We start from the raw sequence: 60,948 nt of genomic DNA, 5'->3' as shown, positions 1-60,948 counted from the left end.
GAGCTTTTACCCTAGAGATGGTAAGAGTCTCTTTATGATGGCAAAGAATTGGAAATGGAGGAGATGTACATCAGTTGGGAAATATCTGAACAAGTTGTTTATGATTGTGATGGAATGCTATTATGCTATATGAAATGACATGCAGAATGCTTTCTGAAAAGCTCCAAAAGACTTATATTAACGATGCAAAACAAATTAAGAGAACTATGAGAACATTAACATTAAAAACAATATTGTATAATGATCAACTGTGAGTGACTTGGTTATTCCAGCAAGAAAATGATCCACAACAATTTCAAAGGACTTATGTTGAGAAATACTATCCATTTTCCAGAGAAGGAATTGATGGTATCCGAATGTAGATTGAAGCATACTTTTTCTTCATTTTTCTTGGTCTGCTTAGTTTTATGTTTATTATGTTCCACAATATGACCAACATGGAAATATGTTTTGCATGATTGGACATATATAATCTCTTTCAAAATGCTTGCTTTCTCAATAAGGGGGTAAGAGAAGGAAAGAGAAAATTTTGAACTCAGATTTTTAAAAAGAATGTTTAGAATTGTTTTTACAGGTAATTGGGGGGGGGGGGAATGTCAAACTATTTTTTAAAAAAGAAAGCATAAAAAACAAAATAGACAAAATGGAAAAGCAGGTACCAAAAAAATGGGAAAAAAGGAACTCCTTAATAAATAGGATTGGCCAAATGGAAAAACAAGTATAAAAGGTCACTGAAAACAATAAATCCTAAAAAATTAGAATTGGGTAAGTGGAATGTAATGACTTCATAAGACATCAAGAAAAAATAAAACAAAAGTTAAAAGAATGAAAAAAAGTAAAAGAATGTGAAATAAGTGATTGATCGTGGTTTTCTGGTGTTCAATAATTCCTAAATTCTCTCTCCTTAATCCATTTTCCAGGTCAGTTGTTTTTCCAATTAGACATTTCACATAGGGATTCTTGATAAAGACCAAAACTAAAGACTCTGACATTCAAATACAAGACTCAAAAGGAGCATAAAAAGATAAACATAAAAAAGAAATCACAAGGGACTAAATAAAGTTAAAGTTTTTACATTGTTACATGGGAAAATGATACATGTAGCTCCTAAGAATTTATAAGAAGCTTGAAAATAGGTTCATAGCATAACCTAGCCAGCAAACATGAGAATAATTGTTTGGAGGGAGAGGGAGAGGGGGAGGCAATGATCATTTAATGAAATAGAATGCTTTCAAGGATTACTGATGAAAAGACTAAAACTCATTAGAAACTTTTACATTCAAACACAAGACCCAACACAAACACAAAAAGTTAAATACACACACCAAAAAATCATAAGGGACTCAATAAAGTTAAATTATTACATTGCTACATGGGAAGATGATACATGTAACTCCTAAGAACTTTGTCATTATGAGAAGAGTTAGAAGGAATGTGCATCGACAAAAGGCCTGGGGGAGTGTGTGTTGGGATGGTGTTGTTTATGCTGGGATGATCTCAAATAAAAAAGAGGAATGAGAAAGAGGGATACATTGGGAGAAGGGGAAAGGGAGAGGTAGAATGGGAAAAATTATCTCACCTAAAAGAGGCACAGAAGGAAGAGCTTTTAGAATGAAGAGAAAAATAGGGAGGAGTGTCAGGCTATTCTTGAACCTCATTCTCACCAGAATTAGTTCAAAGAGGTTCAAAGTACACACTCAGCTAAGTATAGAAATTTATCTTACTCAACAGGGAAATAGGAAGGGAAGGGGATAAATGAAAGAGAGGAGCAATAAGCATTTAGATCCTTTCTAGTTCGCATACATATAATTTCAATCCACTGAATACTGAACATTTATTTGTCCTTCACTCTTGAAAAAGACCAGTGACATAAGGAGGGTGACGTCTTGACTTGCAAGCAGATTGCATTTAAGTGAAACAGGACTGCACAAAGTCATCAGCTTCATTCTTCTCCAAAGTCTTTGGCATCCAGTGACAAAACATAAGGCAGCATGGCTGAAAGGGCCCGGGAAGCAGTGGGTAACCCTGATGTTTTTAAGCTAAGGTCTTTTTCAAGTGTGTTTGAGGCAACACCCATTCAGTGATTACAGACTAGGGAAGAATTGAGGCAAAAGGATGGCTTAGTTTGACTTCCCAAAACAATCAATCTGGGAGGGGAAGATGATCAGAGTTTCTGACCAGAACAGAAGCAATAGCTATTTATACTCACTAAGAGCCATTAACACCCAAACAATGAGTAAGGGAGGTTTGTTTGGAGACCTATTATTGGCCACTCAGTGAAAGTCAGAGTGATTTGGATTTGAAGTCAAATAACTCCATTTGAATTCCAGTTTGTCTTTCCACATAGCTTTCTATGTGGCTGTACCCAAGATCCAGTGTCAACCCATTTCTCTAACTTGAAGAAAGTTGTTTGGCATATTATGAACAACTTGCCAAAGGAGAAGCTAAGATAAATGAGAATGGATTGTTAGTCAACCTGTGGTTGAGAAAAATCATGAGGAAAATGAAGTTCCTGGAGTGAAAGAGGCATCTTATTCAACCAATTCAAAAAACAGAAAAACAGTAAAAATTCAACCCCAGAGTCTAGAATTGGATTGAGTAGTTAGAGGTGGGCGTGGGAGGAGGTGAAGGAGGAAGGAAACTAAAGAGGAGACCAGCTCAGATTAGTATATTGAGGAGGAGGGATCCTTCTATCAATCAATCAACAAACACTTATTAAGTACGTCTAGGAGGCTGGTACTTCCATTTTAGTATCCCTGGTTCAACTAAGCAGCTAAATAGCTAAGTAGGCAACTAGGCAGCTAAGCAGATACCCTGCTGGGACTGATGCCAGGAAGAACTGAGTGCAAATCCAGTCTCAGATACTGACCAGCTGTATAATTGTAGTCAAGTCACTTAACTTCATTTGCCTCAGTTTCCTCCTGTGTAAAAGTATCTGGAGAAGGAAATGTCAAACCACTCTAGTACCTTTGCCAAGAAAAGCCCAAATGGGATCACCAAGAGCCATATGTAATTGAAACTTCTTGACAACACTAAAGTTTCCTTCAAAGCTCAGCTCAAATGGCAATTCCTATGAGAGGCTTCTGTTTAGTTCTTCCCCTCATGATAGTGCCTACCACCAAATAACCTCATGTTTTCTATCTTCTTGTCTACCCTCAAGATAATGAAAATAATTTCTTTTTTGTCCTTGTAGAGTAGCCACTTAATAAATGTTTATTGATTGAATTCAGTTGACAGCACAGAATCCCAGAATTGGGAGGGAAATTGAGATGGAAAACTTGGAAGGACAGAGCAATGAACTCAGATTCAAGAACTGGATTCAAATCCTGATACTGACAATAGTTTCATGACCATAGTCACCTAACTCCTTTGAATTTTATCTTCCCCACCTGTGATATGTGGCTGATCAAGCCTGTAGTATTTTTTTCACAGACCAAATGAGGTAATAAACAGGAACCACTGTGAAAACTATAATGTTCTGGCTAGGATTTAGCAGTTTAAGGGACCTTAGTGGTAATTAAGCCCAATCAACCAAAAACTAAGGCTGTATATTTAATTTTTAAGAATCCAGAATTGCAGGTAGGTTGTATAAAGAGCCATCCCTAGAAAGAAAGAGATTGAAGATTCTCGACCTGACTATATTGTAAGTATACAAGTAACTTCATATCTCTATTGTTCAGTTTCTTCTGGAAAACCAAAGGGTAGTACTAGATGATCTCTTAATGTTGTTTTGATGGCTAATATTTTTATTTCAATGGATGTTATCACATTGCTATAGGTACTTCCTCCAGTGGGGCAGACTGGATCTCATCCATGCGTTTTCATTTTATCCAGCTCTTTTCTATGTCCTCCCTCATTCCTTCAAGTTGTTAAGAGACTTCCTCGAGATCTCTTGAAATTTGTGTGGATCTCAATGGAGCATTTCTTTGTTGGTAATATATTTCAGCCCATTCACACTTGTCATGTCCAGTTCTACTACCATTGAGATGAGCTGAAAATTCATTTTCCTGAAAATTTTACAGGAATCTGTTCTCTGAAGCCATATGATCTCTGAAAGATTATTGTTATTAAGAAAATAGACTTTTATTAAACAATTTTTGAAGCAAAGTTATCAAACTGTGCATACCCTTTGACCCAGCAGGGTTTTTATAACTATATAAGCCCAGCAGTTTCTCATGACTATATAAGCCCAGTAGAGCGGTTAAAGGAGGGAAAGGGACCTACATATGCAAAAATGTTTAAGGTAGCCCTCTTTGTAATGGCTAGAAACTGGAAACTTCATCAATTGGAGAATGGCTGAATAAGTTACGGTATATGAATATTATGGAATATTATTGTTCTATAAGAAACGACCAATAGGATGATTTCATGCTGAGTGAAATGAGCGGAACCAGGAGATCATTGTGCACAGCAACATCAATATTATATGATGATCAATTCTGATGGACGTGGCTCTCTTCAACAATGAAATGATTCAAACCAGTGCCACTTGTTCAGTGATGAAGAGAGCCATCTAATCTAGAGAGGACTGTGGGAACTGAGTGTGGATCACAATGTAGCATTGTCACCCTCTGTTGTTATTTGCTTGCATTTTGTTTTCTTTCTTTTTTTTCCTTCTTTCTTGATCTGATTTTTTTTTTGTGCAGCAAGATAACTGTATAAATATGTATACATATATTGGATTTAACATATATTTTAACATACTTAACATATATTGTACTACCTGCCATCTAGGGGAGGGGGTGGGGGAAAGGAAGGGAAAATTTGGAACAGAAGGTTTTACAAGGGTCAGTGTTGAAAAATTACCCATGCATATGCTTTGTAAATAAAAAGCTTTAATAAATAATAATAATAATAAATTTTTGAGGGGTTAAATGACTTGCCAGTAAGTATCTGAAGGCAGATTTGACTCAGATACTCTTGCCACCAGCTGCTCCATCCCTAGTACACTAGCTGCCCCAAGACCACCAAAAACCAAAGTTTTTGGTGAATGTTTGGGGTAAGATCAGAACTCCTCAAAGGAATTCTTTAGGACTCACTCTTTGTCTTCTACTTTGCACTTTAGTTATTTGGGAATGTGCTATGTCCCATATTTCTTACTTCTTTAAGGTGAGATTCAGGACCCCAGAGAAAGCTGACACATTCATGTAAACTGCTCTGGGTACACTGCAGACAAACTCTGCATGGAGGTTGTCAATAATATCGACCAAGAGGCTTGGCCCACAGCACCTTGGGCAAGCAGCTCTTTGTGGTTTGGGGCACTGGAGGAATTTGAACTGCAGGTAAATAACCAAAAGATCATTCATCACAATCCCCTTTGTTTCTCCCCAGTGTCTTCCTCCCTCTCCCCATCCAAGATTAGAGGGAGCAATTCTCTAATCTCATCACTGGCTTTTGCTCCATGTAACTCAAAGCCTGTGAGGTTGATTTTTAAAGCCCATTGGTCCCCCCTGACTCGTGGGTATTTCTAACTAATCAGATTTTCTAGCCCTTTCAAGGCAGTCCTTCAAAAACTTCCCTGACGATGATTTCAGAAAGGCCTGGAGAGACTTACACGAACTGATGCTGAGCGAAATGAGCAGGACCAGGAGATCATTATATACTTCAACAACAATACTAGATGATGACCAGTTCTGATGGATCAGGCCATCCTCAGCAACGAGATCAACCAAATCATTTCTAATGGAGCAGTAATGAACTGAGCTAGCTATGCCCAGAAAAATAACTCTGGGAGATGACTAAAAACCATTACATTGAATTCCCAATCCCTATATTTATGCACACCTGCATTTTTGATTTCCTTCACAAGCTAATTGTACAATATTTCAGAGTCTGATTCTTTTTCTACGGCAAAATAACGTTTTGGTCATGTATACTTATTGTGTATCTAAGTTATATTTTAATATATTTAACATCTACTGGTCATCCTGCCATTTAGGGGAGGGGGGGGGTAAGAGGTGAAAAATTGGAACAAGAGGTTTGGCAATTGTTAATGCTGTAAAGTTACCCATGTATATATCCTGTAAATAAAAGGCTATTAAATAAAAAAAAAAAAAAAAAAAAAAAAACTTCCCTGACTTCTCCCTGTTCTGAAGTTCCTCTAGACTTTCCCTTCCCTTCTTTGAAATCTTCCCTTTTCCCGCTGTCCCATGTGTCCTCTGACAAGTTTGGTGTCTTTCTCGAAGCCACAAATTGCTCAGGGACAAGCCTTTGCTAGTTACTTTGGAAAGATATCATCCTGTCCCCCCTAGTACTACAATGGTTGGTGGCCTGAAAACTTGGTTCTGAAGTCCCAAACCACCTCTGAGGAAACAAAGGAAAACACACTTAAAAATAAGAAGGACAAGGTGGCTCCTGATATGAGATGGTGACCTTTCCCAGCCTTTGTTCAGACAGCCTGGACTCTTGTATCCAGGGCAAGCTGAGAAAAAGGTAGACTCTGGAAGGAGTAGCCATGTTAGCCTATCCAGCATTCTCTGATGACCAGGACTATCTCCTTGGCTTTCACAATCTCCAGCCAATTTTAAAAGGGTCCTTAGGGCTCCCCTCTCAAAGTTCCTATACTTCCTCAGGTCATCTCCTCCTAAAGTCTCTGTGCTTCCCTCACGTGGCTGAGTATTGCTAACCCCACCTAACTACTCTGTGCTCCATCTCACTAAGCCTCTGGGAGGAGAGACCTTAGATACATAACATTTCCAGCCAATACTGACACAGCATTTTAAAGACTTGGGAAGCCCTTTCTCATTTCTTTCTTAAGTAAGCCTGGGAAGAGAGGAGGAAAAATACTGTGTGTTTCCCAGCTCCAAGTTCAGCACTTTCTACACCCCACAGCCGAGTGGGCCACGGAGGAATGGAGCTGGGGAAAGGAGAGATGCCCTCTGCCAGGGAGGAGAAAAAGTGCTCCAATCTCAAGCACAACAGAGCCGACACTGGAGAACCTCGGAGCCTCTTTGATCAAGCCCAGTCGAATGAGAGGGGTTAATATTTCTGGTCCTGACAGCATAATGTAGGTCCCTAATGTCCAAGAGTCAACTGCCCGGGCTGACATGGCAGGGAATGTGACTTATTCACAAACTATGATCTTCTGATGGCAAAGTTGATACTTAATAAAGTGTTCTACTGTATTAATTACCAGACAGAAGAACAGGATAATTAGGAGAGTTTCCAAAAGGCTTGGTTTTCATTTGCATTGCAGCCCTTGGCAGCCTCTGGCCCATTATCTGTCAGATCATGCCGCCATTTTGAAATCAATCATATGATGCTTTGTCAGGGTACTGATTAATTAAATAGCATCCCCATGCTTTCTGACTCTGTGCTGATGGTACTTTCTGACCTAACTCCTTAACCTGGAAATGTTCAATTAGCAAGAAAGATACAAGAAATAATACCTTCTACAGTAATTATATAAATTCATTTCAGGCTTATAGACCCAAGAACTAGAATTAAAAAAAAAAATAAAGATCTCATAGGGTAGACTTTAACTTTAGTCTAAAAATTCTTGATGAGAATCTGGGCAAGAGATCGGATCTGAAACTTATTTTTGCTAATTGGGGTGGGGGGAAAGGATAAGATTTCATATGAACAAAAGCATGTTGAAGAGTTGTTAAGGATAAGGAGAAAAGGAAGAAGTAAATCAAAGGAACTTATTCCCAATCTTTCAAAAATGCATCCCCTTTGTGCTTGAATATATTTTTATTGTTTTGTTATTTCCAAAAATGTGAAAATCATACCATGTACACAGATCACATGAATAATCCAAGTGAGAAAAAAGCGTACTGAGTGCAAGTGGGACTACAAGATACATAACATATGTATTTACAGTGTGCAGTGGACAAATTTAAAAGATATTACAAAATATACAAATGTTTTTGCTTATGTTGGCTTTTTATATGTATACTTATATGTATGTATTTCATAGTTAAATACATTCTTATTTTCAAAGGTGAACAATATAAAACCAGAATCATACAGATTATATTCAATCTAACTCATGAAAAAGCTATTAACGAAGTGACCATACATAGAGACTATATTGGTATCTGTTTATGAAGGGTTAGACACATAGTGGAAGGTCAGGGTAAGGATCCACATGATCCCAAATGGGGGGATGTAGGACGTGAGGAATGGGCTACTTGTGCTTCTTCAACTTGTACTTCCCTTTCCTATTATACTCTGGCAACCTAAACTTCCCTCAGCTTTCACCCTTTGGAGCTGGGAAATTGTTGGAAGAGCCTACTTAAGTGAGATGAAATGAGAATATTGGAGGAGTGTTGGAGGGAACAAACATGGCTGGCGGAGAGGGAAGTGCAGATTGTTGTCTCTTAGAAGGACCCACAAAAGGCAAAGAGAGGACCCTGGGACTGCCAAAATACACAGGCTCCCTCACCCCACCCATGTGCATGAGCACGTACATCAGGAGGAGATTGGGGACCAAGGCTGGCTGGACAGCCCAAACTCAATGACCTCTGGAAATGTGGACTCTGTCCAATCACAGGCTCACCAATGAGCCTCTTTTAAGAGGCAGGAGTTTAAGGGTCTGGACACAGCTCATCCCTGGCAGGTGGGGGAAATTCCAGGTTCCAGATTGGTCTTTAGCAGGTCATCCTAAAGCTACACAAGGACCAGGTACTTCGTGTCCAGGCAGACTGCCACCCTTTGAGGATGCAGAAAAGACTAGCTACCGGCTGTCTGAGGAGGGTCATGCCTTCAACATTCACATTTTGCCCAGGACATGGCCACCTGCCACACAAGCTCCCCTCAGCAGGCCTGGCAGGTTTGGCTTCCTGTGAAAGGGGCACAGAGAGGCAAAAACCCAGAAAGAAGGGCTCCCAGCAAGCCCGGTCACTTCCGAATCCTTCAAGGACCATCCACACCCTAACGGGCTAGGGGGCCGCTCCATCAGCTAATCCCTCTGCTCAGACAAGACCCGGATCCCAAGGCACTCTGGGTCTCTTGGAAGGTCCAAGATGGGAAGGACCTTCGGTCTGATCCTGCGGCCAGCTCAGTTTATTCTGCTCCCCCCTGGGAGTGAGGGCGAACCGAGCTTCATGCCCTGACTCACAAGCCCCTAACAGGCTGACAGGAAGCAAAGTTTAGCTCAGAATCTCAAGATCCTCTCCTAGGGCCAGGATGAGAGGCCGGCAGGCACCCAGGATGGAGGAGGAGCTGCTCTCCCCTGCTCCTAAAGACTTCACCATCTCCTGCCCAACCTCCCCATAGCACCAGAGGCGCTCCGGCCATCTGGGACTTGGCATCAGCTCTCAGCATTGCCCTCGATGAATCCGAATTTCTGGGCTCTCCCAGTTGGGGATGGCCCATGGCGCAGCCTAAGCTGCTGTGCTAACTGTCCTGGGGACACTACACCCTTAATTTCCCTCCAAGGGCAAGAGATCCAGAAGCACACGTGCAACTCTGTGCTTCTTCCCTAAATCACCTTCCCTCAGAAGCAGCTTTTCCATGTTCTGGAAATTGCCTGGCTCTGGCCAGCTTGTGTAGACTGCCCAGGAGAAGCTGTGAAGACTATGAGGGGGAAAGATCGGGAAACGGGGGGCACGGGGACACACACTGAGCCACCTCTCTGGAACTGGTCTTTGGTACTGGGCTGCATGGCCAGGAGCCTGGAGGGCAGCCATCAGCCTGGAGGATGGCCATCAGCTAGGAGGATGGCCATCAGCCCGAAGGGTGGCCAGCCCTTCTTCCCTAGCCTTTCCAGAAGCCATCCCGGCACATGCTGCTGATCAGCAGCAGTCCCCTCCTGAGCAGGGAAAGGGATCCACATAGCTTGCTGGAGCTCAAACTCAATCCTCAACCTTCCCCTTGCTACAAGTCCCCATCCCCATGTGGCAGGATTGGAGATGAGGCTTTGTAAGTCTGGGCTGGGGGGCTAAATCACTAGCTGGCACCTTCTCCAGCCAGATCTGCCCTGCCTGCCAGTCTTGTGGGGCCACAGAAGGACTGATTTCCTACTTACAGTCAGGTCTTCTCAGAAACCAAACTCACTTATTTAAAAATAAAAGTCTAACTAGGTTTTCTCGAGCAATGAAATCTTTCCTTAGGCTTCTTCCTTCTAAAAAAAAGTTTTCAGGGCTTTAAAACAAGTCCTGTTGGTCAGTAGCCCTAGTGTTTCTGGAGAGAGAGTAAGTAACTGGCTCAGTCAGAATTCATCTTGTGGTTCTTGTCCCAGGGCTCTTAGGGAGTCAGAAATCATGTGAGGGATAACTGGAGCCCTGGGAAGGATGAGGGTTTGATCACAGTTTCTGCCAATGCTGAGCCAGCCCTACCTGCCAATGCTTTGGATTCTGGGGTGGAGGGTAGGGGTAGCAAATGTCCACGGTTCCATTTTCCAATAGATAGCTAGCCATCTGCCCCTACTCTACCCATATTTTGGGGGAAAGAAGGGCACATAGAACAAGAAATAATCTTTTCTCCTCCTCTCCAAGCCCTGTCCTATTATAAAGCTGTGCAGTTAGAGACGTTCTTCACGTCTTGGGCCTCCTGCTTCTTGGAACCGGACTGGGTCTCCTCCACTACGACTGCCTTGTTCTCATACACCTCGGGAACCTTGATGGGGATTTCGTTGACCTTTTCTTCATCTTCCAGTGGGTCACAGCAGTTACTGCAGCGGCAGCACCGGGGGCAGCCACACAGCAGGCAGCACACCCGGCAGCAGACACGGCAACAGTAGCAGCACGGTAGCTGGCAACAATTGCCAGTGATGAGAGACACCAGCCCATCCCAGGGTTTGAGGGAGCGCATCCACAAGGGCAAGAAGTCCCAGGTTTGCAACTTCTTGGGGAGAATTTGAGGGCAGCGAGCTTGGATTACCCGCATTATCAGGACTATCAACACCACCAATATGATGGGGCCCCCTACACCCGCCAAGATGGGCCAACCTGCCAGGGAGAGGCCGAACACGGCCAGTGGAAGCAATAAAAAGCAGAACATGAGGTAGAAGATGGCAAACCAACGGTAGGTGGCCGTGATATCCCCCAGGGCCCTGGCAAGACGGATCGGCAGGCGCATGAATGGGACTGGGTACCACAGAATGATCCCAGAGACATTGAAGAAGAAATGGCACAGGGAAATCTGAAATCAAACGGAGTAAACAAGTTGAAAGCTCATGGAGACACACTGGGAGCCAATCATAGAGAAGGAAAGGAAATCAAGAGGCAGGTGGTGAAAAGAAGGGAAAGATCAAAGGCCCCACAGAAATTATCCATGAGTATTTTCACTGTGGGCTCATCCATTTAAGAGCCAAGATGGAGAACAGCAGTCAGCTGGGCCAGTCTATTCAGTTTTGTAAAAATATAGGTGGATCTTATGAGGGCTGTGACCCAGAGAGCATCAGACCCAGAGCCAGGGAGACTTGGGGTGGAAACCTCTCTCAGCCTCACTATGTTCATCTGAAGTCAGCAATGGAGCCTTCATTCCCTGGGTTACTCTGGACATCCAATGAGATCATGGTGTAAAGAGCTTTGGAACCTTTCATGCATCGTACAGATAAGAGTCCTATTGTGGTCTTGTGGAAAGAACAAGCCATCCAAATGGGAGTCTGAAGATCTAGCTACAATCTAAGTCAACAGGCATTGATTAAGTGCCTTCTGGATGCAAAGCATCATGCAGAGGGAAAGATCCTGCCCACAATCAGCTTGCATTCTGCTCTTCTGAAGAAGGCTCTGCTGCCCTTCAGCAAACTCTTGTCCTATCTACAAAAGGAGAACCAGATGATCTCAAAGATCCTTCCAACCCTTAAAGCTTATGAAAATGGGCCTTTTTGCAAAGGGCCATGCAGCAAGGACCAAAATGCAAGGAAGAGCTTGAGTCCCAAATAAAAACAAATCAAAAATGACAATTTAAACTACTTTCGCTGAGTTCCAGTGATTTCAAAAACAATTTAGATAATTAAAACGGTGCTCCAAATCAAATTAAGTACCAATGAGTTAAAAAGCAATGGATTTAATAAAAAAAATATTGCATTTCAGAACCAATGAGACTTTTATTGTAATTGTTTTCAAAATCAGTTTTGGAATTCATTCTTTTACAAAATGAATTCCATTGTCTTATGATGTTTTGACTCTACTCCTCCCTCTGCCCTCCCCCCACTCCCTTGTCACCTTTCTCCTACCCAGACATCCCCTGGCCTGCCTGCACACCAGCAGGTGCCACTGGCCTCCCTTGCCAGGAAAGGAGAAGGAGAGACAGCTACTTAGTGAGGCAATATTCACCCTGGAGAATGCTAAGGGCACCTCCATCCTGCCGTGTCTGGGCTGAAAAGCTCAACCTTGACCCCTTTTTCCCCTTGGTTTTCATGGGATCACTCCCCGAGTCCTTCTGCAGGATCTCTTGTGTTCATCCCCTCCTATTCATTCCTAATGACATCACCAGATTTTCATTTTTTTGTGACCCGCAAAATAATGCTACCTTTCCTCTGGTAAATACTATTGTGTACTCTGATGTACCACTTCACACCTCTCAGATTGGACACAATGATAATGACAATGATAATTGGTAAGGTAATGATAAATGTAGAAGGGGAGGTAGGAAAACTGGGATACTAATACATTATTGGTGAAGTTGTAAACTGATCTAATCATTCTAAAGAAGATTTTGGAACTATGCCCAAAGGGCTATCAAGGGGTTGTATACCCTTTGATCCAGTAGGGTTTCTACTAGGTCTGCATCCCAAAGAGATCATAAAAGAAAGAAAAGGATTCACCTGTGCAAAACGTTCGTAGCAGCCCTTTTTTGGGGACAAGGAACTGGAAAGTGAAGGGATGCCCATTGGTTGAATAAGTTATGGTATATGAATGTTATGGAATATTATTATTCTGTAAGGAATGATGAGCAGGCCGATTTCAGAAAAGCCTGGAAAGACTCCCATGAACTGATGCTGAGTCAAATGAGTAGAACCAAGAGAGCATGGTACACGGCAACAAGAAGATTATGTGATGATCAATGATGAGAGACATGGCTCTTCTTGACAATGAAGTGGTTTAAGGGAGCTCTTATAGACTCATGATGGAGAGAGCCATCCAAATCCACAGAGAGAACTATGGAAACTGAATTTGGATCAAAGCATAGAATTTTCACCTTTTTTTGTCGTTGCTGTTTATTTGCTCATCTGGGTTTTTTTTCTTTCTCGTGGCGTTTTCTTTTTTTTTTAATCTGATTTTTCTTGCACAGCATGAGAAATATGGAAATATGTTTAGAAGAATTTCATGTTTAACTTATATTGGATTGCTCACTGTCTTGGGGAGGGAAGAGAAGGGAAGGGAGGGAGAAAAATTTGGCACACAAGGTTTTGCAAAGGTAAATGGTGAAAACTATTTTTGCATTTATTTAAAAAAATATTATTAAAAAAAAAAGAAAAGAAAAAAACTATACTATTTGTTGACCTTAGGAAAATCACTTAATCTTAATTTTCTTATCTATCAAATGAGGCAATATTGGACTAGATGGTTTCTGAAAGTTCTTTTATCTCTAGATCTATTTCCCTAGGGTAGTCCAGAAACTTCCTCCTGGCTGGTTTCTTAGCTTGAATACACCTTATAGACACATGTTTCCTAAATCAAAACTCTAATGACATCCTAGCCATAATTGTAATGCCTATTGCCTTCCCAATATAGGAAGGATTTTAAAAATATATATCCTTGGTTCAGCTGTCAGGGCCCACTAAAACTTGATACCCCCTGACTTTTTTCGGCATTTCTTCCCTTTGCTTAAAGGAAACAGTGTCTAAAAATCCTATTATAATCATGACTGTTATCACTAGCCCTTCCATTATCATACATTCCACTGGAACTGGTTTTTTGAAGATGCTTCTTCATTTGACATATTTCTGGGATCTTGAGTTCACACCCTTTCCTGTCTCAGAATAATTTTCCTTTAAACCTTTGACCAAACTGATCTTCAGAATCCCTCAAGGAAGAGGCTTCTCTCACCTCACCATGAAACTATTACTTCTCCCTCCCTTAAACACGAAGCTTGGATCTATACCAGATAACTAGCAAGTACAGACCTGGAAATGAAACTCAGGTCTTCAAACAAAGTCAGACATTCTTCTTGGCACCTTTCTGACTGATAGGAGAGCAAAAAAGGGGGGAAGTTATCCAAGCCCTTTTCAATCATTTTATGTAGGGGATAGGCAGCGTATCTATTCACCATGTATTTATTATAGGCAAAATTTAGAGATATCAAAAATATCCCAAATGGTTGGATCCATTCACAATTTCGTCAACAATAAGTGTCCCATTTTTTTTTCCATAATGCCTCCAATGTTTGTTGCTTTCCCCTTCAATCTTTTTAGCAAATCTGATAGGTGAAAAATGTTACCTTAAGATTGTTTTAATTTACATTTCTCTAATCCATAGTGATTTAACTCATTTTTAAATGCAACTTTAGATTATTTTCATTTCTTCTCATGAAAAATACTGCCTTTTCATCTCCTTTGAATTTATCAATTGGGGAATGACTCTTATTCTTAAAGATTTCACAATGTTCTTTATATATTTGAAATATGAGAACTTTATCTGAGAAACTTCTCTATAAAAATGTTTTCCCAGTTTTCTGCTTTCCTTCTGATGTTGGCTACATTTATTTCATTTGCACACAACTTTCTGACTTAATGTAATCAAAATTACCCCTTTTACACCTAACTTTGCTCTCTATCTCTTTTTTATTTAGATATTTGGTCACTACTAAAGAATTTCAGCTTCTAAGAACAACAGCTACAGCCAGTTTTTTATGCCACAATTCATCATTCTGACCTTTCGGGAAAGAAACCAGGTGTTAATTGGAAAGATTTAGTGGTAAGCTAGGAAAACAGAGCTTGAAGGAAAGAGGTAATGAGTCATAACTCTTCTGACCTGGAGGGAATTGTGCAAAGTGCTTCCAGGGCTGGCCAGCGCAGCCAGGATGGCCGTGGTGGTGGTGCCTATGTTGGAGCCCAAGGTCAGGGGGTACACTCTCTCCAGGTTGATCACTCCGATGCCTAAGAGAGAGAAAAAAGACACAAGTTCAGTCCCGACTGGGAATAATTGAGCATGGCAAGACCAGATGTAAAAATGGAGACATGGGACATATGAAAGGGGAAGGAAGGGAGGACTCACCAACCAGAGGAGTGATAGCAGACGTGAACACAGAGCTACTCTGCACAATAAAGGTCATCCCGGCTCCAATAAGAATGGCGAGGTAGCCCGTCAGCCAGCCAAAGGGGGAGGGGAAATCTGAGAAAGAGAAGAGGAAAAGGGCAGTTTCTATAATTGTCCTGGTCAGTATTTCATATTCAAAGCAATAGATCACTCACTCTAAGGACAATTTGAAAATGGTCATGCAACTAAAAACTCATTTCAAAATCTGATAGTTCCTAAAGCAATTAAAAGCAACCAGCAAGGAGTTTCCTCCCTGCCAACATCTTAAAAACTCCTTTTATGCTCTTCTTTGCTCAAATAAGAAAATATTTGTAAAAAGCTCCAAGCACAATATCTAGCACATAGTAGATATTATACAAATCCCTAAGGGGAGGGAACTCACTTTCCCATGCAGGCTGGCAGAGTCTCTGTAACTCATATCCTTAAAGAGTTGCCCAGAGCTGTGGGGCTCCCCAAGACTGGTTTGATAATGCAAATCCAGAACCAAAGAGACCACGCAGGTTGCCAAGATTGCCGATGGGAAAGGAGAGACCCCAAGTGGAGGCAACAGTCCTCTGGAGCTCTGGCCTCCAGACCCACGGGCCAGATGGGGACCTCAGGGAGCACAATGGGAGGAGAGCCAGCAGGTGTCTCTTTTCACAAGGACTTTGCCCACAGAAAGACCCAGGGAGGATGGAAGGACTACCTGTATTGATGGTCTTCTTAATGACTATAGCAACTTGCCCCTGGAGCACAGAGTTCAGGACCTTGACAATCATGATCAAACAAGTGCACAGGACCAGCAAGGAGAGGGCCACAAGAATGAGCCCAATGCCCAGATCAGAGAGGTTGACATCCACAAATGTGTGTTTGCCTGCGGGAACCAAAGAAACCATCTGTCATCTTCTTTAGCTTCCTCTTCATCACTTAACCTAGATAAGCTAGTTCTATATAGCACTAGCTCTTACAGAAAGTAATTGTAATTCATCAGAGGTTTATACACTCCCCCAAAAAAGGATCTCAAAAGATACTAGTTTAAATACAAATACCATTTAGCCCTGAGACTCTACTTTACATTAAGGATTCCCAGTGTTTTGATAAGAAATCATTTTGCTTCCTAGAAAGCCTTGAAATGTGAGGGTGTGGGGGTTAACTGCCAGTGAAGTTTCTGTGCACTGGATGGGAAGCTAGAGTGTGGAAAGCCGCACTGACACTTAAGTCCCTGTATACCTGGTAGCACAATCACAAGGAGTACTGGTTTACTCCTGAGTTTGAAAATTGACTCAGCTCTTTGCCATCTCTGTGCCAGGGGCACGTCTCCCTTCCCAAGAAGGGATTTCTCTAACTTTGAATTACATACTGATCATCGGCTTGACATACAAAAAATATAATGAAATGCTTTGTACTATATTTGTACTATACAAATGTAATGATGACAATAATAACATTGATTTGGGGCTTTAAGGTTTGTAAAGAGCTTTACAAATATAATATTTATTCCTCAAAACAACTGTGGGATGGAAGGAAGGAAACTGAGGCAGACGGCAGGTGGGTGAGTTACTCAGGGTTACTCAATCTCTGAGGCTAGATTTGGACCCAATGTGCCTGAATCTCTCCAGAGCACCAGACACTGAGCCATTATGAGAATGTTGTTAGAACTGATGTTTGAACTTCAATTCCTGACTTAGCTCCTGGTAGTAAATTATAGACATTTAGTTGGGAGAGATAGGGGGTTACTCTCTAAGTTACTATAGACTATTAGGTCCGGGGTTCTCTCCACAATATCATTAGATGAGGAGGACCCCATTAACTGAGAGAGCCGAATTGAGAGTCGGGTTAGAAAATCCTCCTTCACTCAGACTTTGCAGATTTCCTACTCACACTTTGCAATGTTCTCTTCATATGTTGTGTTCATGAGGGTCCAGGTCATGTTCCCATTGGTCCAGCAGAAACTGGGAGAGGTACAATTTTCTGGTGAGGGAACAGTGACGTTTCTTAAAGTCTAGAAGATACAATACAGGGAAAAGAAAAAACTTGTTATAGAAAATGGCATTTTGGGAAATTGGATTTTACTGCATTGAAGAATGCCCCATTGGCCAATGAATCCCCACTCTCCCCCTCTTCTGTACCCCTCCTTCCCCATAATCCTTAGAAAAGACCTTCAGCCTTTGTGCTTGGTCCATGGACCATGGAACATCTAAACTCCAGAACCTGGGTTACTTCTGGAGGCCAGCTGAGCTGCCCTCAGACTGAGCACTGTTAGCCTGGAATAGGGACCTGAGATCAATTGTTTTAGCTCTGTCTTGGAGCAGTCTTCTGTCCCATAATCTGAGGTAGAACTAAGGCAGGGTGATTAGAGCTTTGGTATAGGGTATTAAATTCATAGAAATATAGTAGCATTTGCAGTCCCTCAACATCACAGGAGAAACTGAGGATTTTCCCTCTACAATCTATGTCCTTTGAATCATTTTCTGATTCTTACCTCATTTTTAAATGTTATACACCAAGTCTTTACCAGGCTCTTGTTTTTGGCTGCCTCATTTCCTGTAGCAATTTCATTTATGACATCTTCATTCAGCTGGGGAAGCAACAGATTTTTTTAAAATCTCTTTTGGTAGTCATGTCTAATAGTTCACCTTAAATTTAAAATCAGAGGGAGTCTTGATGCCCACCTGGATAATGAGTTTTGTGAAGGGATCTGTGATGACTTTCAGGAGTTCAGGGGCATTTTCCCCACTCCTGATATTAAAGCTTCTCACGATGGCATCGGTGAGGTAAAAGAGGTAGTCTGTGACCACCTCCAGGGGCAGCAGCACCAGCACTGACAACCAGTTAAAGAAATCGTGGACGGTGGCTCCAGCAAAAGCCCTAGAGCAAGGAGAAACCCAAAGCAACTAATGTGATGGTACTGTCTTGTCACTCATTAAGAGCCTACTGTATGCAGAATGAGAAGGGATGGTATGAAAGACCTGCTTAGGAAATTAGAAAGATCTGTTTCAGGTCTCCTTCTAGTGATAGGACCATGAACAGAATAAGTCATTTAACACTCAGTGACCCAAACCACTGCTGGAATTGCCCAATTAGCTTCAACACTGGCGGGGTTTCCATATTGGAAACTTCCTCTCATTAGTAGAACTACCGATCCAGTTGTTCCCCCAAATTGGGCAGAGCCCGGCGAGAAAAGGTTGTGTTATCCACACACAATCTCCACAATACCAACTGAGTGACTTTGCCATGGTACCGGGATCAATAGGATACTGTATCTGGAATCAGGGATGCAGGAGTTCCTTCCAACCTCAGAAACCAACAGGCTGTGTGATCCTGGCCAAGTCACTTAAACTTCCTGACCCAAATTCTGTATCTCATCTCTAAAAGTGGATAAAAAAAGTGGATAAAAGTGGATAAAAAAAAGTGGATAAAAGTGGATAGCACCTGTCTCCTAGGGTTAGTTTGAGGATCAAACCAGACAATGTTTATAAAATGCTCTATAGATGGTAAACCTCTACATAAATCCTGGTTATTATTATTATATGGCATTACCCATATTACAGAATACATAACTATTATAAAGAGAGTTGCTAAGTGGCAATGAATAGTTTGCTGGGCTGGAGTCAGGAAGACCTGACTTGGAATTCAACCCTAAACACTTTCTAGCTATGCAACGATGACCAACTTACCCCATGTCTGCCTCACTTTACTCGGCTATAAAAAAGGGTATAATAAGAGAATTTCTCTCACAGTTTTGTTGCAAGGATCAAATGAGACGCATGTGTAAAATGAATTAATAGCACAATGCCTGATACATATTAAGCGCTTAATAAATACTCATTCCATTCACAAACTACCACAATGAAGCATGGGAGCTGTATGGAAGCTCCCTACTATAAAGGGCCACATCACAGAAATGTGCTTTATTTCAGTTAAAAGTGTGTCCCCTGTGATCAATTTGTGTCTATTGGAATAGACAAAGCAGTTGTGATCATGTCTACTTAACGACTTACTGGACATTTACCCTGCAGGATCACCACTAGGTCTTGCAGGGCTGGCGATTCACAGACTGAGGCCGAATTGCATTAACAAGCAGCAGTGAGTTGGATGGGCCCAACGGCACGGGATGGCTGGGGAATGTCCAGTTAGGACTTGCTTCTACTGGCTCAGGGGCAAGGGATGCCATTTATTGTCAGGTTTCTCATTATGTTACTTATTCTATTATTATAATAATTAGTATTATTATATTCTCTTATCATATTTCCTATTATAAGTTTCTCAACACAAAGTCTTACTGCAGTTTCCCTCTCTGGCCCTGCCTCTAGCCCCAATTGCATGAAAGGAGAAAGGCAGAAATGACGTGATCATCACTTGTAACAAGTTCTAAAAGTCTAATTTTCTCTGGTCTCTTCCTGGGAGTCAGTAACACCTGAAAACCAGCTCAGAAAATGAAATTCTGATGATATTCCCTTCACAAGGGAAACACAGATTTCCTTTGTGTTATTCAGGACCAGTATCAGCCCTGATCATCTTTCCCCCCTTCCTAGATCCTATTTCTAGATGTGTTCAGCTTTTTCAATGAATCTAGAAGAAAAAAAACATAAAAGATAACGCATTGTACCAAAAGTGAAATCATCATCAACTGACACTAATTTATGACCACGCTCAAGTCTTTTGAACTCCTCATCCCACAATCTGCACTAGAAGGTCCACTATAAGAGCTGGGGAGAGATCTGTGGAACTGTGTGAAGATTCTCTACTTTATTAATCAAAGGTGGTTATGGCAGTGAAGGAGAGAACATGGCTGGCAAACAAGCGAGACAAGCTTCCTACCTTCGAAATTCCTCCCTGTCTCCAGCCTGCATGAGGGCCACGACAGTATTGGTGATTGAAGTCCCAATATTGGCTCCCATGATAATGGGAATGGCTGCCTTCACTGTCAGCACTGTCAAAGGAAAAAGGGAAATGAGGAAGAAAAACTATGGAAATTCACAGGAAAAAATAAAGCTTAAACAAGTTAAGGAATCAGTATTAAAAAAAAAAAAAAGTTGGGAAGGTGGAGTCCAGTTATGATGAGGAATAGGAATCCTTTCTACAAGGTCCTCAACCAATCATTCAACCTTTGCCTGAAGATCTGTGTGGGGAAGAACAACTCACTACAGCTGCAACCAAGTGCCTAGGACTGTAACTAGGGGAGGAAAGGGCAAGAAATTTGCAGACCACTGGCAAGTGGGAAGTGTGAGAAGTGTGGTCACTGCTCCAATGTGTCTGTAACAAGATTTGTCCCAAGATTGGAAGGACAGAAAAGTAGGAAGATAGAAATTAAAGAATAAATAATAATTTTAAAATTTGGAATAAAACTCTTTAAATGGATCTTGGTTTCCCTAACTAATGAAGCGCTCTCTCTCTCTCTCTCTCTCTCTCTCTCTCTCTCTCTCTCTCTCTCTCTCTTCCCCCTCCCTCTCTGTATCTGTCTCTCTCTTTCTCTCTCTCTTTATTTATCCACTTTCTGTTTCTTTCTCCCTTTCACTTTCTCTCTCCATCCCCACCTCTCTCTCCATCTCTGGCTCACTCTGTCTCTTTCTCTCTCTCTCTCACTTTTCTCTCTGTCTCTCTCTCCCCCTCTCTATTTCTGTCTCTGTCTCTCTCAGTGTGAGTGTGTGTGTGTGTGTGTGTGTGTGTGTGTGTGTGTAGGAGAGGTAACTCACACGAAGAGGACACCATGCTGACAACGATGGACGAGGATGTGCTGGAACTCTGCACCATGACGGTCACCAGGACACCGATCACCAGGCCAGCAAGGGGATTGTCCAATACTGAACCATCTTGGAAAATCTCCCCAGCCATTTTTCCTGCAAAGATGATGATTTTTAAACAATAAAATATGTAATTGTTGGTTGAGTCTGTTGAGTGCAGTCCAAAGGCTTAGGGGTCACTGTGTGGGAAGGAGGAGTGAGGAAGAGTCCCTGGCTGCCAAGGTGGGCAACATGGCAGGGGACAGCCAGGGTCTGATTGGGTTTCAGGAAACCGTGAGTCAGATCCCGCCTCAATCTCACTCGGTAACATAAATAAGGCCCCTAACAAAGTCTTCTACACAAATTTCACGGTGCCAGAAAAGTGCCAGGTATTCTCATCATTCTCCCTGAATCCAACCACCTTCTCACTCCAGTTAGGATCTCTGCTGGATCAGAATAAATCCCCTGCCTGTTCCTCACACACAATTCCATGTTTCTGGGCTCTGGGAGAATTAATCTGGCCTTGAAAGGTCCCTCCCCCTCTCTCTGTTGGAGTTGAGGGACACTCTCTTCCTTTAAAACTTTTTCACCCACTCTGCCCTTTCCCAAGCACCGTTATTAGGGCTCTGAGACAGCTGGCTGACGTAATGTATAGAAACTGGAGTTCCACTGCAGCCTCGGTCACTTAGTCCCTGGGTGATCCTGGACAAGTCCCTTACTGATTCTCAGGCTCAGCTAACAAGACTATAAGGTGAACCTACTTCACAGGGCTGCTGTGAAGATGAGATCAGCTAATATTTGCCGAGTGCTGAGCACAGAGCCAGGCACATGGTAGGTGATATATAAATGCTGGTTCCCTTTCCCCATTTGGCTTATTGAAGGTATAGCCGTATATAAAGATGCTCATAAACCCGAAAGCCTTTCATGCACGCGCTGCATCATCCCAACAAAATGACAAACTCCTCGGGGTTAGAGGGGCCTTCCACTTCCTTCACGCGGCCCCCTCCCCGCCCCGGAGCTTTGTGGGCAGAGGGGAAGCATGGAGGCCAGGCTTTTCACAAGGGGATGGAGGAGAGAACAAAGTCGGTGGTCTCAGCAATTGGAACCAAACCCACAAGGCCATTGGGCCACTACGCCAAATCAGGTCAACATTGTGGAAAGCTCAGGAGGCCAGGCTGGGGGTTAAACATGCTCATACACGCATAAACACACATCGACACACATGCACACAGGCACAAACTGTTCTGAGATACAAGTGGAAGAGTTTGTGGAGAGAAGGGAGAAGAGGAAATGGGGAAAGCTTGGGCAAAGTTACCCGAACCCTCTTCTTCACTTCCTTGGTGTAAATCTGACCCATTTCACTTTTCCCAGTCCAACAAAACACGAAACACGCACACGCCTCTTAGCCAGATCCCAGTCTCTGAAACTAGAGCTTATGTTTGAGAAAGAGGGACCAAAGCACAGAGGGTCCTCCTCACACAAATGCAGATCAATGCATGTATGTGCGCACACACACACACATGCACACACACGCACACGGCAATGGACCCATCACACATAATTCTCATAAAAATTTCTGAAACCTAATCCTGCAGTGTCTTATTTCCAAAGACTAGATAGAAGCTAAATAGAGTGGGTCAGGCGCTGGAGAAGGGGCAGGAGGGAAGGGGAGAAAGGAAGAATCAAGAAGCATCCCCTTCTCTTGAATGGCTGAAAAGGTGAGATCTCTCAAAGAATAGTTTAAAAGAAGGGATATTGCTTGTTGGTGGCTATATGCTGAACCAAATCAATTAAAAATAAAAAAAGCTACCCATAAACCTCCGACCCTTTCTGATGTCGCTTCTCATACCTCCGACCAACTGGAAAGCGCTGCTCAGAATGTCCAAGGAACATACAAAGAAGTAGAGAAATATCAGGAGGAAGATCACTTTTCCGAAGGCTCTGAAGACAGCAATTACTTTCTCTGTGGTGTTTTTCTCTGCAAAAAGAGGAAGTAAATAAGCCTTTATTAAACACCTACTATGTGCCAGGTCCTGTGCTAAGGGCTATGCACATATTGCCTTATTTAGTGTATGCAGGTGTGTCTAGCTCGCCCCATGCAGATGCATAGACACACACACACACACACACACACACACACACACACGCTCACACACACAGGGGATCTGGCAACTTGTGCAATCATGTTCTATCTCTTTCTAGCCAGGAGAAGGCAGGCTGGGGTTGCATGAGAAACTGCATTTGAAGAAGCTGCCATTTATTTGAACTCCCAGTAAATGGTCCCCAAATGTGGCCCTCTCTTCATTAAAAAAAGCCACATTGGTGGAGAAGCTTTTGAAACCAGAGAAATTGAGGTCTGAAAGAAATGAGGAAGAGCCATAAGCAAACCAGGCTGACCCACTGGCTTGCTAAGTGGAGCAGATAATAGGACCAGTCAGTTCCAGGTAGAGGGGTCCCAGATAATGACCAGCCAGAGCACTTAGTGCTCTCCAGAGGGCATTAGGGCTCATTTGGGGTCTTGGGCTTCACAGTAAAAATGACTGTTTTGCTTTTGTAAAGACTCTTTTGGCCCCAAATCTTCCTAATGAGGCTGGCCAGCCCTAGGAGGATTAGCCTTAGGGGCTGTTAGTCCCGCCCCAGCCCCTCCCACAGCCCAGCCCACCTCATGGAGATTCAGAGCACCTGCCCCTTCTCACTGGCCCCAGGCTCCATGCTGGATGGCCCCTTTCATCCAGTATCCACCTTTCTGCCTTCCTTCCTTGTCCATAAGCCACACTTGCCTTCCACAGACCCAGTTCAGCAGCCACGGGAGATCATTCATTCATTTATTTAACCAATAACCACTTTTTTACGAGCCAGCTGGGCAGAAAGCACTGTCCCAGGGGCTTTTAAAGACCTGTAGAGACAAGCCAGCTTTTGGAAAACTCTGTGCAGGAACATGAGAGGAAGAGAATGGAAGGAAAGAAGGAAGAAGTACTGGGAGAGCCAAAGTGCCCAGAGTGCTTTGAAACTGGCAGAACATTTCACATCTTCCATCTCATTTCATCCTCACATGAACCTTGTGAGACAAGTGCTGCTATTATTCATTTTACAGCTAAGGAAACTGAGGCTGCGAGCACCTGACTGTCGGAACTAGGAAGTGTCTGAGGTCTATTCAGATGTGGTGTCTGTGACTCCACATCTAGCTTCTAGGGTTCTATCCGTAGGCCACCTAGTGTACACCTTGTGTGCGCATGGAGGGAGAAGGAGTGACGGAGTTCACAGGAATACCTCATTTTATTGGGCTTTGCAGACAAGGTTTAAGTCCATCAGCACCATTTTTCCCACAACATGTGGTCATAGAGTGTCGAAATTCTCACAAAACTGTAAATTTTTCACTATTATTATATATGTTATTATGATGTCACGATTGTAATTGTTTGGGGACCCCACAAATGGAGCCCACAAAAAATGGGGAACTTGACAAATTTGGGGTGTGTTCTGACTATTCCACCTCCCTGTGGTTCTTTCTCCCTTTCTCATTTCCTCCCTCTACTTGGGCCTCCTTCTTCCCTGAGACGCAACAATATGGAAATCTGGCCATTTAGTAACCCCACCATGGGCTCTAACTGTTCAAGGGAAAGGAAGTCAACAGATAGGGCAATCTTTCCATTGCCTTATATTAAGAAATTGCCATTCCCATCCTTCAGCAAGCACCATCTTGATCAATCAGCAGCCATCAGTGTGGAGGCTCCACCAGCAAAAATATTATGACTTAAGGCTCAGTGATGGTTAGTATTTTTAAGCAATAAAATATTTTAAATTACATTTATATTTTTTAAACATAATACCATTACCTTTAATTAAGTATACAGTTTTATTTAAACATAATGCTATTGTACACTAAATAGACTGCAGTATAGTGTAAATAGAATTTTATATGTACTGAGAAACCTCATGTAAGTCATTTTATTGCAAATTTACTTTACTGTGATGATCTGAAACCCAACTTGCACTATCTCTCAGGGATGTCTGTATATTCCTCACTCCCCACTTTGGAAATGATGATCCCCAGAAATTTCATGAGCTCATTCTAGAGCGCAAGACGGAGCTCTTGGGTTTCCACCATTCACCAGAAGGTCAGCCCGTCTGACACCCCACGCTATGCATTTGCCCATGGTCTTGCCTCTTCCCTACTGACTTTGTGGAGCTGCCACGGTCTCCAGGATAAGATTCACCTCACGCTCACTTGCTCTGGAGCATCCTGAGCACACAGTCATGAGCACAGATACAGTTAATTAATTGTATTTAGTGTTGATGATGGTGATGATGAAATTCATCTTTAAGTCACCAACGGTGCCCAGGAGTATAACAGTGTAGTGGCAGACAGCAAATGACAAAATGTGACCCAGCACTGGCACAGGCCACTGCTGGCTCCCAAAGCTAAGCCAAGGAGGCCCATGGCCAGAACCAGAAGCACTGACGACCAGTGGGAAGAGAGGGAATTCTGTCTTATGCAGGATCCAAGCTATTGACCATTTTTATATATCCCCAAATCTATACTTTTTTCTTGAACATAGTAGGCCTCTTAAAAATATTTAGGGAATGAATCATAGTATAAGGAACCTCTCATCATCTAGTCTTCCCTTCTAATTCTTTCCAAGACTTTCTTATCCCACATCCCCAGTCATTCAGATCTGATTGTATATTTGCTCTAATGGGAGCTCATTCTACTTCTGGACATTTCTTGGTTTTAATTAGGTGCCTCATCTTTCTTCTGGAACCTCCATATAATTCCTAACAAGACCAATTCACCTTCTTCCACAGGACATCCCTTCATAGATCCAAAGATTTCATTTCCATCTAAGCCTTCCTAGCTCCTTCACTGCAATCCCACCAACCCGCCTGTCCTCTGGGAGAAAGCTTCTTATCTCTTTCTATCCCATCCAAGTCCCTGAACGGCTTCACTGCAGCACCCAGGACTGGACATCCCACTTCGGGTGTGCTCTGACCAATAAGAACACTTACCATGAGTCAGACACCCTCCTTCTCTGAATGCAGTCTAGCATAAAGAGGCAGGGTGAGGTAGCCCTTGGAGGCACTAAGACCTCAGTTCAAATCCTGCTCTCCCACTATCAACTGAATGATTGTGGACAAAGCATTTTCCTCTCAGTACTCCCAGGCAACTTTCTAAAACCCTAAATTAGAGGTGAACTGCCAATCTGCATCAGCAGAGGAAATTTCTATACCGAGTTTGCTACAGCAAGGAAATCAGATTAATCAAAAATAAAGAGATTGTTTTAAAAATGAATCAATAAGATGTCCTTCTATTAGTTCCTATTAAGATTAACTTTTTTAATATGGTCTGCTATAACGCCAAGTCTTCCCCATCATATGTTAGTATACTATGGAACAGTATGAATCTTAATGATTCCCACATTCATGGGATTTGGATAAAGGAGCTAAGGAGAATCCAATGGTTCCCACTGGCCATTGTTCAAGGAAGAATGGAAAACCAGAGATATTATAGGGAATATTACAATGGAGTCCTGAACTAAGGCATAAATTCAGTTCAAGCAGCCCAACAATAATCCACATTGAGAGATATCGTATAATAAGAAATGTTCACAAGGCCTTAAAGTCTTCAACTCCTGTAGAAGTGGAGGAAAGACAGCTCTAACCCCAGGTGTGGAGGCAGCAGAAAAATGATACCAGCCAGCATTTCTGCAGTGCTTTAAGATGAACTCCATGTTTTCACAACAACCTTGTGAGGTAGAGTCCAAATATAAGATTTCTAAATCCAAGGTCACTCATTTAGGAAGTATAAAAAGCAACACAAACCTGATTTTTAAATTACAAATTCAAGTATTGCATTACCTGGAAATGACAAGATGCTGGCTCTTCCCACAAGGAGAAACACACAGAGACCTAAATTCATTCTCTCTCTCTCTCTCTCTCTCTCTCTCTCTCTCTCTCTCTCTCATACACACACACACTCACACCCTTTCCTTATGTAATGCTGAAGAAGGAAATAACTACCAGAAATAAAGCAAACCACAGAAATAGCAGTAGGTCATATATTCTCCTGACTGAGGTTACCTGACCACTTGATCTCAGTATCCTTCCCGTTAGACATCTTCCATGGGTCTTGCTCAGCTACTGGTTCTTCAATCAATGCAATAGTTGAGTAAGATGGCAGAAGTTCTATCTTGCTTACAGGAGAAGGGGCATTATCTACCAAAAAAAAAAGGTTAAAAACCCATTTTTCTTGGAAAGGAGTAGAAAATGGCAGCATCATTCTACTTGAAGATGAATGGGAGAATGGTACTTACTGCTGGAGCTTCCTTTATCTTTTTCATTGGATTGTTGGATGGTAGTCTCTTCAATGAACTTTTTAGGATCAGAGTGGGAGTTACCCACTTCAGGCCAAGGAGCCATGGTCTGTGAATAATGAAATTTTAAAAACTTAAAGCTGGATTTTATATCAACAAGGACCCCAGAAAGATGAGTTATACAATAATAGCACTGACAAAACAAAGCAAAATCAGTCAATGGTTCTAAATTTCATTTTTAAAAAACCCACAATTTCTTTCTTCTTAGTGGGACATCATGGGGTCACTTCTTAAACTTCAATCTTGACTTTCCCAACCACACATCCAGCCTCTTCAAGTCATGTCCCTTCTCCCTGGATTCATTCTCTCCCCCTCCTCATTGGCCTAAACTATCCAGACCACCTGTCTTAGTCACCAGCTACCAGACATTGTTTTCAGTCTTCTCCTTCCATGTTATTTTCATGCTACTTTCTTTAAACTGAATCATGTTCATCTATGAAAAGTAAGCTCTCAGGCCTCTTTTAAAGACTTCCTGATTATCCACTATCCTAGAGATAAAGGGCACATTATGCCATCCATGGGTCAGGAGCTACATCCCAACTAAATCACAAAGTGGGAGAAACGTTGACTATATATTCATTTGTTCCTCTCTCCCTTAAATATGCTCCTGTTTTGGCTCAAGGTCTAAAATCACCAGCTCTTGAGACTTTTGTTGTAAGTGTGCAGGGAACATGGATTTTGAGCAACTAAACAATGCAGAGCCTGCTCAGCATAAGCCATGAAATACTATTTGAGATAGGGATAATAAGGATAATTCCATTAATCTCTTGCACAGCTGATGTTAATCAGAGTTCTCTTTTCTTATTTCCTTTTTAGGACACAAGACCATGGAGATAATCCTGGCATTTCAAATGTTTTGCTATTAACAATCCATGTATCCTTTTCTCTTACTGTTTCCTGGAACGAATGTCTCAGGGAATGGCCTTAACTTGTTGTGTCATATTTATTCTTCAGGTGAATCCAAGGAAAGACCCTTTTATTTATATCTTCCAATCAAAGGGGTTGCAATGTGAACCTAGTATTCCCAGTATGTGTGTGACTAAGGAACCAGTTCAAGAGAAAATAAGAAGAGAGAGAGAGAGACAGGGCACACAGAGAGAGACAGAGAAAGAAAGAGACAAAGACAAAGAGAGACAGAGACAGAAACAGAAAGAAGGAGAGAAAAGGAGAGAGAGAAAGAGAGAAAAAGTGAGAGAGAGAAAGAGAGAGAGAAAGTGAGACAGAGAGAAAAACAGATGGGAGAGAGAGAGAGAGAAAGAAAGAGAGAGAGAGAGAGAGAGAGAGAGAGAGAGAGAAATGGAGTTTCAGCTCAGTGTGTTAATTCTGGGAGACTTCCAATGTGCCAGGCATATAGTAGGTAGGTGCTTAATAATTAGTAGCTGACAAATTTATATATCATGGCCTATAGCTTCCTGTCTCCAATAACCTGCTGTATATTTCTATCTGAATATCCTCCAGTTACAATAATTTATACTTTTTTGTTCAGATATAAATGACTGAACTCAACAGATCTACAATTGGACTCCGTGTCTCTCCCTGTAACCATGCAGCCATCTTCAACTTTCCTCCCTCTGTCAGCATTCTCCCTCCCTCCCTACACTCCCCCAAAACTGAACATAAATGCATTTTACTCCTCCTTTTCTTATTTTATAGCTAATCAATCAGTCATCAAGTCATCTCTCAGTGTTCCTCATGACCACCCTCTCCCTTTCCCTTCCACTTCCATCAGCATGGTTCTGCCCTCCACAGCCCTTTCTAAAATGATACAATAATGTTCTGTCCCCCAGCCTCCCACCTCCTCAGTTCATATTAGCCACTACTGGTGTATTATTCATTCATCAGGAGCCTTGGTGAGAAGTTGTACTTTAGATTTTCTCAGCTGGTTCATTCCCATGGTTTCTGGGTTCATTCATTCACTCACTCACTCCCACCTATACCACAGGATATTTTAAAACACAAATGCCAAGGAAGGTGGGATCCCTTTACATTCTATAAGTTCACTGGCTAGTTGGTAGATAAACCAGGTTAAGGGAAAAAAATAGAACAATCCCATTCAGAACTGTGATTTTCAACCCATCAGAAGCTAGAAAAGCAGCTTCTCTCCTGATGTATGCTCCCTTGGATGCTCAGCCTTCTATCCCAACAGGATTATTCACCGAGTCTTCCCACCTCACCAAGGCTTTCCTCATCAGCTCTTTCCCGAGCTCCATCTCCAAGTAACCTCCCCATCACTCTAAGCCCGACTCAGCTGCTTTCTCCTGAACGAAAGCTCCCCTGAAAGTAATCTCTCTCATATGACCCCAGAGCACATAGTGCTCACACCTATAGTTTGCATATTCTTTAGGGAAACCACAACTGTATACATTTCACTATTCCTACTCAGTAATTGCCACAGGATGCTATCTTATTTAGAGACTATTCTGGACACTGTTTTGATTTCATCCTAGTAAGGGGGATTCTTCCCTCCATGACAATCCATTTCTGTCTAACTCAGTCTAGGATGCTGAGAGACTAAGTGATTTGTCCAGAGTCACAAACTTAGAGTGAGTCTGAGGCAGGACAGGAATCCAACTGTTCCTGACCCCAAGCCCAGCTCTGTCCCCTTGGGCCCACCACACTGCCCCTCTGGCCTGGCACAGCACAATCACATATTTGGGGATTAACAAAAGTTTGAAGGCATAAATCCCCTGATTATTTCAGTCAGGGTTCCCACCCATCTCCCCTTTCAAGTAGAGAAGCAATTAGTCAATGAATTGAGTTGACAATCTAGAGACCTGGTTTCATTCCCAGTGCCCAGGCTTTGGGCATCCATTTCCTTAACTATAAAGTTTGGAGATTAGACTAGAAGATCCCTTCTACCTCTAAATTCTTCTGGTATAAAACCAATAATAAATAGCATCAGAATGCTATGTGGCAAAACAAAACAAAACAAACAAACAAAAAACCAGGGACCTTCACATCACAGTGATCTGTCCAGCTCTGGAGCCACCATCACCTCAGAGAGCATACTTCCTATTAAAAACCAACTCAAAATTTAGAGTCTTCTACTATTGCTTGGAAGAAAATAAAAGCTGCTCAACAAAAGATTTCTTCCTGATACAAATGCCAAGGGAAATGTCTTAAAAATTCTTTTCTGAAGAATGAACAAATGGCACCTAACCAAGTTAACTTGTTAGTCATTGATGGTTTAAAAGAAAAACAAAAGATTTTCTACCCTTTTCTATCAGTAAGTGGGAGATGATCAGTTGGGGAGATTTCACTTTCCTTCCCACTTTGTTATCCATTTAGTGAGAAACAACATTTAACCTACTTCTCCCTTTTCCTCCTAAAAATAAGATCAGAGAAAGTCTAGCTTTGCGAGAGAGATTTCATCTTCATGGCCTTTTTCACTCACGAATTTGGTCGGTGATTTAACTGGAGCAACTGGCAAAAAGAGCAGAAATTCAAGGTCACTCTCTTTTTTTTAGGATGCCAAAATGCTTTTCCAGTGTTCAGAAGAAAGAGCCCAGTGGAATTTATTTCAGCAACATTTTAGCTTTTGTTTGAAGTAGTTCCAGAGAAACCCCAGAACACCATGCAGGAATCCCATGCACTGCTAAATAGATTGAGATTTAGCCAGGCTTCAGGACCAATGGGACCCGGCCATTGAATACTCATGAGCCAGAAGAGCAGGTTAAGCTACCTAGCAAACATTTGCTTCTGTTTTTTGAGCCACTCCCTTTCACCTTTTCTGGCCTTCTCCACCCCCAGAGCCAAAGAAGCTCCAGTGGAGGAGACAGAGAGCCAGGTGATAAAGTAGGGCACCTGAAGGGAAGGGAAGGATACTGGCACCTAACCAATCAAAACTGTTTTCCAGATAGACATACAGAAATCCATTCATCCAATCCAACCGAGGGTTGCAGAATCCAACCATGTTGGAAGTTCCAGTTACTACATTTATCCTCTGCTTGGCTCAGATAAAACTTGAATGGGAAAGCTAGAATAAACTCCCAGTTATTTAGGAGTTATGGAGCCAGTCTCAGGATAGCCCAGGCTGCTCAGGGCTGCCATCTAACAGCAAGAAGATGAACACAAGGGATGTAGGAGTGAGGGAATCTCTCAAACTCCACAGCTGAGTTTCCGGGTAGAATTAGCTTCATTTTAGGAAAAGCTAAAAGAGTTCAAAGATGGGGCCATGAGGTGTGGCTGCGATGGGGGAGGTGGTAAATGTTTGGTGTGAGTGGTACAAGTCACTTAGAATGCTTGAAATCCTAGGAAACCATTAACAATGTGTGTTGTTGAATTTTCAACCTTTTGAACAATTAAGGCAAACTAGGAACCTTGCTTGTAAACTTTCTAGGAAGTGTTTTGTTATTTTCCAGTTGGTCAGTCATTTCCAACTCTCTCTGACATTGTGAAATCACAGAACACCAATACTAGTCATGGGGTTTTTTTTTGGCAAAGATACTGGAGTGATTTAGGGTTAGAGTCGGGAGGCATACCCTTCTCCAGGGGATTAAGGCAAAGAGAGAGTAAGTGATGCACCCAAAGTCACTCATCTGGCAAGTGCCTGAGTCCAGTCTTGGACTCAGATCTACCTGATACCAGGCTAGGTGCTCTATCCACTGAACCACCTAGTTACCCCCTATTTAGTAGGTGACTCTTTAATAAATGATGACTGATTGATTGATTAGCAAATTGTCTACACTGTGGGATGGATGGAATGCTAAATGACCCAGACTGGATTTTTTGGAACGAAGTATAGGGTAAATCTGGCTGGGTATTTTCAGTGCAATGAGATTTCCTATTTAATAAATCCTGATTCTTCTGACATGTTCCCCTCCCTCAGGATTTCTCACACTCTTGTCTCTTTTACCTTCCCAAGGCACAGACCTGCCTTCATTCTAAAATGGCCAGGTAAACCTCAAATTGGCCAGGAAGTAATCCCCACCTTTCCTCAGCTCTTTTCCGTCACTCCATAACTGGGAACTTTTCTTACTAAGCATTGAATAGAGGAGAAAAAGGAAAGAAGAAGCAGTGTGGGAACAGTGGAAAGAACATAACTTCTGGAGACAGGAGACCCTAATTCTTCTGCTGATCATCTTGGGAGAATCACTTACCACCCCTGGGTGTCAGGCTTGTCAGCTGTAAGATGACAGAATTAGACTTGACCACTGGAGTCCTTTCCAGCTCTAACTCAAAACTGGTTTACAGTTCCAAGAAATAGGTCTGCCAGGAAAGGAGAGGAGCAAGACTAAGTTTCATGATGATTTGAATTCTAACTATTCTTGTTCTCCTGCCGAAAACTATTCTGGACAATTGTTAAAAGACCTGGGCTCAGATCCAACCCTTACTGGCTAGCCACGTGGCCCTAGGCAAGTATCTTCCTTCTGAGTCAGTTTTTATGTTTGTCAAAGAGAAAGAAAAATCTTTATCCTACTTAAGCCATGAGGAAAGGTAGACAGACTCATAATTGTTAACATTTATAGCATTTTACACATGTGATTAGATTCCCATGGAACTTTTCTATCATAAAAGAGAGAAAGAGCAGGTCACTTTGGCAGATCAGAGAGTGGGGTTCCATGATTCTAGCCTGACCAACAGTGAGGGAATCACTCCCTCTAAGAAAAGAGCAACATATGATTGTTCAAACAAAATGAGCCAGCCATAGAGAGAATGAATTCTGATAACATAGGTATCAGAGAGGGAAGATGCAGATGAAATAGAAAAATCATCAAGACTTTCACTGAATCACAAGTACAATAGATTTTTTTCAAATCTTCCCTCCTAAATTATAAGTCAAAAGTCTCTAATTTCATCTGATTTTTTTGATGTTTTTATTTTTTAGTTTGGCAAAATAAAATAAAATCACATAGCATTTCAAATTTCAGCAGTATACAGGAGTTCAGAGCTACAGCCCTCTCTCTCCATTAAATAAATGAATGGAGTATTGTTGGCTTTTAAAAGCAATAACAGGTTCATAGTGACACTACTAAGCACATATTACAATGAAGTAAGAGAGCAAAGGAAAATGCAATTATTTTAGATTTTCAAACAACATGGCAAAACCCACCTTTCTTTGCCCCAAATACTAAACTTAAAAAAAAATCTCCATTCAGCGTATAGTTGGCACAGTGAAGGAGATAACAATCTATTGATCTGAAACAATAGAATGGTGTTCTTGGTCACCTCGACTTCCCTAGAGAAACCTAGGAGAGGTGACTAAACAGTGGGGGAGGGGAGGGAGGGAAGAGCATTTCTGGAAGGCTTCAGACAATGAACAAACACGCAGCTAAGCCAAGACGCCACCAAATGGATCGACCTGCCAAAGATCAGGAGCGGGAAATGCTTTGGGTTTTTCTCTTTTAAACGGGAGAAGAGATGCAAACAGGTAAAGCCACAGCCGAAAGGACACTGGATAAGGAACCGCCCACACTCAGCTCAAATTCAGTCTACACTAGCTGGGCGGCAGGTTGTGCGGCAGCTTACCGAACTTCCCTGGCAGTTTCCACGTCTGTGAAATGCAAGGTCCGGGCTAGACAAAAAGCCCTTCCAGCTCTTGAGTTTACGGTTTCTTTAGATCTCACAGAATTGGCAAAATAGTTTCATCACAACCGTATCCCCATTTTACAGAGGAGGCAGTTGAGGCTCACTCCGTCAGGGATGTTATTCCGAATTTATCCCCGAGCTCCCCTCCAGCACTAGTGTTAAGCAAAGAATACCCAGGATCTAAGGAGGGAAACCTTTAAAATCGCCTAGATTGATATTATCATTTTATAAATGAGGGAACTGAGGCTGCTCAAGGAGGAGTCCCGGGGTCTCCCAGGTGGGAAGTAGCAGGTCCTCTGCCTCCACAGCCTAACTTCTGCTCCCTCAGGCCATCCTTGCCATCAACCGCCTTAAAATGTTGGATAAATGAGCCTGCTGCCCTCACCTCCTGCGCTCCCAGAAGCTGCTGCTCTGACATCCAGGCGGATCGACCCTTCCCCTGGGCACGTTCCCCCATAAAACCTGCCTCCCCCAAGCCCGCCTCCTGGCCCCCATCTGTCCCGCAGCTGCTGCCAAGTGCCAGCTCCGGGACTCTCCGCTCTCCACCGCGGAGCAAATCCTCCTCCCAGGGGGAGCGGGCAGCCAGCCCTCGGAGGTCCCTCCTTTCCTGGCGGGGTCTGAAAACTCGGGGGGGGGGGTTGGGGTGCGTCAGAAACCCTTCCGGGGGTCTGGGAGCCCGGACTTCAGTGGCCAGATGAGTAAGGAGCCGAAAGCCGAAAGTTTGGGCGGCGGTGAGGAGCTTCCCGGCCGCTCCCCACTCCCGCTGCTCGGGATGCCCCGTGGGCCCGGCCCTTCCCCCCGGCCGGAGCTGCCGGAGCCGGGCCGCAGGAGCCAGCTCGGGAGGGATGGGGAGGCGGCCCCGGGCCCGGCCCTGGCCCGCCCACCCGCACTCACCTGTGCGCCTGCTGTCGCGGCTGAGGACCTGGGAGCAATGACCCGCGGCCCTGCTCGGGCCGCCCTTATAAAGAGGGAGGGGTTGCGCAAAGCTCGAGCCGGCGCCCGCCCGCGGCGCCCACTGCGCTTCCCACCCCTCAGTGGGCCCGGCCTCCCCTGTCCGGCGCACGGGGGCTCGGGCCTCGGGACGGCCGCCCGGCTGCTCCCGCGCTCTGGGCTGTCGGACCCCGGGGTTCTCTCTCGTGCCGGCCATTCCCCTGAGAGAAGAGCCGAGAAGCCAGACTCAGCCACCCCCAACTCCAGAGACTCCGGGCGCGGGGGGCGGGGGGGAAGGAGAGGCCGGGGGGCGCCCCGAGGCTGCCTCTGCGCTCCGAAAGTTTCTTCCCCAGAAGCCGCGGGGTTCCCACACGGCTCCCCGCGCTCCTTCGCGCTTAATCTCTGGCGATCGGCATTTATGGGCCAACTTAAAAGCAAAGCGGGAGAGTGGGATCAAAGAGGCAAGCCGAGGAGAAATCCCCGCACAAAGCCTTTCCCAACAAAGGTGTTCCCCCAGCCAGGCGCGGACGCTCGCCCAGGGCGAAGCCCCACACTCCGCGCCGCGGCAGGTGGTTGCGGGAGCTTCCCGACCATTGCCAGGCCAGGAATAGACCTGGAATAGTAGGTGGATGGATGGATAGACAGGTAGGTAGGTAGGTAGGTAGGCAGACAGGCAGGCAGATCCATCTTGGTATAAGATTAAAGAGAGAATCTGAATCCTCTTAGTATTCAGTTGGAGGATGTGTTGCCTTGACATTAGGCCTTATCCTTGAAACTTTAAAACAAAGAAAAATTGGTGGGGGGGAGTTCGGTTGAGTTTATGGGTCAATTCATCAATCAACAGCCATTCATCGCAGCCCTTAGTCTGTTTTAGACTTGTGGAACTCAAAGACAAAGAAAAAGCCCCTCTCGGGAGGAAGATCACATTCTCATTTTGATTATGAGGTAACACTTTTTCCTAGTCATTAATCAAGTCAAGAGTAATTTATCAAGCACTTATCTGTTGGGTAATCCTGGGGATACAAATACAAGGCCCCTCCAAAAAAAAGAAGATAACTTTTACCCCAAGGAGCTTCCATTCCAGTGGGGGAAAGAACTGAAGAGAGCAGGGGGCAGGAAGAGGTGGATGGGGTGTTGGGGTACACTGGTTGAGGGTGGAACCATTCTGAGAGTGAATAATATCTGGTCTGGAACCTTCCTGAAGATGAAATCCTGAGAAGATCTCATGCACAGGAGAAGGGCATCAAAGGTGGAGGGTAAAGACCAAAGTCAGTGGGACAATACACAACCATTAATTACCCAGAAGGAGCTAGCAGAAGAAAACCTGTCTGCTCACACTTACTGGATGTGTGACTCTGAGCAAGTCACTAACTTGTCTGCTTTGATTTTCTCATCTGTAAAATGGGATAATAACAGCACCCACCACCTAGGGTTGTGGTGAGAATGATAAATCGGATGTTGTTTGTAAAGTGCTTAGCACAGTGCCCGGCACACAGGAAGTGTTTAATAAATGCCTGTCCCCTTTCTCGAAGCCTCTGCCTCACCCTGGGCACTAGGGCACCGCAGACCCAAGCGGACCATTTAGTCCCAGCCTCCAAGAAGCTCCTACTGGGATTTTCTGCTCTGGCGCATGATTTCCCCCAGCGCCATTTCCCACACTCACTGGAGCACAGAAGCTCACTCAGGGTGGGGGTGGAAGATAAAGGTTGGTTTGAATGTTATCCCCTCTCTTTCTGAGGGTTCAGGGCAGTGACTTGCCCAGAGTCACACAGTGAAGAAAAGGATCAAGATTCAAAGGCTGTCCCAGCCGTCCAAGTTCAAGTTCAAACCACCCCACCCCACCACCACCCCAAAGGATAAGGCCCGGCAGGAGTGTACTGCATTTGCTTTGTGCCCGGCATCCTTTTCCCCTCACACAACCTCCCGACACGCGCACAGGGCGCAAGAGGAGCGCACCCATCGCGTCCTGGTCTTGCGCACCCGGGCTCCTGCCCAAGGGGACCCGAGCCCCCCAGCTCCACGCCTTTGTGCAGGCCGTTTCCGGCCCTGGACATGGACTCTCTACTCCCTCTGACCCACGGAATCAATCCCCAATTTCCTTCTAAGCTTTGCTCTGGCACCGCTTGCAATATGAAGCCTCCCTGGTCCCCTCTTCCCCGCTTCTCCCTCCACCCCATGGACCTCGGGTATTTATATGGTTATGTTTTCTCTTTTGGAAAATGGGGAACTAGCAGCCCCCGCCGCCCTGGGCCGTGTGAGGATTTTAAGTAAGATTTGTGAAGCGCTTGGCAGAGCGCCTGGCACATAGGAGGTGTTTAATAAATGCCTGTCCTTACCAAGAAGGAACTCTCACCTCTGCTTACTTCTTGACTCGCGGATCCTCTCCCCCCGCACGGCCTAAGCTAAGCAGGAGCTCCCCTAACCCGGGCTTTAGAAGGGACTTAATGTTCAGTGATTGCTGAAAACAGATACTTCCTTCCTTCGCCCCCAGGAACAGCGTCTATTCCCCATGGGCAGCTGTTGTCCAGGGGCAGCCGGGAAGTGCAGTGGGCAGAGCTCAGGGCAGGGCCTGAAGCTGGGGAGGCCCGACTTCATATCTGACCTCGTGCGCTTGGTAATTGGGCCTGGGACAAGCCCCCTGGGAAGCCTGGAAGGCTGGGTTGGAGCTCCCGGCCCAGGCAGTATCCACTCTACCACCCAGTGCCTGCTGCTCCTCTCTGCCCAGCTCTGCTCCCAGCTCCCTCCCCACATCCAAAAGCTCGGGGGAAATGCCTGGTAGGAAATGAGACCCGGAGGTAAGATCAACAGGTCCCATTCCCAAGTCTCACAGGCAGACCCAGCATCCTCCCCTGCAGCCCTTCCTTTGTGGCCCTCTGTGTAATAGGTTTTCCAGACTCCATTACAGCTTTCTGAAAGTAGAAGCAGCCCCAGAAGGCAAGCAAAGGCTGGAAGCTCAGTCTTAGGTTCTTAGAGGGGACTTTTAGTCAAGTATAAGGTCTTTGAAGGACTTTACAACTTAGAGTCTGGATAGGAGGCTATGGCATCAAAAGTGGTACTTGATCATTTCTGCCCCGATGGTCTCCTGCCGCTCCTCCAGCTGAGGTCCAAAGCCAGCTGAGGGGCTCCTTTCAGCAAGAGTGCACTGACTCTCTAGGCCTGAGGCCCAGAAACAGCAGACTTCCCCGTCTCTGCTTTTCCCCTCTGATGTCAAGAGGAAAAGTTTAAGAGAAAAAAACCAAAACCAAAAAACTTTGTACATTTTCTCCCCTGAAGCTTCTACCTCCTGCAAATTGTCATTTTTTAAGGGGAAAAAAAAAAAAGCTCCAACCATTTCAACATTTGGGAGGGTGAAGGTGTGAAATATGTGGCTTTTTGTTTTAGCTTTAAAAAATCTTTAACCCTGGAGATTTAGGGTCTCAGCAAGAGGTCTGAAATCAGATTGTGTGACCCTGCTCAATCAAATTCTTCACTTATTACTTAAATGAGGGACAAAGTGGATTTAAGTGTGGGCCCAGAAGACGGCTAGCAAGTGTGGGGCTTCCCTCCTTCTAGCTTCTTTCTGGGCTTTGCTCTGCAAGACTAGTAGGGGACTCCCAGACTCCCTGATAGGTCTGGGGGAACTTAAACTCCTCCTACACAAATTACTTCTTGGAGCTAAGATACAAGTTACCTGGAAAGGAAAACACCCTGGAAATAACCTACAAGAGCAGATTCCTTTAGCTGGCAGGTGCATTTTAATGATGGAAGGCAGCGTGAGAGCACACTTGGAGCTGGCAGGGAACTTAGAAGTCCCAGAATCCCAGGGTTTCAGGAAGGCAAGGAACTCCAGAGGCCATCCAGCCCAATCTCTATCTGCAAGGGAAGCCCCAGCCAGTGTTCTTAATTCTACTTGGACAATGTCCTCTCTCCTCAGGCAGCCCATTACATTCTGCCAAGGTGTTAGGAAATTCTGGAGATCAAGCTTAAATTCATCACCTGCACTGCCCCCCATTGCTCCTGTTGTTGGGTCCTTAGAGAGCCCCCTAGTGTGGAACACACTTGCTGCCTATGGATCTGGACACGTCACTCAGCTTTTCCCCGGGTCAGTCTCATCTGTAAAATGACCTCTAAGGCCTCTAGGATTGTAGGTTCTTTGTCACTCTCAGGAGCACAGAGATCCAGCCCAGTGTTTACTGGATCCCAGCAGAAGACTTTGGCAGTTTCAGGTACTATACTACCCATAAGGCAGTTCACAGTCTGGATCTGGCTAATGAAAATAGTAGTTTACTTACAGGTAAGTCATTTCTTGGGAAATTAATTCCAGGAACTACTGGCTTGAGACAGGCTGGAAGGCTAACTCTAAATGTACCTATGGTACAAAACCTCAAACTTCCACAAATCTTAAAGACTGGAGAGAATCCACTAGAAGAACAGAGTCAATGAAATAAGATGCATAGTTCATATATGAATGGGAGCATTGAGCATTCCAGCTTCTTCTGTGATGTCATTGGGACCAAGAAGTGACTTGTATAAGGTCCCACAAACTTTGTGTCTCCTTCACCCTCTGCACCCTTTGCAAATCTGGCCCTTTTTTTATGACTCAAGTCCCCTTTGGCATTCTGGTGAAGCTGAGGGAGCCCTTCTCAGGACAATGTTCTTAAATGAAAAATATAAAATGAATAGAATTCAAAGATATAATCAATTATCAAAAATATTTTAAAGGGAAGTTCACAGATCCCAGGGTTAGAACTCTGGTTATAGTTGCAGCTCAAGAAATGTCTGTAGACTGACTGAGCTCTATCCACTGCACTATCCAGCTGCCCTTAGAAAAGGGAAACATTTTATTAGCTGATCTTAGGGCTTGATCACCATATCAGTGTCTATTCTCTTGTCCTTCTGAGACCTTTTTTAGCTTTCATTAAGTCAGTATTTGAGACAGGATTTGAACTTAGGAAGTCCTGGATCCAAGGCTAGCAATTTATCTATTTCTCAAACTAGCTGTTGTGTACCTATTGGAAAGGCTAGCATCTAGGAAAAAATGGAATTTTTAATGTACTCTTCTAGAAAACAAAAGAATCAATGAATCTAAGCTCTAGGGAGAAAATGGCTCAGTGTAAAGATGAATTTTCTAACAACCAAAGGTATACACAAAAGAAATGGTCTGCTTTATAAAGCGGTGAGTTTCCTGTTACCAAAAGTACTCAAGCAAAGGATAGATAAACACCTTTCAAAGGCTGTTAAAGAAGAGATTCTTGCATGGACCAGATGACTTGTAATGATTCTCCCAGCTCTGAAATTCTACGATTCCAGTAGTGATGTAACCCTGCTTTGTCTGATGCCTCTGTTACTCACAGGGCTCATGGTAGGTCAGCACAAGGTAGGTGATTGACAGATATTAGTTGAATGAATGAATAAAGAAAGGAAGGATCCACCCATACCTTGGATGTCTTAAAAATTAGCACCGGCCCCAATAAAGAAAGTGTTCTCACAGGTTTATACATGTTACCTTTAATTGACTTCAATTCAACAAAGAGTTACTAAGCCCCAGCTATGTGCAATGCTCTCTATTAGACATTGGGAAAAACAAAAAGTAAAAGTAAAAAAGGGCTTCCCTCAATGAGTTTACTTTCTATTGAAATCCTGCTATGAATTTTGACTTTAAAAAAACTAAGCTTTTCTATTCCTTCACTGAAAGTAGCCTCATTTTTCTCCACTAATTTTTCTCCAGGGGTTCTTATTTCCTCCCTCCTTTTCTCCTTCCCTCCCTCTTTCCTGCCTCCCTGCTTCCTTTTCTTCCTTTCCCTTACACACACACACACACACACACACACACACACACACACATTTAACATACACACCCCTATACACACACCCCATGTTAAATGCATATGCATCAATCTAGTGTCTCTCATTCAGCTATAAATTCTTAAAAGCCAAAGACTATTTCTTATCTACCTTCCTTATCTCTTTACTACCTCCCACTTTCTTAGAGCTCAGCACAATGCAAGTACCCAGTATTGCTGACTGATTGAATAGAGGCAGGTTGGAGGTCACAAAGGAAGCCCAGTCATTTTTGTAGACTCATTATTTCCAAACCAGCTTCCCTGCACAGCAGCAGGATCGCTACATAGTCTGGATTTTCCTTCTTGTTCCAACCGAAGGCAAGTCCCTTGAGCCTCCGTGGGAGCCCAGGACCAGAGATTTGGAGTCCAAACCCCTAACTGCCATTTTGGAGAGGAGGAATGAAGCTCAGAGAAGCAGAGATTGATTCATCTTCATCCAGGTAGTATCAGAGACCAGGTCCTCTACATCTAAGTGTAGTACTCTGTTTCCAATATTTTGTACTTCAATCTACACACCTGTAAAAATTGCCAGAACGTTTCTCAACAATAAGTCACATTCATGAAGGTTTCTGGGCTCTCTAATATGTTATAATTAGTTCAGTCATGAGATAAATTAATTTAATTATAGAAGGAGACACAGCAGGGACATCCAGAATGCCTATACACACACATGCATGTGTGGATATAACTATACATATCTCTTTGTGCATTAATCCCTAAGTGATAGTCTTATTTTTCCCTTTTATGGTCAGAAGTAGCATATTTGGGGACCACAAAGCTATCTGGTGGTTGATCAGGTTCAGAAGGGATTAATACTAAAGTCTGACATTTGTTTAGACTTCAAGGTTTATAGGGTACTTCTCCCTACCCTCTTGCCCACTTCTCTCCACCAAAAAAAAAAAGAAAAAGAAAAAGAAAAAAAACAAGCAAACAACACCCTAAAGGTGAAAATCCTATGTTTTGATCCACATTCAGTCTCCACTGTCTCTTCCTAAATGCAGATGGCTCTCTCCAACTCAAGTCTATTGGAATTGCCTCGAATCACCTCATTGTTGAAAAGCACCATCTTGTTGTTCTGTACAATGTTCTCTTAGTTCTGCTCACTTCACTCAGCATCAGTTCATGTAAGTCGCTTCAGGCCTTTCTGGAATCAGCCTGCTGATTATTTCTTTTAGAACAATAGTATTCCACCACATTCAAATGCCATAAAGTAATCAGCATTCCCTAACTGATGGTCCACTCAATTTTCAGTTCTTTGTCACTACAAAAAAAGGGCTGCCACAAACATTTTTGTACATATGGGTCCTTCTCTCCTTTTTTATGATCTCCTAGGGATACAGACCCAGTAGAGATATTGCTGAATCAAAGAACATGCACAGTTTGATAGTCATTTGGGCTTGGTTCCAAATTGCTCCCCAGAATGGTTGGATTTGGTTCACAATTCCACCAACAACTCTAATACATTTAGAGTTCCAGTTTTCCCACATCCCCTCCAACATTCGTCATTATCTTTTCCTGTCATTTGTAAGAGTTAAGTCAGAATTGTCGTAATTTGCATTTCTCTGATCAATAGTGATTTACAGCATTTTTTCATATGATATAGATGGCTTTAATTTCTTCATCTGAAAATTTTCTCTTCATATGATTTGACTATTTATCAATTGGGAAATAACTTGTGTTCTTATACAATTTGAGTCAATTTTCTATATATGTTAGAAATGAGGTCTTTATCAAAAACACTGGATATTAAAATATAAAATTCCCAGCTTTCTGCTTTCCTTCTAATTTTGGCTGCATTGATTTTGTTTGTACATTTTTTTTAATTTTTTAATTTAACTTTTTAACTTTTTTTAACTTTTTAATTTAACATAATCAAAATTGTCAATTTTGCATTTTACAATATTAAGTCATGCCAGAGCATGGTGTTCATCAGAGTTTACTTCTAGGAAACATAACCTCAAGTAGGGAATCCAAACTTGGTAGGGACAGCTCTCTCTGGACCCAATACTACCGTTTATTATGAATCTTAGCTTTCTTTCTACAAAGAGATTGAAGGTTCTAGAAGTTGCAGGCTGTAGATGTCATAGAATTATAGAAGTGGGAGGGATTTCAAGATTCATCTGGGTCAACCCTTTCCTGAAAATATAAATCATCTCTATGACATTCCCACAAATACTTAACCAGTTTTTACTTGAACATCTATAGTAACAGAGAGCTCAGTGCCTACCAGGGCAGTCTAATCAAGTAAAGAGGGAAGAGAGAAGCTTGAAAGCATCTATAAACTGAACCACTAATCTCCAAAGAGTATACCAATTTCTGGGCATATACCACAATCTCTTGAGCCTCAGTTTTCTCATCTTTGGAGATCTTACATACTTACAGAACCAGCCTTACAGGTTATTTTGAGAAAATTAGTGAATTGGCCATTGGTGAAGCAAAAGAAAAAGGCAATTTCTTATTATAAATGAAAGAAAGCTTTAACTACAGGCCTGTATATTGCCTAATGCCTAATGGACATATCCTCTTGGATACCCCAAAGGCATCTCAGACTCAACATGTCCAGAAAGAAATATAAGATTTTCTCCCAAACCCATTCCCCCTCCAAACTTGCCCATTTCTTTTGATAGCACTAATACCAATTCCAACTACCCAGGTTTACCACCTTATAGTCATCCATAATATTGCCCTTAACCCTGACAACTAATCACTTGCTAAGTCTTGTTGATTCTATTTCCCCAACCTTTGGTATCATCAATAATCTGTTAATTTGTCTCCCTGCCTCCAATTTTCCCCCTCCCACTTCTACATTATGGCCAAATTGCTATTTATAAAATAAAGATTTTATCATTTCACTCCTCTACTCAGAAATCTTCACTGTCCCCTAATTACCTCTAGGATAAAATACAAACTCCTCAGTCTATTATTCAAAGCCCTCCACAGTTGTGGCCCCACCTATCTTTCTGGTTTTATTTTGTGTTACTCCTCTTCATGCATGCCCTAAATCAGTCAAAGGGGTCTTTTATATTTATTTATTTATAAATACTAGATAGATAGATAGATATTTATTATATTTATGTATCATTTATATAGCTATCTACTATATATAGAAAAATAGTATCTATATTATACTACATAGATAGATAGATACTACATTTTTAGGATTTATATATACTATATATCTATATAATGATGCTAAGAGCTTTTATTATTTCATTTGATTCTCACAATACTATAAAATAGGTGCTATTATTATTCCCATTTTACAGTTGAGGAAACTGAGGCAAATAGCTCTCTGTTTCTGTATATGTATGTATCAGAGAGAGAACATTTATTAAATGTTTTCTATATGACAGGAACTGTTCTCCATAAATGACATTTAATCTTCTGCCTCCTATTCTGCATATCTGGAATGCCCTAGCCCCTTCTCCTCCCAGAATCCTTAACTTCCTTCAAAGCTCAGCTCAAATACTAACTGTGGATGAGCCTTTCCTGTTCCTCTCCCCTTCAAAATCATGTGTACACAGGGATACAGTTAACGAGCCCTCACTTCCAATAGCATTTAAACTCCTTGAGGGTAGGTATTTTGTTCATTTTTGTCCGAACCCTCAGTGCCAGGTGCAGTTGCTGGATAAATACTGTGTACTGGGTTGTTAAATTGGGCAGGGTCTCAGTACTTAGCACTTGTCAGGCACAGGAAAAGGAAGGACAGAAAAGATACCTTTGACTGGCATGGGAGAAGGATCTGATTTACTGGTACCCTGCACTGGAGGGTTGCTACTGGTTGCGGACTGGAGCTTCTGGGTAAACCAAGAAACACAGGCCCATTGTGTTCAAAACAAGTCCATAAAATTGCAATCTCTTTCCTTTTTTGCTGGTGGCTTTATAACCCCTGAGAAAGGTCTCCTGAAATCTGACAATCTTTAACTTTTGTGTTGTTTCATGTTCTAGAATACCTGAGTGAGGGGGTGCTGAGGATTTGACCGTGACATGTCGGGAAACGCTAGTTAAAGAGAGACAATGGGGCAAACATAATCACATTTTAGTAACACCTTACTTCAGGAAGAAGACTTCTCCTATTTCTGGATCATTGCACATACCAATCCCCTTAGCTATAACACACCCTCTCCAACCTTCATCAGGCTACACTTCTACCCTGCTTCAAAATTCTGCTGGGTTATAAAAGAACAGCAGATTTGGACCTCAGAAACCATCTACTCGTGTTCCCTCATTGTACAGAAGAGCAAGACCGGCCTAAAGAAATTAAAATAATCTCTCTTTTTTTTTAGTTTTTAAGTTTAAAATGGCAGATTTGGGCTCCAAACTCAGGTTCCTTCCTGTTCCACAACACTGTATTAGTTTCTATTAAATTAGACTAAGATTTACTGAAAAAGGAGTCCATCCATACCCATCAGGCTGTTGCTGAAGGTTAGAAACAGTGCGTCCTCTGTATACAGAAGGATGAAATACAGTCCCTGCCTTCAAAGCCCTTCCCTTCTAGAAAACTTCTGTGATATCCCAGATACCCCAAAAGACGTTGCCTCCATGCTCCCCAAATCCCTCAAAAACATCATCATCTCTCCTACCTCTCTAAAGGCCATAATTTCTGCCTATGACCATGACTGTCTATACATCTATACTGTCTTTTGTCTGTGGACCTGCCCCTTATATTTTCAGTCATCTGAAATTCATGTTTAAAAAGACATGGCATTTTGAGAAATGCAAGGGGCATTCTAAATCACTTAGTTTAACTGAAGAACCTGAGGACCCTTTATTCCCGGGGGACTGAGTAGCTCAGAAGACTATAGTTGGATTTTATTATTTTGATTAGCCCATGGGATTATGGTATCTATATGGTGTTTAGAAATCATTTCAATATTTAATTTTAATTGAATACATTTTACTGCCATCCTATTCTGATTTCTCACCACAGTATGATGGTGACCCTGGGATCTTGAACACAGAGTTCTAGTGGGCACTATGAGGTTAGAAAAACTTCAGCACAGACTTACAACTAAGTCAGCCACAGGATGATGGATATTTCAACCATAACAATCCTCAAAAATCAAATTGCAGAGAGGATCTTGTCTGTGAAGGGAGTAGCTACCCCCAACAAACGATAGCTCCTAATGCCATGGGATCATAGATTTGAGCTGAAAGAACTCTTAGAATCACAGTCCAGTTCCCTCACTGAGAAAACAGAAGGGAAAACATGTTAAGTGACTTGCCTGAGCTTGATAGAGATAATAAATAGGAGAGCAGAGATTTGAGCAAATACAAAATTCTCTAGTGGGCATTCAATGATCTTTATCACCTAATTCCCACCTACATTTTCAGTCTTCTTCCACTTTATTCCCCAGTATGTGTTCTGTGATCCAAGGACACTGATCTCTCCACAAGGAAGATACTTGATCTCTAGATTCCCAGCTCTTCCTCTGGCTAAAATACTCTCCCCTCCACTCTAACTTCTGACCTTCTTTAAGTCCCTTCCTTTAAGTCCTTCCTTTAAGTCCTTTTCTTTAAGTCCATCTGATTCTCTAGTGGGCATTCAATGATCTTTATCACCTAATTCCCGCCTACATTTTCAGTCTTCTTCCACTTTATTCCCCAGTATGTGTTCTGTGATCCAAGGACACTGATCTCTCCACAAGGAAGATACTTGATCTCTAGATTCCCAGCTCTTCCTCTGGCTAAAATACTCTCCCTCCTTCACTCTAACTTCTGACCTCCTTTAAGTCCCTTCCTTTAAGTCCTTCCTTTAAGTCCTTCCTTTAAGTCCTTTTCTTTAAGTCCATCTGATTCTCTAGTGGGCATTCAATGATCTTTATCACCTAATTCCCTCCTACATTTTCAGTCTTCTTCCACTTTATTCCCCAGTATGTGTTCTGTGACCCAAGGACACGGATCTCTCCACAAGGAAGATACTTGATCTCTAGCCTCCTTTAAGTCCCTTCCTTTAAGTCTGTTCCTTTAAGTCCTTCCTTTAAGTCCTTTTCTTTAAGTCCATCTAAAAATCCTACCTTCTATAGGAAGCCATCTCTAACCAGTCTTAATTCTAATGTCTTCCTTCTATTATTTTTTCTTTCTACTTTGCTTCATGTATATTTATTTGCACACTGTCTCCCCAATTAAATTATAAATTTATTGAGGACAGGGATTGTCTTTTGTCTCGTTTAGTATTCCCGTAGTTCCTGAAACATGGTAGGCAGTGAAGAAAGGTTTATTGAGTGACTAATTAAACCCAAATTGCATTTGTTTCCACAGGTATATTGATCGTACAGTATCATTGCTTATGATTATACATAATGTACAGTGCAAAATGCCTGACTGGTTGGGGTGTCCACTGTTTGGTTCTATCCTGAAGGGCAAAGGGTTAGAAATACATGGCACCATCTGATGATAGTTAATTCAACAGGGGGTAACTTGTAAAGTGCATTTTGATCAGAAAGGATTATGGGAGTTTGATTTCATGACCCCAAAACTAAGCCATCATCCATTAAAAATACACAAATATTCCTCAAATTAGTCACTTGGAAGTCAGGTGAACTTATTATCTGGACCATTCTTTTGGCACTCATGTACCAAAGTAAAATAAACTTGAAAACCGTTTTATTTATTTCAAGCACAGAGCCAAACCTTAATGGCCTACTAGAACAAATCCAGCTTCCTATTCTCAGGGAAGAATGTACATACTTGGAGAATCTGGGTCAACAAGAAATAATATTTACAAGACACTAAGCTATGAACTATGTAAAGCAAGTGAATTATGTTCACCGCTTCACACAGGAGAGATCCTTTCCTGGAGAAGTGTGGGCTGATCAAATTTATTCTTCTTAATTCAATTCCTCATTGGCACTTTTCCTGATCAAGATTGCAAACTTTCTAAAGACCAGATGTCTTGAATATCTCTACATCTCTTTCCCCAATTCACCCAGATCTGTGCCTCATCCTTTGAGTGATCACTCAATGTAAATTTGGTAGTAGATATTTTTAAGAACTTGAGGAAGTCATTATTTAAGAGAATTCCAAGGAATGAGGCTTTTGAAAATCGAAGAAACATTTTGGTAAATAACCAATTTTAGTTCACCTCATTTATGAGTCTTTGTTTGTTGTTATTTAGTCATTTTTCAGTAGTGTCTATCTCTCTGTGAACCCATTTGGGGTTTTCTTGACAAAGATATGGGTTTTCCATTTCCTTTTCCAGCTCATTTTACAGATGAGAAAACTGAGGCTAACAGGATTAAGAGACTTTCCCTGGGTCATACAGCTAATAAGTGTCTGAGGCCATATTTGAACTCGGGAAGATGAGTCTTCTTAATTCTAGGCAGAGCACACTATCTATCTAGTCACCTTTGTGCTACCTAGTCACCCTTAGTTTATAAGTCTATTGTATCCTGTATTCACATGGTATAGTGGAAAAGGCATTGAACTTCAACTGAGGAAAACTGAGTGCAAGATCCAGCTCCATCACTTATTAGCTCTATTACTTGAGGCAAGTCCCTCAATCTTAAGGAAAATGTTTTCTTATCTGTAAAATGGGGATAATCATGCTACACTAACACATAGCATTGTTATGAAGAAAGTACTTTGCAAGCTCTAAAAAATACAACACTGTATAAAAGTGACTTATTTACAGGAGAGGAGTAAGGAACCTTTTTCTATTGTGATTGAGAATCATCAGATCTCAGGAAATAAAATGAAACAAAGGTCTTATAATTAAAAAGCAGTATAAAGTAATTTTGTTTTATTTTGTTTGCAGAGAGAAGTAAAAATATTTCCCTGGTTTTAAATTTTAAAATAGAAATTATACAAGTCTTTTCAAGAGTTGCATGGGTGCTCTAGCCCTCCATCCTAGAGCCAAGCATTCCCACTGCAAGGTTTTAGGTTGCCCTGAGGATTTGAGAGTATCCCTTGTCTACTGCCCCAGGCTTGACTCCCTTAGCTGTGTTCCCACAGTTGTTAAGGATTTGTGACTGGCCCCCATTCCATTACACTTGACATAAAATAATGTCTACAAAGAATTATTTACTTGGAAAGCACAGCAAGAACAAAATAAAAACATTTCCCAATACAACCCCGAACATTTCAGGAGTATGATCTCCTTTACCACCTCCATCTCTAGGGGACAGGAGACTGCACTTAACTTGGGCACATGTTTGTCCCCCGCAATCACATCCAAGACAACATTAGTGCCAGGTGAGTCCCTTGTTTGAGCTTCTGCTAGTAGGTGAGGATCTCTCCTTGCTCTATGGGGCACTGATACTAGCTAACACCCAGTTTGGAATACCAAATCATCAGAACACCCTTATGGTGACCTCTCAAACTCACTGTGTCATGAAGATCTCTTAGACTTAGCCAAGAACAAATGGAAAACCCAAGGACTGAGGCCCATTTCTCTGGACCATGTGGCCACAGTAGTCTCCACTGGAGACTGTGAGAAAAAGTCACCAAAGGAAGTCTTTTTGAATGGTTCCAGAGTTAATCAAACAGTCTCTTCAACTTGTGAGCAGCCCAAACCAGCTGTAGAATGTCTACACATATCCTTCCAAAACATTTTGTTACACACTATCACTCCCCAACCTCCTCCACTATTAGAGCAAGCAGTTGAGGTATATACATGCATCAGAGGGCCATTAAGTAAGAAATAAAAAACACAATCAGACTTTATATTAAATTGTATATATATATATATATGTGTGTGTGTGTGTGTGTGTGTGTATGTATATATATATATACATATATATATATATATATATATATACACTAGTAAAAGAGACATAAAGAATGGAAAGGAAGTAAATTGGAGAGGGAAAAAAACAACAAGAGAAAAAGAGGTAGATATAAGATATAAAGAAATACTAGAGAGAGAAAACCACAGGAAAAGAACATTAAGGGAGGGTAAAGAAATGCACAGAGAGGGGGGCAGGGAAGGAAAGAGAAGAGATTGAGAGAGAAAACACAGGAAAAGAACATAAAGGGAGGGTAAAGAAATGCACACACACACACACACACACAAACTCACACATATATTTGGACATATATACAGAAGTACACAGGCAAATAAAGGTACACACATAAAGGAGAGAAGAGGATCCAGGAATAATAATAAAGGCCTAATGTTTACTAAACTTACTCTTTTAAAAATTATTTTTAAAGTATTATATGCTGCCTAATTATTTTTATAACAAAGATTTTCCATTCCTATCCAAATTTTTCATAAATTTGTAGATTCAAGAATTCTCAAAACTTTCTTTCTCTTCCTGGTTTTCAGTAGGAAAACTTTAAGTTTACCTTCTAGAAAAATAGCAAGTACCACATCTTATTTTACAGAGGAAAAGATGACTTAATAAAAGTTCACAGTGAAATGAAAATGAATAGCAAGCTAGGAAATAAGAGACCCAAGTTCTTCCCAACTGAACTCTGCCACTGACTAGGCAGGTGCATAACTGGGACATAACTGGGTCTTGGGTCTATGTAACATGTTCCATAACTGGGTCTTAGTTTTCTCACTTGCAAAATGGAGATAGCAATGCTTGCTCTGAATTACAGAGAGGGTTTTGGTGAAAATCAAATGAATATGTGAATGTATTTTGCAAACTACAAATTACTGAACAAATACAAGGTGTTCTTGTTGACCATCATTTGTGGCCTTTTAGGATTTTGATGGTTTTTAGAGATATGATGCATTCATTCTTTACAAAAATGGGTTTACTTCTTTGTACTTGTCTCCAGAACCAAATAAAATTAAGTTGAAAGGCAGATATGAGCAATGGATAGGAATTTCCTGTCCCTGCATTAAAAAATTATAGTCTAAAACAATTCTCAGTTTGATATTAGTTAGCATGGCTATATTGGAAGGTTCCTCCACCTATAGTCTACATCATACAAATAGCTCATCCTCAATGACTCTCTGTGACAGGACTAGTATAAGCAATTAGGTGGCTAGTACATCAAGGACTGGGAGTGGAGTCAGGAAAATCTGAATTCTAATGCAGCTTCAGAGACTTTCAGACAGTGATCCTGAGCAAATCACTTAATCTCTGCCCGCCTCAGTTTTCCTGACTGTATAATGTGAATAATAATAACACTCCCATCAAGGTGTTATTATGAGGATCAAACAAGACAATATTGTTTAGTATAGAGCCTGGAACATAGTAGGCACTTAATAAATGCATGTTTCTCTTCTTCCCTTGCTCCTCGGCAGGTCTTGACCAGCATTGCAGGCAAGTGCATAGAAACTTGAGGGGGGCTTACTTTTGAACATGCATGATGGAAGGAACCCTTTCTCTATGTAGCTTTTATTCAGCACCTGGAACCAACTTTGCAAGTGGCTCTAGAGCAGAGGGAACTTTCTGATTCATTTGACTTTTTTGTTTTAAACTCATACAATCATAAAATGAACTATCTCTATTGAGGAAGGTGCATGAGGAGCCAGCTTTTAGCTGTAGGGAACTGAAGGACTGGCACCATAGAGTGAGGAAGTCTTTTTAGCTGGCAACTAAGCGAGTGTGCACACCAAAGCCAGGATATCCAATGGATCCCAACAATCATTCAGCAGCAACAGTGTGCCAACAAGAAGTTAGCTGAGCAAGGGAGCAACTCATGTTTGATGGTGCTTGGAGAAAGCTTGGCAGAGACCGCTCAATGAGAGGAAAAAAATCTTGCAGGACTAGGAGTGCTAAGATGCATATCAGCTCTACATGTTTCCTACACATGTGTCTTCCATGTTTTTGCTCTAAGATAGAATCTATGCTCCACAGAGACCCAGTATGTATAGAAGAGAGTCTAAGAAGATCATACGATGATCAATTCTGATGGACGTGGCTCTTTTCAACAATGAGACGATTCAGACCATCTGATGGTGACCTGATGATGAAGAGAGCCATCTACACCCAGAGAACCAGGAACTGAGTGTGGATCACAACATAACATTCTCACTCTTTTGTTGTTGTTTACTTGCATTTTGTTTTCTTTCTCATTTTTTTTCCCTTTTTGATCTGATTTTTCTTGTGCTCCATGATAATTGTATAAATATTGGATTTAACATATATTTTTAACATGTTTAACATATATTGGATTACTTGCTGTAAAGGGAAAGGGGTAAGAGGAAGGGGGAAATTTGGAACACAAGATTTTGCAAGGATCAATGAAAAACAGCAACAAGACTACAAGATGATCAATTCTGATTGACATGGCTCTCTTCAACAATGAGATAATTCAAACTAGTTCCAATTGTTCAGTGATGAAGAGAGCCGTATATTTTCAGAGAGAGGACTGTGAGAGCTGAGTGAGGATTACAACATAATGTTTTCACTCTTTCTATTATTGTTTGCTTGCATTTTGTTGTCTTTCTCAGTTTTTTTTTCCTTCTTGATCTGATTTTTCTTGTACAGCAAGACTAACTGTATAACTATGTATACATATATTGGATTTAACATATATTTCAACATATTTAACATGTATTGGACTATCTGCCAGCTAGGGGGAAGGAGGGGAAAATTTGGAACAGAAGCTTTTGCAAGGGTCAATGTTGAAAAATTATCCATGCATATGTTTTGTAAATTAAAAACTTTAATTAAAAAAGGATCAATGTTAAAAAAAATTATCCATGCAAATGTTTTGTAAATAAAAAGCTTTAATAAAAAAAGAAAAAAACTATCGGGGAAAAAAAATACAGTGCTACTTTAGGAGGATGTTTTTTGCAATGTCTACCTTTCCTATAATCACCTTTGTAATTACACCAACTGTTTGGTTTACATTGGGAGAACGAGGCAGGTAGGGAGATATGAAGAACCACCCTTCAGTGTTATTTGATCATGGAATCCTAAGGGGAATATAATCAGCCAGATGATCTGTGAGACCCAGCCTGCTTGAGCAATTAAGAGAAGTAGTTCAGAGGGACTAGTCCCTGTTACACTGATTACAATGATGGTGTTGTTGCCTATAAGGAGAGCTCTTTCTCCTTCTCTGACCACAGCATAATAATATTCAGATCTAATAGATTGAATTAAATCCTAGAAGACAACAACTTCCAACTTCACTTACTTGTAGATATTCACTTACTTGTTCATTCTCAAAGGAAATGCAGTTTAGATAGACTATCACAGGGATGGGAAATCAAGCTTTTATAATCCAACTCATTTCTCATCTTTTCCTGGTTTCCATCTTCCTACACTCTCTACAGGATTTAATTGTCTACTACCTCCTCTTTCCTGAAATTCTCTTCTCCCTTGGCTTCCTCAGCATGACCCTGTCTTGCTCATCCTACTTCTTTGACAGCTTGTCAGTGTCCTTTTCTGTCTCTCCTTTTCCCTCCAGTATCCTAAATACAAATGTTTTCCAAAATTCTTCATTGTTCTTATTTTATCCTCAGTCTTCACTGTCTCTTTGGAGATCTCACTCTCAAAACTTCAACTGTCACCTTCATAGTAGATTGATTTTCAAATCAATATCTCCTACCCTAGAATTTCTTTCTCGTTTTCATTTCTAAGCAAGTGATGATTTCACCTCTATTTACTTTGGTTTCTTCATCTGTAAAATGAGAATAATAATAGAACCTATCTCCCAGGGTTGTTGAGATAATAATTCTAAAGCACTTAGAACAGTGCAGTCACTGTGTAGCACACAGAGTAAGAACTATATAAATGCTAGTTATCATCATCATTATTAGTAGTATCTTCGCCTGATAATTTTTTTTCCCTTTCAAAGTTCAACTTAAATGTTACCTCTTACAATATAATCCTTTGTCCTCCTCAACATAAACGACCCATTCTTTCCCTGCTGTTCTATGACACTTCATTTGTGACATCAATATGGTATCCATCATTATGACAGGTATATAATACAGGTATTACAAGTATTTATAGACACACCTAATAATAATAATAATAATAATAATAATAAGCTCTTTAAGGGCAAAAGCTTTGTCCTATATAATGGTATATACTGTATAGTATCTACTACAATACTTTGTACATAGTGGTTGCTCAATAAATACAATGAATACAATAAATACAATGAAACGATTAAACGTATCACCAACCTGGCAGAGCAACATATATCACTTTGAGGGAATATGTTTCAATAATATCACCACAGAAATCTAAATTGGATATTTTAAAAAGCATCAAATCAATAGTAAATAATTCCTGAATCTCAAAATTGATTACTATTAGTCATAATAGCTAGATGGCTTCATGGATAGAAAGCTGGGCCTGCAGTCGGGAAGATTCGTCTTCCTGAGTTAAAATCTTTAAAATACACTTCAAATCAATTTTTGGAGTGATAGAACCAACCAAAGATCAGATTAAGATTTTCCCAGTCTAACAACTCTAAGATACCACTACACACCTGTCAGATTGGCTAAGATGACAGGAAAAAATAATGATGATTGTTGGAGGGGATGTGGGAAAACTGGGACATTGATTCATTGTTGGTGGAGTTGTGAACGAATCCAACCATTTTGGAGAGTAGTTTGGAACTATGCTCAAAAAGTTATCAAACTGTGCATACCCTTTGATCCAGCAGTGTTACTACTGGGATTATATCCCAAAGAGATTATAAAGAAGGGAAAGGGACCTGTATGTGCACGAATGTTTGTGGCAGCCCTTTTTGTAGTGGCTAGAAACTGGAAACTGAATGGATGTCCATCAGTTGGAGAATGGCTGAATAAATTGTGGTATATGAAAATTATGGAATATTACTGTTCTGTAAGAAATGACCAACAGGATGATTTCAGAAAGGCCTGGAGAGACTTACACGAACTGATGCTGAGTGAAATGAGCAGGACCAGGAGATCATTATATACTTCAACAACAATACTAGATGATGACCAGTTCTGATGGATCAGGCCATCCTCAGCAACGAGATCAACCAAATCATTTCTAATGGAGCAGTAATGAACTGAACTAGCTATACCCCAGAAAAAGAACTCTGGGAGATGACTAAAAACCATTACATTGAATTCCCAGTCCCTATATTTATGCACACCTGCATCTTTGATTTCCTTCACAAGCTAATTGTACAATAATTCAGAGTCTGATTCTTTTTGTACAGCAAAATAATGTTTTGGTCATGTATACTTATTGTGTATCTAAGTTATATTTTAATATATTTAACATCTACTGGTCATCCTGCCATTTAGGGGAGGGGGTGGGGGGGGTAAGAGGTGAAAAATTGGAACAAGAGGTTTGGCAGTTGTTAATGCTGTAAAGTTACCCATGTATATATCCTGTAAATAAAAGGCTATTAAATTTAAAAAAAAAAAAAAAAAAAGATTTTCCCAGTCTAAGAAAACTTAAGAATAGAAGTCTGGGAGGTCTGTTCTGGAGCCCACACATGGATAAGCGGTCAAAAAGAGATGTTAAGGGACCCTTTGTTGGCACTGAATAAAGCATATGCTGATTGGCTACTATGTTGTCCATATGGGTTCTGAATCAGAGTTCCAGGGCAGAGAGAAGTAGGGATCGGTTACAAGAGGATAGAGGCTATGGTCACAGTTCCAAGGAAAAGAAAGCTTTAGTGTTGGAGGCTGTTGGGGTAGCAGAGGCACTATCTAAATAAAGAACAGAATACAGACCAGGAAAATACCTCTCTAAGGATCAGAGCACATTGGAAGCACCACACTTTTCATATAGCCCCATTCCCCCCCCCCAAAAAAAAAAAACCTAGCTCTGAAAATATCAGCCAAAAAAGTGCCTGAAACTTGAGACAGTATCCCCACACCTCAAATGAGCAGGATCCAATTTTTAACAAAATTCAAAGTAAAAACAATAAGCTGGAAAAACAAACAACAACAATAATAAAAAAAATTGACAATAAAAAGCTAAAAGGGTGACAAAGAAAACCAAGAATAAACTCTGAAAAAAGAGAAAAATGTGAAAACAGTTACCAAAAAAACTTCAAATAAAAATGCTAATTGAAACTAAGCCTAAGCAAAAATTTTAGAAGAATTAAAGGAAAAGATAAGAGAGCAAGAAAAAATTAGGGAGGGAGGCTGTGTATGATGCAAGAAAATTATGAAAACAGAATTAGCAGCTTGAAAAAAGAGGCACATACTCCAGAAAATAACACCTTAAAAGACAGAATTGGTGAAATGATAAAAGAGACACAAAAATCTACTAAAGAAATGAACTCCTTAAAAAGAATTGGTGGAATGGGAAAAGAGGTACAAAATTTCACTAATGAAAAAAAATTCCTTAAAAATAGGAATTAAGGAAGTAGAAACTAATGACTCCATGAAACACCAAGAAGCAATAAAACAAAGTCAAAAGAATTAATAAATAAAAGAAAATGTGAACTATATCATCAGGAAAAAAAAAAAGCTGGACAATAGATTGAAAAGAAACAATTTAAGAATTATTGAACTACCTGATCACGAAGGCCATGATCAAAGGAAGAGTCTATACATCATATTTCAAGATATTATCAAGGAAAATTGCCTTACTATCTTGAAGCCAGAGAGTGAAATAGGAATTGAAAGACTCCATTGATTATCTCATGAAAGAGATCTCCAAATGGAAAGTGCCAGGAATATTGCAGCCAAATTTCACAGCTCCCAGGTCAAAGAAAAAATACTGAAGCAGCCAGAAAAAAAAAAAAAAAACAATTCAAATATTGTGAATCCACAGTAAGGATCACACAAAATTTAGTGGCTTCCATGTTAAAGAAGAGAAAGACTTGAAATATTCTGGAGGACAAAATGAATTGAGATTACAGTCAAGAAATGTCTACTTAGAAAAATTAAATATGAGCCTTTAGGGGGGAAATTGATATGTGAAAAAATAAAGGACTTTTCAGTTTTTTCTTGATGAAAAGACCAAAGCTGAACAGAAAATTTGATTTTCAAATACAAGACTCAAGGAAAGAATAAAAAGGTCACAAGAAAGAGAAATGACAAAGGATTCAATAAAGTTAAACTCTTTCCATTCCTAAATGTGAAATTGATACTTGTAACTCCTAAGAACCTAATCATTATTAGGACAGTTAGAAGGAGTTTACTAGACAGAGGGCATGGGTGTGGATCTATTAGGTTAGAATGATCTCCCAAAAATGAGAAAAAGGAATGCACTGAGAGATGGGAGAGGTGAAATGTATTTTTTCACATAAAAGAGCTGCATAAGGAAGAACTTTTATAATATAGGGGGAAGTTAAAGGAGGTAGAGTAGAATTATATTTGAATCTCACTCTCATTAGAATTGGCTCAAGGAGGGAAGAATACACACACACACACACACACACTCTTAGTAGTATATAGAAATATAATTTAGAGAAATATAATTTACCTAATAGGAAATAGGTGGGAAGTAGACAAGAGAAAGTTTAAGAGAGGGGGATGATAATAAAAGAGCAATTAAAATAGTAATATCAAAGATCACTGATCACAGATCACCATACTAGATATAATATGCTGGAAAAGTTTGAAATATTGCAAGAATTACCAATCTGTGACATAGAGATACAATGTGAGCACGTTATTGGAAAAATGGCACCGACAGACTTGCTCAACATAGGATTGCCACAAACCTTCAGTTTGTTGGTAATAATAATAAATAAAATGAGGAATGCCTGTAATCCATTAATCACTGTAGTCCAAGGTTATTTTAGCCTTTTTGATTCACATGTCATAAAGCTTAATCATACTGCATTTGCAGTTCACTAGAGTCCCTAGATCTTCCCCACAACAAATGCTTTCTAGACACATCTTTGTCATCTTATATTTATTCAGCTGGTTTTCTGAACCCAAGAGAAAAACTTTACATTTATCCTTGGGTGATTTCAAGTTGTTTGTCTTAAAATGCCATTACCTCTTTGCATCCTGATTCTGTCTCTGATGATATGAAATATCTCTCCCAACTTTGTACCATCCGAATGAATTCTTTTCCCATAAACCTCCTGGTAAATGTTTAACAAGTGGCTCTCTAAAAAGAAGAAGAAAATGTACCTAAGACATGATTTTAAATCTAATTGGCATTATTAGCGTATTTCTCCCTCCCTTTTTTAAAGTCTAGACAATCAACAAAACAATAAATCAAGACTTTCTGCTTGCCAAGATATAAACACACACTGAAAACTTAACAAGCTAGCTAGAGCTCAGTGCAAAACCTGGAACCTGACTGGCAATGATGTGGGGTCAGCCCGGCCCATTTTCAGAGCCTTCTAGCTCTAGCCTCAGGTTCTTTGGCCTAGAAATGAAATGTACTCAGTCTTAGTAAAGACTTGTAAAAGCTAACAGATTGTGGAATAGCAATGTAATGGAATATGATTATCCCAAAAGAAATGATAAGTACAAATAAGTCAGAGAGGGTTGAGAAGACTCATAAGAACTTATGCAGAACAAAGTATATAACCAGGAAAACAACTTATACACCAAACACTAATGGTATAGGGAGAAATTACATTGAAAGACTTCAAAATTCCAATCAATGCAGTGACCAAACATTAATTATTTTAGAAGACTAATGGTAAAGCCTTGAACTTCTTGGCAGAGCGGTTGTGAGCTCGAGGAATGGAATGAGGCATATGTTATCAGACAATCCTAGTGTATTGCATTTACAATCCTAGGGTAATTGCATTTTTTGCTACAAGATAAAATTATATGGGGAGGAAATTTGGGAGGTCATTGAAAAATAACAACAATGTAAACAAAACAATATATATATATAGAGAGAGAGACAGGAAGTAGTAAGCTTGAAAAATATTATGTATGAATGAATAAATAAAAGTAATTATATTTTATATTTGTATGACACTTAAGGCTTTTCTTTGACATGAATTATCTTTGATTTGGTAAGATTAAGATGAGTGGAAAAACATGGGAAGGGCATTTCACTTAGGGACAATGGTCTCTCTCGGTCAAGAATGCAAAAACTACAAGGATGCAATGTTTATAGTTGCTATTTTTAGTGTCATATTAATAAAATCTTTGCTAAGAGCTAATTTTGTCTACTGGCTGATTGTTAATGAAAATACCCTGGTGGAGCTTATGACTTATAATAGTAAGAACAGCAACCCACAAGGTATCCTAGAAGATGTGACTACATTAGCCACTCCAATGACCCAACTCATATGTAAAGAATCAAACAATTTAAGAGCTGGAGTTCACCTCACTTTGAGACCATAGCATTTAGACTTGAAAAGAAGCTTACAGATCATTTACTCCAACCCTTTATTTTATCCTGAGCCTGAGGCTCAGGAGATTTCAATGACTTACTCAGTATAATACAATGAAAAGGAAGCCTGAAATTGGCCAATAGGAGTCTTCCTTATGAACATGCATAATGTACTCAGATGATGCAATTCCCAGGTAAACTTTGAAGCATATGAAAACATTTAGTCATTGGTTCAAGTCCAATAGACATGTGGCAAAGAGGAGTCTTTGTGATTGGTTATGGAACTTAAACTAAGTTGCTATAAAAAATTGCTAAATAATGAAAGCAAAGGGGTCCTTCTCACTTTTGATATCCACCACCATCAACACCCCTTTGTTTCAGGAAAGAAATCCTAACAGACTCTGAATAAAAAGCACTCATTTTTATTAAAAACACTAAAGAGTATAAGAATAAATGGAGTTTTTTCTTAAAATGATAAACAGTATCTATCTAAAACCATAAGCAAGCATTATATATAATGGGGATAAGTTGGAAACCTTTCCCAAAAAATCAGGGATGAAGCAAGGATAACCATTATCACAACTATTATTCAATCTAGTACTAGAAATGTTAGCTTTATCAATGAGAAGATAAAGAAATTGAAAAAATTAGAGCAAGCAATGAAAAAATAAAACTATCATTCTTTGCAGCTGATATCATGGTATATTTAGAGAATCAATTAAAAAACTACTTAAACAATTAACAACTTTAGCAAACTTGCGAGATAGAAAATAAACCCACATAAATCATCAGCATTTCTATATATTAACCAACAAAGCCCAGCAACAAGAGATAGAGAAATTCCATTTAAAATAATGGTAGACAACATAAAAGATTTGGGAGTCTATTTGTCAAGATAAACCCAGGAACTATATGAACACAATTACAGAATGTTTTTCACACAAATAAAGTCATATCTAAATAATTGAAAAAATTAATGAGGAAAGAAATCTATTATTCTCTATAGATAATATGATGGCATACTTAGAACTCTAGAGAAGCAACTAAAAACCTAGTTGAAACAATTGATAACTTCAGCAAAAGGTAAGGTCAAAATGGGTACATGAAGTAGACATAAAAGCAAATTAGGGAAGGTCAGATTTGTGGATAAGGAAATAATTTATGACCAAACAAAGCAAAAGGTAAAATGAATAATTTTGATTATGTAAAATTTTTTTAAATTAAAATTTTCACACAAGCAAAACTCATGTAGCCAAGATTAGAAGGAAAACAGGCAACTAAGAGGTGGGGTGGAATCATAGGAAATTTCTCTGAAAAAAAGCTTCATTTTTCAAATATATAGAGAGAGAACTGAATCAAATTTATAAGAATATAAATAACATTTTTCAGTTGATAAATAATCAAAGGATATGAATAGGCAGCTTTCAGACAAAAAAAAGTCAAAGCTTTCTCTAGCCATATTTTAAAAAAAAACCTAATCACTATTGCTTAGAGAAATATATATTAAAAGAACCACCTCACAGCTATCTGATAGACTAATATGACAGAAAAGGAAAATGACAAATGTTGGAAATAATGTGGGAAAATTGAGGCACCAATGCACTGTTGGTAGAATTATGAACTGATTCCATCATTCTAGAGAGTAATTTGGTACTATGCTCAAAGGACTATGAGGCAGCCAGTGGCTCAGTGGATAGAACATTGGACCTGAAGTCAGGAACACCATAGTTCAAAACCAGGCTCAGATAGTTCCTAGCTGTGGGAGTCTGAGCAAGTCATTTAACCTCTGACCACCTGACAGAGAAGGCAGAGAATGATAGACAAATGACAAATCACTCCTGTGTCTTTGCCAAATTTTGCAGGAAATATCCCTTTGTAAAATTGAATTAAAGTTAATTGCTTAAATGGAACTAGAGTTCCAATCATTGGTAGTTCAGGGACAAAAGAACTGTCTTAAACTGAGGTTCTCAAAGGAACCATCTGGGTGATTAGTTATTGAACTTCAAAGAGGACTAAAATGACATCACTGTGTTAGAGTTGAGTCACAGTGTATCTGACGCTGGCTGATCAGACCAATAGGAGCTCGGAATACTCCTCCACGGATCGGACACAAATAGTTCGTGGGAACATTTGGGGTGGACTCTCTAACTCTGTGCATCTCATGTTTCTTCTGAGCTAATTCAATTCAGTTTTGCTCATAGAATACAGCACCTTCTCTGATGAGGGCATGCCATGCTGGGCACCCTTGTGCCAGTGTCTCCCATGTCACACAACCAATTTTAAAGTTCATAAGAGAGACCTTGAGAATGTCCTTGTATTGCTTTTTCTGACCACCTTGT

General features: G+C 41.1%; 1 protein-coding gene across 2 annotated transcripts; it reads right to left on the bottom strand.

The window, feature by feature from the left end:
- Positions 1-7,673: 7,673 nt before the first annotated feature.
- On the bottom strand, positions 7,674-34,702 carry LOC100927806 (sodium-dependent phosphate transport protein 2B). Of its 2 annotated transcripts, XM_031942484.1 has the most exons (14): positions 34,645-34,683; positions 32,322-32,430; positions 27,163-27,271; positions 26,930-27,064; positions 22,701-22,829; positions 20,825-20,968; positions 19,950-20,061; positions 17,801-17,996; positions 17,611-17,706; positions 17,010-17,130; positions 15,835-16,002; positions 15,108-15,224; positions 14,865-14,989; positions 7,674-11,085 (listed from the first exon to the last, which is right to left on the bottom strand). In XM_031942484.1, the coding sequence occupies exons 3-14, from the start codon at positions 27,266-27,268 to the stop codon at positions 10,450-10,452; spliced, it is 2,085 nt and encodes a 694-aa protein (XP_031798344.1). In that variant the 5' UTR covers positions 27,269-27,271; positions 32,322-32,430; positions 34,645-34,683; the 3' UTR covers positions 7,674-10,449. The 2 variants fall into 2 exon arrangements, with proteins under 2 accessions (XP_031798344.1, XP_031798345.1); XM_031942485.1 differs by lacking the exon at positions 32,322-32,430 and having other exon boundaries at positions 34,645-34,702.
- Positions 34,703-60,948: the final 26,246 nt, after the last annotated feature.

This window comes from Sarcophilus harrisii, chromosome 6 (assembly GCF_902635505.1).
Source record: "Sarcophilus harrisii chromosome 6, mSarHar1.11, whole genome shotgun sequence".
Taxonomy (NCBI): Eukaryota; Metazoa; Chordata; class Mammalia; order Dasyuromorphia; family Dasyuridae; genus Sarcophilus; species Sarcophilus harrisii.
The sequence above is the reverse complement of the archived record's forward strand: the minus strand, read 5'-3'. Positions and strand labels throughout refer to the sequence as shown.

What these genes read in the sequence shown, in the direction of transcription:
- LOC100927806 (XM_031942485.1), bottom strand. Translation starts at nt 27,268, where the DNA reads ATGGCTCCTTGGCCTGAAGTGGGTAACTCCCACTCTGATCCTAAAAAG. An exon ending in AGATAAAGGAAGCTCCAGCA is followed by an intron (nt 27,065 to 27,162) that starts GTAAGTACCATT and finishes TTTTTTTGGTAG; the next exon opens with ATAATGCCCCTTCTCCTGTA. An exon ending in TGCTATCACTCCTCTGGTTG is followed by an intron (nt 14,990 to 15,107) that starts GTGAGTCCTCCC and finishes TCTCTCTCTTAG; the next exon opens with GCATCGGAGTGATCAACCTG.